The 60948-nt window shown below is 41.6% G+C and overlaps 3 long non-coding RNA genes across 3 annotated transcripts; 1 reads left to right on the top strand and 2 right to left on the bottom strand.

The window, feature by feature from the left end:
• Window positions 1-19797: 19797 nt before the first annotated feature.
• LOC116443411 lies at window positions 19798-54685 on the top strand. The gene is made up of 3 exons (XR_004239870.1): window positions 19798-19938; window positions 22601-22698; window positions 54546-54685. It is a non-coding gene; the product is annotated as an uncharacterized LOC116443411 (long non-coding RNA).
• Window positions 32933-35510, bottom strand: LOC116443410. Its single transcript, XR_004239869.1, has 2 exons — window positions 35170-35510; window positions 32933-33207 (listed from the first exon to the last, which is right to left on the bottom strand). It is a non-coding gene; the product is annotated as an uncharacterized LOC116443410 (long non-coding RNA).
• On the bottom strand, window positions 48796-54552 carry LOC116443412. The gene is made up of 2 exons (XR_004239871.1): window positions 52130-54552; window positions 48796-52001 (listed from the first exon to the last, which is right to left on the bottom strand). It is a non-coding gene; the product is annotated as an uncharacterized LOC116443412 (long non-coding RNA).
• Window positions 54686-60948: the final 6263 nt, after the last annotated feature.

The following is a 60948-nucleotide window of genomic DNA, read 5'->3' as shown; positions in this document are numbered from 1 at the left end:
CATGTGGAGAGAATCATTCAGGCTTCTCCATTGTAAGCATTTAATTTCCTTCAAGGAAAATTAAGTATTAACAGAGACAGGGATCCCAACCTGTCCCCTCCTCATCCCATGAGCATTTTATAAACCTAATGAGCACCTTCCTCACTCTTCTTCTTAATGAGTATTTACTTACACAAAGTGAAACCACTTTAACAAAAGGAGTGAAGTTGAACCTCTCTTTCTCTGAAAGGTGTTGGATTTGTCTCAACATTTTTGACAAGGGAAGATCTTTTGCAGGGCAGTAAACCTGGTTTCCACTCAGCATTAATTATGCCTCTGTAACAGGAGATATGATAAGCAGAACTAGGCTTCATATACCCCATTAAGTGAGGTTTGGGCACTAAAATTCAAATCAGTAATGGCTTGGATTTAGTACTTTTAATTGAGCTTACAAAGCTCAAGAGAATCAAGCAAACAGTTGAAGAAATGAAGAAGTTAGTTTTCACTTGGAGCCAAATGATGTCCAGGCTCCACGGAAAGCTGTGCTAGGTTTTTATCTACAGACATTTGGAGAAACATGAAAATGCCTAGTGCAAAACAAGAAGTCTATCTGTCTGTCTCCCTTCATAAATCTGTGTTCACATGACTGAGACATACTATCTTTTAACCAAGCTTCAGATACTAGGTTTCCTCAAGCAGAATTCATATCTCTAATAATGTGGATCTCAAAGAGCTCAGCATCAAGGGGGGGTGCATCAGTATCACTGTTCAGGTGTTGGAAAGACAAAAGCATCAACAGAGTCAGAGAAGGGTGTGATGGGAGCTGGGCAGAACCACACCAGACAAATCCCACTGTTTGTACAATGTCCCCACTCCACAGGAGGACAGCTGCGCAGCACCACTGGCATGGTGGGATTGTCTGAAGCAGCCAACATTGAAAAGCTCTCACGGTGGTCAGGAGAGCATGCAGAGGTGTAATGGGAGATAAGGAATAATCCCACTGGGGCAATGCTGCAGGGCAAGAAGTAAAAGCAGGAAAACAACAAAGAAGAAATGTGGAAGAGGAAACCTGCTATCTAATGTGTGTGCAATTGTAGCATAGAAGCAAAGGTTTGACTCAAACTGCAGAGCATGGCTGGAGATGAGAAAAAAAGACAGAAAATCCCTTTTAGCACTGTGTTCTGAGGATTTAGTCACAACATGACTCTGGAGCTTTATAGCCTCAGGATACTGGGCATTTCCAAGTGCTGTTTCCACAAAAGCTCATTCACCAATGTGCTTACTGCATCATGATGAGCCCTATTCCTCCTGGACACCAGGAGAGCCTGTGCTTCATGTTAGAGGATGAGGACAGGCTCCCTGGCCAGCACGGCTTCATTCACTGCTGTGGCCTCATTACAATTCTGAGGCCCTCTTGGCCAATTTGCTGGTCAAGCTGGTGCAACTGGGAACTGCTTGGCCTCACTGGCCTGGAGCTGCCCATCCAGGTCAGATCTCATGCCTTGTGTTAACAGGGGGTGCCAGGCTGGTTGGGTACAGAAAACACGTGTGGCAAATTTTATCTGAAAGAGGGTAGGGCCAAGTAGAGTGACAACAACAGTGTTGTGCATAGTGTGGGCTAGCAGGCTGTTAAGGAACCAAGGAAGACTTGAAAAAAGAGTAGGAAAAATTGCTCAGATAACAGTCCTCTTGTGACCACTTCTATGTCCCAGTGATCTCTAAATGTAGATCTATGTCACTATTAAGGTCCGTATTAGATAACCTCCTTCTGTGATCTGTAAAATTTCTTGATCATTAAACTATGTATCCAGATGAATGGAGGGTTTCAAAATGATGTGCACTGCTCTTCTAAAAGGTCCCTCTGTCCTCACATGATGCTGGCTGTTGACAGCAGAAATGGGGAAAAGCAAAATTTACCCTGTACTTTAAAGAGCTGGATCTAATGGTTATGCCACATTTTAGTCAAAATAGGAGAATAAGGGAAGGAGATAGATTAAGCAGAAACAGATTCTGGGAAGTATCAAAGGGAGATTAAATATAAATGTTAACAAACTGGGGAAGCAGAGAAAAAAAAAAGAAATTTAACATAATCCTTTACAAAATCTAAAAAGAAGATGGCTGATCCCTTCTCTTTTTCCTCTTTCTTTCAGCCACTATCTTTCTTTTTTATTTTTATTTTGACACTAATGGAAAACCAACAGCTGAGCTGAGTTGTTGAAATACTGGACAGCAAAGGGAAAAGATGAAGGCAGCTTTGCAGATTTTACAGGTTACTGCCTCTGTGACAATAACCTCTTCTATTTCCTCCACTCCCTCCCTCTGGGGATATGCATGTCCTGATGTCTTTAGCTGGAGAGCAGAAAGAAACTGAGAAGATAACTGGGCTCAAGCGTGTGTCCTAGGGAGATAATAGTTCTGACATTATTCAAATTTTTCCCTAATAAACTAGGGCTTGGTCCTGAAACACTCTTTCAGGCAAGGGGCCCAAACATAGTTCAGGAGCCTCATTTTAATCACAGAAAAATATTTGCAATAAAGCTGTTAGGTCCTCATGGATAGCTGAATGGGGCAGAGCTTTCTCTTTGGTGTTTGACAGGCAGAAAGGAGACAGGACATGCAGACGGTGAAGCACAGGCTGCTTCTCCCAGTGTAACCCAGCGACCCACTAGCAGCTGCAAATTAGGGAGGATTTACACTTTTCAGCAGCTGCCTGTTGTCCTTACCTCTCTCTGCCTCCATGCCCCACAGTCTCCTCTTGTTGTGACCCAGTGTCTTGCTTCCTCCTGGTATCCAGCTCTGGGGGAATGGCAGGAGCACAGGTGGGCTGGGAGCCAAGCGCTGCATGCCAAGTTTGTGGCTTTGCAGTTTACCTGTGGTGGTTTACTCTGCCTCCCTCTTTGCCCAAATGCTCTTCTTAGTTTACTTCTAATTATAATAAATGCCATCTCTCTGTGGTTCCCTGTGGCTTGTTAATTAGTCTGCTGAGGCATTACTGAATTCCAGGAGAGCAGAGAAGACATACGTGCCAAAACCTTCCCAATGTTTCTCTCTCTCCCACGTGGACACACACCAGCAGAGGAGAAGCAGCTGACCCCATTGGCACAAAAGGTAACTAAAACATCCAAGACTCCACCCAAGGCTATTGAAGTAATTAGAAAGACGCCCAAAGGGCTATTAGTCAGGCTCATAAAGAGCTCATACTTTTAGAACTAGTTGTCACCACTGTGGCAGGGAAAGGAAAAATGAGTTTTATATAGCTTGTGGCCGTGTCAGCCTGAATCTTCTCTGCACGGTTAAAGCAAGATCCTATGTTGCTACAGTGGGGATACTGTAACACGCGTATCAAACAAGGCGGTCGTGGAAAAGAAATAGATATAGGCTGATTCTTGCTAGATGTTTCAGAGATGTTTATTTCTTCAGCCGCATGGCCGGGGCTCTGCTGGGGAACTCCTCAATCAGGGGACCCGAGGGTCCCTGCCTGCACAGGGGAACACAAAACAACCAATGGGGAACGAGGCTGACCCAGGGCCAGGGAAACCCCGTGTCTCCCCCCAGGACTCCTCTCCCAGGGCTACATGGCAGGGGAGGGACCCAACATTTCACCCGTTTTATTTTAATAAAAGGAGAATGAAAACAACTGGATAAACATAACAAGAACAGTTTTAAAACCAAACAAGCCACCCTCCTGAGCCTTTAAATGTCCAAACAGATTCTCTGGAACATCTTAAGGCTGACAGAAGGGAGACAGAACTCTCCAGACATGCTTTGTGGGGAAACTGAGGCAGGAGAGGGTTTAATTTCTTCCCTCCCCCTTTTCATCCCCCCCTCGGCATCGGAGAGGAATTGTAGGGAAATGGAATTGTATAGGGAAGCCATGGGGTGAAAAACGGATTAGGAATAAACTGGGGATGGGGCGAACTTAGGAAGGGGTTCATATTGGGTATAGGGTAAAAGGGGGAAGTAGGCTGTGGGTAGGGAAATTGCTGGGATGGATATTGTTTATAATTTTGTGCATAACGGCTGCCTTTGACTGGAATACCTCCAGGCCCAGTAACATTCGCTGCTTGTAAACCCTTCTTTCCTTGCACTATATCAAATTGTACAACTTCCCCATCTCCTACACTTTGCAGGTAATTTTTAGGGTTATTCCTTTTAATGGCAGTTCTATGGATGAATAAATCTTCCCCTGTATCATCTCGTGTTACAAATCCATAGTTGTTTTTTACACTGTACTGTTCCACAGTTCCTGTGATTTTTGTTGCTATAACTCCTCCTATCATGTGCTTGCGTGTTCGTCGTGGCTGCCGGTCCCATGTGGCTGCTGCCTCGCCGACTCCGACGTCTCGGCCGGGCCCCCGCGTTGCGGCTGCTCCGCGCTCTCCGAGCGGCGCTGCTCCGGCGCGTGTCTGGGCTCTGCGCGGCCCCGCGTTGCCATCACCGCTGGCCCCGTGCCCTGTGAGTGGTTCCGCTCCGCCAACTCCACGCTGCTTTGAGAGCGGCCCCGTTCTGGCTCGGCGCTGCGCTGCGCGGCTTCTCGTGTCGCTGTGGGAACCGCCGCTTCTCCCTCCGCAGGGCTCTCCGAGCCGTGTGCTCAGAGCGGCCTGCCACGCCGACGCCCGGTTCCTGGCTGCTCGTGGCCCACGGCACCCGCGGCGCCTGCGGCATCGCTCCCTCACTCATGGTCGAGCAGCCGGGGACCCCGAGACAGGGATGGGGTCCGCGATAAGGCACGGGCTCTCGAGGGGGCCGGGCGCATCCAGCACAGGCACCTCTGCTGGCACGGCTGCAGTCAAGCACTCCTGGGATAGCGGCCGTGCGGCCTCGGCCGCGGGACTATGGCCATCCTCTAGGGGTAATGGGACCATACAAATGCTCCTCAAGAGCTTCAGTGATTACAATTAATCCATGGAGATCTTCTGTCACTAGTCCATGTTTTGTTTGATCCCTTATCTTATCCCAGATCTCGTACCAAAAACACCCATGATTAGTTCCAGGAGGATCAATATCAAAAAGTAAGTCTCGAGAAATATAGAAGAAATTTTTGAAAAGCCAGTTAAAAAAATGTTCTGGATCTCTTCTTGTTTTGTTGTTCAAGGATTCCTTTAACTTCTAGATACATTTCTTTCTGTGGTTCAGAGAGCCACATTTCCCACAATTCTTCCATAGTCCAGAGAGAATATCCAAACCAAGGTGAGAAGGGAGAGATCTAGAGTGGTTTTTACTCATGAATTTTCTGTCCTTAGGGATCAGTGTCTTGCCCGCATTCTCTACCATTTGCTACAGTGGGGATACTGTAACATGTGTATCAAACAAGGCGGTCGTGGAAAAGAAATAGATATAGGCTGATTCTTGCTAGATGTTTCAGAGATGTTTATTTCTCCAGCCGCATGGCTGGGATCTGCCGAGGAACTGCTCAATCACGGGACCCGAGGGTCCTTCTGCCCGCGCAGGGAACACAAACCAACCAATGGGGAATGAGGCTGAGCAGGGGCAGGGAAACCCCGTGTCTCCCCCCAGGGCCCCTCTCCCAGGACCCCATGGCAGGGGAGAAGGGACCCCGACACTATGTGGGGTAGCCTCTTACCTGGATTAGCAGATTTCCATACCTGGATGTTGCTCCCTGGGATCTTGGGATTCAGCTGGCATCCTGTCTCCTTGCTCTGAGGAGACAGAGCAACTTATATGAGTGCAGAAGGACACCTCCAGGCCCTCAGGCCCTTTCCCAACAGTTCCTCTTCCACTCCCATACCCACAATTACAGAATAATTTTCCTGAATTGAGGTGGGAAAGCTCTGTAGACCATGTCCTGTAAGAGACACAGAGCTGGGACGTGCTGACACCTGGAGAAGGCTAACATGGAATTGCACACCCCGGAGCCAAACCAAGCTGATCAGTGCCTGCTATGTCCTGGTACTCCATGTCCCATCCCAGCTGGTGCCACTGGGATATACAATGGTGGGAGGAGAGGTGGAGCCCTGCAGCGGCAGGAAGAGGCTCTGCAGGAGAAACAGAAGCTCTCTGTGCACAGGTGCTCTGCTGCCTCAGTAACTCCTGGAAAGGAAACACATTTGATGTGTTCCCCCTGCCACCTGGGACACCACAGGCAGAAATTCCACTGTGGTTTGGAGGGACCTTTTTTAAAATGAGGAAAGTTGTGTTTAGTCAAGGAAAAAAGCGCTCTTCTTCCACCCACACAGAGATTAATTTTCCAGGTTCTCAAACTTGGCACGAAAGTTATGAATCCTATTTAAATGAACTGTTTGTTCTTTACAAGGAAGCATTATATAGATTTTTTTTCCTTTTTTTTTTTAATAAGCTGTTTGTGGTGAGAAAATGACACCATTCATATTTGGTGTCTGTGCTAGCTAGGAAGGTATGTTGTTGTTTGTTGAATGCTTGTTGCATTTGGTTTAAATTGTCATGAGAAAATTGATGTCATATTCTTTACAGCTTTATGACCACTAGCCTGGGATTGGAGCTATTTTTGTATTTAAGATGTCTTGTCCCACCATTGCATGGAATTCCTTTCCTCCTGAAGGGGAAAATTCAACATATGACTGATTTCAAGACTAAAATACCGCCTGCAGGGTAAAAGCCCTTCTAACAGTATCTGTAACTATGTGAGGGCTACATATATAGTCAAAAGAAAGAAAATACCTGTTGAGTACAGATCAGTATTTGAAGAAGCACTGGAAGAGGTCGAGAAATAAGACATTAATGTACATGGTGAAAAATTTGTGAAACAAATCTCAGGCTGTGAGGTGGAAAGGAAATACTGTAACTCAAGTGAGCAAACCCTGAGCTGGGATTATATCTGTTGCATGCCTCACTACGATGGGTGGCTGCTGCCCAAAGAGGGCAAAGGAATGACACAGGGCGTGGGACTGGGCCTTGGTGGCCCTGGGGACTGCCCGGTGGCCATGGGGCTGTGGCCTCTCCTGTCCCCACCAGCCCAGTGTGGGGCTGGGAGCCCTGGAACGCAGCACAACTGAGCCCGGTGAGCCAAGTCTCTGCTCTGACAGAACCAGATCTACTTTACAATCACCCAAAAATGGAGAAAAAAAGTAATGAACATTTCATCCTTCTCTTTTTTTTTTTTTTAATTAAACTTTTCAAATTCTGATGAAATTGAAGAAATAAGTTGGACTTCAAATTTAGAGGTTCACATTTAATTTGAAAGCTGCATTTCCCACTTTCTGATAGCTCCAGACTTTAGGACTTCCTTAAACTTTGTTTCAGTTTTTGTACCAAGATTTTTCTAACTTCATGTTGAAATAGGAGGAGCAAGTTGTGTTCCTCCTATTTCAAAGTTCAAGTAACTTTAAAGGCATGAGTTTGAATCCACGAGGAAAAAAATGAAAATTAGAAATGCTATTTGAATTACTATTTTGAACACCACCATAAATGTACTTTTTCAAAACATGAAAAAGCTTTTTAAAGAGTATTTCTAAAAAATACCGTAATTAAAATGTGAAATTGCTTAATACTAAGTATTTTCTCTATCATGAAACATGATCCATATGCTGGATATTGAACCACAAGAAATCTGTTCTGCTTAATCAGAAAATTCATATGATTTATTTTATAAACATTTGAAGGAAACAGGGAATTACTTTACATTCCTTGTGGTTGGATGAATACAGAAATAAAAATGTAGATTTGGATATAGATGCAATTTGTTAAGACTTTTGAAGCCTAAATCTGTTCTGAAATAAAAGGAAATAATAATCATCTAAAAAGAGCTAAAAAGCAAGTAATTAAAAAGACTGAACTTTAAATAATACTAAAGTGCTTCCATTCTTAATTGAATAATATTACATTTCCAACTGGCTCATGGTACTTTGCAGTTGGATCACACATACTAATTGCTGGAACATTCCATATTTTAGGATGCCCTCCACACTGCCATGAAACCAGGTATTAGGTGTACAAAATATCAGTGTGTGAGCACTGCCGACACAGCCACACATCCCTGCTTTGTACCCCACTGCTCCCAGGAACTGTCCACACATCCTGACAATCTACTGAGTGGCAGGAGGTGGCATTTTTGGGTGGGGCCATCTTCATGCTTGGAATTTAACCATCCTATCAAACATCAAAAGGAGCTGTGTAAGTTGTACAAGCTGATCTACGGCAAAGCATCAGTCAGAGGTTTGGATCCAATCAATTCCAGGTTGCTCCAATGAGCATTTAATGATGTGGCTGACTTATACCTTCGGGAGGCTGTCCCATCTTGGTAAATGATGCAAATTTATGGTGAATTTGACAAGTCTTTTCTACATTTGTTCCAAAATTCATTGTCCTCATTGTTACAGCTGCTCTACACATCCTCCAGGTAACCTGAAGTTCTTGACAAAATGAAACAGCATTAAAGCATTTCTTCATGAATGAGGGTGGTGAGAGACAATGGAACCAGTTGCCCAGAGAAGCTATGGATGCCCCATCCCTGGAAGGGCTGAAGGCCAGGATGGATGGGTCTTTGAGAAACTTGGTCTAGTGGCAGGTGTCCATTCCCATGGCAGGAATTGGATGATATTTAAGGTCCCTTCCAAATCAAACCATTCTGTGATTCTATGATTCTGAAGATACCAGGAACATATCATCTACCTCAAAATCTCCGGCCATACCTAAACTCATACATGCCAAACATGTGTCACCATGAAAAGGCTTTCAGCCTTTCTGAAAATTATGGAAATCACAGCTTAAATGGAACTTACATAGCCCTATGGGTGTTTGAAATGAAAAGATAAAGAGATCACCAAGACTCAGAGCACAGTTATGTGAGCGAATGGGCACAGGTAAGGTACCCTTCACAGTAATCCAATGAAAGAATGTACTCAGTACCACAAAACCTGCTGAGTTCATAGGAATTCATACTCTGTGCCTTTGGCTCTGCCACTGCATTTGTATAATAGCTCACACCTGTGTTGCAAAGCACACCAGGCTTTAACCACCATGGCTGGACTTTCAGAAGGTGCAGCTGAGATTAATGTATCTCATAAAACAGTGTCTCATTATCAAGACATCAGTGTTTTAATCTGAAGCCACACAGGAAAGAATAAAATGATAAAAAAATGGCACCCTTTTTAAAAAAAGAGCATTAAAAAAAAAAAGAGCATTCTCAGTTTTTGCCCATTATCTTTAACCCAAGGTTGCCAAGGGTTTCTAGTAAAAAAATGTCTAAATGAAGACTCCTAGGACTGTTCCAGGAAGAAACTGTTATGGATTTGTCTTAAAGACAAGCTCCTGTAGGCAAGCAAAGGGCTGAATTTGTGTGGATTTATTAGATAATTTAACTCTCAGGTGTTTTAATGTTTGCTTTGATTGCTGACTCAAATACAGGCAAGTTAAGCTTAAAATGGTTCAGCAGAGAAATGGCAGCAATGATTGCACTTGGTGCTTTTCTGATTTCTACCTTCATTTGTAAATGTCTTATGTTTATTCTCTCAGGTTCATTAACTCGTTTTATAATTGAGCAGTACACACACAAAGAGCATTTTCTTTTTACTTACTGCTTTGAAATTACTAACACCATTGAAGCAGACAAATAATTGATCATGTATTCCTGGCAAACTAAGATGGGTAATTTAGATTTTTATGCCTCAAGATGCTTCATATCTATATAAGAATCATGGTGAAGCTGTGTTATTACTGCCTTCAAGGCTCACAAAACCTTTGTAAGAAGCAGTTAACCCACCTGTGTATGGTTCACTTTTGAGCTAGGAAAAAGGCACATTGTATCATGAGAAGATCTTTTGTCATGCTGGGCTGAAGACCCAGTCTCATATAAACTCTTTCCATGGTTCATTCATTCTTCTGAGTGAGTACTGGCTGTCTGACACAATTCCCAGTATAAGAGACATCACTTATGGGCCAAAGAATGGGCGAAGAGAAATTTTGACATCTAGGGACTTTCTATGTTTTTTGGTTTAACAGCAAGGGAATTTGTGTCAGGACCCAGAGGCTCATTTCCACATGGAACAGCTTGACTGGCATCCTGGGGGAGAACCCTGGTTTGAATCAAATGGCACACCCAGTGGCTGAGTGGCTCCTTTCAAACCGCCAGATAACTTCACTTTCCTTCCAAGATGCTTTTGGTTTTCCTTTTTATAAGACCTTCAACAGTAGATGTTTCTTGGTTCTAGTTCCAGTAGTTATATCTGAGATGTTTAATGCTTCCTGCATTCCTTGGACTTAACTTTGAAAGTATCCCTATTTTGAGGAAGAGAACAGACCAGATGACCTCTCAGAGTTCCTTCTGAACTGAATTTTTCCATGATTCTGTGACCTCATAGAATGGTGTGAAGAGATCCAACTTAGATTGTCTAAACTGTCAGGTTCCACATCCTTTTTTTTTGGACTTTTTAGTTGTTGATGTAGTTGGTAAGCTTTTGATTGTACAAATACACCGTTGTATTCCAGAAGAATTGCATGAGCACAAAGAAGCACAAATACATTTCCTAGATAAATACTCCCTACATGGGAAATGCCCTTGTATCATTGTGTACCTCGAAGAGATAATGATTCACATCTATGTTTCTGAGAAGGATCCTTCTGAAACATGGGAAGCATGGATTCTGGAAATAGTGCTAACAAGGAAGTGTCATGACCTATTTAAAGGCACTCTTCTCATGACAGTGCATGACAGCAGCAGTCATAAGACCGAAACCAAGCACTTTAATTATTTTCGACAGGGTAAATCAGTGCTTTTAATAACAATCATTCCTAGGCTAACTGCACTGTGTGGAGCTATTCCATGACAGCAAGTCTTCACTATCCTTTCCAACCACTCAACAGATGTGCTGTTTTACAGCACAAAATGGCCTTGGTGCTTCATGTCAGGGGTGGCTGCTTTTCAGCAATATCAGCAATTGCTGAACACAGGGGTAAAAAGCATTTTCAGAGCTCTCAGACTGTAATATATCTAGGTTATGATAATGCATTAAGTGTGGGCCCTCTTAAGGGGTGTCTCAGATGCTGAAGAATTTGATGGAAATTTGGGATGTAAGAGCCAGTTTCATGTGAGGCCATTTTTTCCCTATAACCCATCTGTGTTCCAAGATTATTATTGTTGCCTTCCACATACTCTCGTGTTGATAGTGGAACATACACCTTTATAGTGATATAAAAGAAACATCATAAATGCAGAAACAAGGAGAGAATTGTCCCATCACTGCCACACTTGATAACCTGAGATTGAAGTGATTCATTTCCTTTTAAATCAGAGGACTTGCTTGTTTTCATATGAACCTTGAATCACAGCAGGCTTAAGTATTTCCTGCATTGTAACCCCAAGCATAAATTACACAGTATAAAAAGCTATTTGTCTTTCACTAGTGTAGGGTCTTCTCTAGTTCTCCTTCCTCTCTGTCATTTAGTGGAAGCCATATTTGATGTGGTAGAATGAAATAAATGAAAAATTTTAAAAATCTCCTTCTTTTTGGGCCTCTTTTCTTGGAAAATATTTCTCTTGCAAGACTCATTTGCATTCTGGGTCTGTTTCTGCTCCCAGATGGTACATTTCACAGGCATGGTTTACTAATCATTTTAAAAAGCCTTTTAAGTCAAAATAATAACAGAGGGAAAAAAAAAAAAAAAGATTAAGCTATAAAGAGAATAAATAAAAGATTTGTTTTTCCTTAAACATAGATGCCATTGAAAGAAATAGCGATGGTGAATCTGGTAGTAAATGTTTTCGGGAGGAAAGGTCAGAGACAACAATAACAAATTCTCATAAAGCTCTTGCTTCAGTAAGTGAAGCAATGAAATGAAAGAAGATATTAATATCTTCTATGTGCTGTTAAGCATCTGTAAGACCCACCGGAATAATAATATTGGGCACCTCTTGTGATCTTGAAGTGGCTATCAAAATGTTTGTTGTTGTACCTGTCCCCTTCAAACAGCACTGAAAATGAAGGTGGTATAAAGCTGGAAATAAATGTGTTCTTTACAGGTCCTTGATTGCAAGTAATTATCCAAACACAATGCAATTGGTCCAATTATCTTTGGACTTTTATACTGGGAAGTCCAATGTGACCCTTTTACACGAAACCAAATATAACATCTCCATTCTGTGCAAGAAAGAACTGAAGTACTTAGTAATTTATTTTATACTTATAAAAGTAATTCACTGAATTGATTGTTACATGAATTGCTGTATTGCCGTATCGCAGAATCATTAATGGTTGGGGTTGAAGAGACATCTGGGGGTCATCAACCCTCTTGTTGAAGCAGCTTCACCTAGAACATTGAAGCACTGCTGATATACATGCTGGTAATTATGTTACAAAACCTCATAAAGCAGTGAACCTCGCCACTCTTTTAATTGAAACGCTGTTATTTCGCTTGCTGCGTTTTCCTGAGTGATCACCTGAACTCAAAATGAGAAATTTAATGGGAAGGTAACTACAGAGCACTGCCTCCACCTGTTACAGAGTTGTGCTGGTTTGGCCAAATTCAGAAATACATCCTCTGAGAGAAGGCAGGTTACAAACTACCTCTCCCCCACCAGGTTTGGGAAAAAAGAAACTTTTTCCTTGAAGGAAAGTGAAAGAGATAAAAACTATTTATTTAAAAAACACATGGGAAAAAGATAATACTGCTAAATAATAAAATCTCTCGCTGTGGAGAAAAACTTGGGAAAATATTAGAATCCTCCCTTTGGTTTCCCTCCTCCTCGGAGCTGGGGCTTTGCCCACGGCCAGGCCCTCTGTGCTCAGTGGAAAGTCCTCCTGATGTGTTCTGATATTGAAGCAGTCCAGCAGAAAAAGGGAAAAAAATCCAAAATCCCAGAAGAAACAAAGTTCAACTCTCTGGAGGGAAAAAAGCCCTGAAAAATTGGCTGAACCAGCAAGCAGGGTGCTTCCCCGCTCCTCTCTCCAGCAGCAGAACGCAGAAGCCAAAAAAAAAATGCAGAGAACCGGAGTGTGTTATCTCTGTCTGTGTCCTTGAGGGTTTTTTTCCTGTCTCTGCTCAGGCTCAGTTTAAAAGCATAGAAAGCCATATATACTAACTTCTGGGCATAGTGCAGCGATAGGGAATACAACACCAAGTCACCCCAAGATGGGAGTGAACAAACCTTAAAAGCCCAGTGTCTGGATAAAAAATGCTGGAACAGAAAATTATTCTAATTTTCACATTCAGGAAAGAATACTTCTAAGCTTCATATGGAAATGGTACTTGATGGTTTATATAAGAATAGTTTCTAGGATACCATGATTGACAGAAACTCTTACTTAAGCATAGCCACTCTCTAAACAGGATAATAGTGGTAGTCAAGGGAGTGATGTGTTTTATTTATAAAAGGAAATAGATCTACTTTTACCTTGGTAAACATGGAGTAACCCGAGTGTGACAATTTTTAATACTGTGCATTGGTTTTGGTTGGTAAAGTTATAAAAGACTGAAAGAGAGAAGTGGGAATATGCCTTAATGGGGGATAGGAAAGGAATAAGCTGGAAAAATGTGGTGCTATGGAAAAGCTCCCTGGAAGCAACTTGGCTGCGTCAGTGTGTGTGGATAACTGCAGGCTGATAGTCTATTTTCAGGTACCAAACTCCAGCTAGACATCTGCTCTGACAGTATTGAGATCAGTCCTCAAAGAAGCCCTGAAGCTGGAGAATCTTGTTGAGAGGATGAGGAGGGCCCAGTTTATGCAGTGACCTGTTGTGACCCAAAGGCAGCCTGAAGGAGCTGTGCTCTCCAAAAAAGCAACAAATTGCAAGGCCTGGAGTATCAGCTAAGGACAGAGTCTGGAGAGCCATTTGCCTACTGAAAATCTCAGTGCTGTTGGAGGGAAGAGAAGAGCATTTTTCAACCTGAGCTGGAGCTGCTGAGATAACTTTAGCTGATAGTACAAGGACTGCAATGCACAGACCTGTCAGAGAGCAAAAAACAACTGTGGTGCCTCCCCTCCACACAAGGTCATTTAAGTGAGGTTATGGCTGGGAACGGTGACCAGGCAGGCCGGAGTTAGCCTGCCCAGTGTCCAGGTTACATGGAACTAATCTCTTTAAATCCTGAAACAATGGGCTTGTATTTAAATTGCAAGCTCCTTAGCAGAGGATTACTCTCTGTCACATTTTCCCTTCCTCCTGCTGGGACTTCACATGATCACAAAAGCATCCCTCCCACTTGCAGCATAAAAGTGCTGGTCTAAACTGCAGCAGCAGAGGAGATCTGAGCTCACTCTGCTCCTCAAGAAGCAGCGTTAACAGGATTTAATGTGCCATCTCCATGGATTGCTGTGCCAAGAGTTCGTTGTTCTGAAGGTGTCACACTTGGTGCCAGGTACTGCGCCATTGCAGGACAGCAGCTCCACCCTGCCAGGGAAGCACATAGGGTGACTCTTCCCCTTTCTCCCAGGAACAGCAGCAACAGTAAGGTTTCATAGAGCAGGGCAATAAACCAGGCAAGGAGCCTGAAACCTCTCTGCCAGGCACGGATTAGGCTGGAAATTAATATTTGAACTTTACATCTGCTTCCTCTTAAAAACAAAGAACCAAAAAATCCCCAACCCACACACATTTCTCAGCAGCTTGCCTTGTTCACTGATAACAAGCCCTTTCTCCTTTCTCACCCAAAACCACCCCAGCTTCCTCTTACTGCTACAAGTGCTCGTTGCCAAGTCTGTGTTAGTCTGCAAATAGTGTGAAAGATTTGAGTTCTCTGAGGCAGGTGTTTCTCACTCTCCCTACCTGCTGAGATCAGGACACTAGGGAATGGATATTAAATGTGGTTTACTAACCTGGCTGCAGTTCAAAAAGCAACAATAAAAAGCAGCCCTTAGCAGTAAGTAGATATTGACTTATTAACTGTTAGTATTCAGTTAGTATTGTTATAAATAAAGGCAGAAAGATATGAAAATACTTTCAATAAGGTTTTCAACAATAGCAGTTGCTCAGTGACACTAAGCCATGATAAAATAAAAAACTTCACCCCCTCAGGAATGAAATAGAAAACCAATAAATAATTAATTGTAAACCAAATAAAAATACACTTGCTAATGTGTTATAAATAAACCCTCAAAGTGAGGACTGATTGATTATTGAATGCATGTCAAAGAGCAACACTTCTGGGAAGAGTCGGGTTTATTGCACAAGAGCTGGACAATTTTTGTGGGGCTGGGTGAAAAGCCCCATCCTGTCCCAGGCACAACAGCAGTGCAGTGACACAGGCGATTGATGGCATGTGGCCTTCCTCTCAAAGGCAGAAAAACCTTGTTCTCAGCCAAATACCAAAGGATGGGAATCAGGATTTTAATCTGTTAAAAAGAATCAATCCTGGAGTTAGGACCTGGAGACTTGTCTTTTCTAACGGAAGGCTTATATTTTCACACAGGTCCTAAGGCAAATTTGATGAGATAGTTATTCCTTTACAAAGTAATCCAAAGGATTCAGTCAGAAAATCCTTTATTTTTCCTCAGCTGATTCACTTTTCCCCCTTTAAATCAAAGGGGGAATAAGGTTTGCCACCTTTCTCTAGTCCTGGGATGGTTCAGAGAGTCCAAGCAAAATCACACCTGCATCAGAAAGAACTGACTACACCTACTGTGCAGGATGTACCTTAACAACTTTGTGGGGAGAAAATGTGCTGGAGCGTCTTCAAACCAGCAGCAGATTATCAGGCCATAAATTTGGTATTTACCTAAATTTCCACATCTACATCCTTTTGCAGTCTTGGACCTTTAAAATCTTGTGGTTTTTTTCTCAACCAAGAGAAGGCCTTTCAAAAACTATTTTTGGTCTTCCTCTGCATGTTTACATATCACACAACACAAGAAGTTCAGCCTGAAGTAGTGTAAACAGTTTTGATGCTCTTGTTTATCACACAACTTGTGACTCTCTGAGTCTTTGATCCCACAGACTGAACACCCAGGGCACTGGCATTGCACTGGAATTGGGGGATTGCACATGTGAAAACAGTAAGGAACATAAGTTCAGGAGACCAGCTTTAGGGTGAGAAGATGTAATGTTATCTCTGTATAAGCAAAATAAATTTTATCATGGCTTGTAATGGGAACAAAGGCCATAGAAAGAGAAAAGTGAAACTTGAGAGCACTGACTTTCTCTGAGTGCTGAGACAAAGAAGGAGAGTGCTCTACCATCAGCTTTAATCATCCTAGGGCCTTGTAGGGGAAAAACTGCAGCACTACTGTGCAGCCTTTCTTCTTTCCTCTACTTGTCTGTAGATGGATCTGGCTCAAAGAATCAGCATGTGGAAGAAACATGGATCCAGATTTTAAAAAGTCTAATCAGCAAACAAGAAAATTGGTATGGAGGGTATCTCTTGATAGGAGAACATAAAGGAAATACTGTAATCTATGGTGTCTGCAAGATGTCTGGGGAACAGCACAGAATGGCCCTAAATAGCACAAAGGTTTAAGTGTGGGTACATGGAATCATGGAAGTGTTCATATGACACATAAATCCAGCACAGATTTTTCGGCACAAATCCTACATAACATCCAGTCTTTGGAAATACACTGGCCTGAGCTTGCTTGCTTTGCAGAGGGAAATAAGTGCAGTGAAAAGTTTCACTGATCAGGATAACAATATCTGGCAAGACTAAATTCTCAAGACAGTCTGGGAAACTTCAGCCAAAAAAAATACTGCTAACCCATGACAGGTCTACTTCTTAAAAATGATGTGGTTTAATGGACACAGACTGAAAAGTGCCTGTGCAATTCATCCATAACACAGCCTAGCACCACCTAGATCCAGCTTCAGAAAATAGATGCCATCACCAGTGCAGAACAGGGAAAAGCTCTCTTACACAGTGTGCTGGGACTGGTGAAAACTTCCAGGAGCTGAAATAAGGTCACATACTTTCTTTTTTTGGAAGACAGTAAAAATTATGAAAAATTGCCAGCCAGGGTTTTGGAGTTTGGATTTAAAATCTCAATGAACTGGTTTTAAACCATATGATAACTTCATCCTTCATCTTCTTGTGTTACTGGCCTAAGGTGGAGAGTAGCACACCTTTACTCACCTTTCTGGGACCTTCATTGGCTCCCTCACACTGTCACCATGGGTTATGAGGCTCTACCCTCACTCCTCCAGCGCAGTGAATGGCTGTGAAAGGGGGAAAACAGTGTAGCCCATGTAAAATAGCTGCAGTTAGAGTTTTTTTGGTTTGTTTTCTTTTGTTTGGTTGGGTTTTTTAAACAACCAGATATTCAAGCAGAACTTATCCCTAGAAAGAGTAGAGGGTAGTTTTCCTAGAGAGATGGGGCAGGGAGAGGAGATGGGCTGCCTTAGAAGTGAGCCTGTTAAAAATCATATGGCTGGAAGTTTCCAAGACTCTGAAGGAAATGAAGCAATCAATCCAGCTGAAAGTCAGAAGAGGCAAGTATCAGTAGACTTATGTGTGAATTCTTCATGAGCTAGACTGAAAAACTAAAGGAAAATAATTGAAATAATGTAATATGTGGATTTGACAGCAACAATTTTTATATTCTGAATATTTGAAAGGAGTGATTTTGTTATGAGAAGCAACCTTATAACAAGATATGAGAGTAAAACCTTATCCCAAGCTTTGGGAGTTTAAAATTGGATCAAATCTGATGGTTTGGCACTGTCTCAAGTTGAATAGCTTGGACTGGGAAAGGGGCCAGTAGAACGTCTATTGCCAGGAGAAACAAAGAATGAGAGATACATGATGTAGTCAGTGAACATCAACTAGTGGCCCATGACAGCTTATGCTGTGGGATGAACTGTGGGTTCTCAACCTGTAAATATTCTTTTTCCTTCAAAGACCTTTCATTCTGTTTCCCAGCACCCATCATGGCTCTCAAAGCACAGTGAACGATCCCAGTATCCTGTTTTAGTCAGAGACTATATAAATTAAAAAGGTTCCTCAGTCAAAACTCATATGTAGTTATATTTTTTGAAAAGTCAAAACCAACAAGGAGGAATTTAAAGCAAATATGGAAGACAGTTATTGCAATTTTTTAAAATCACACTAGTAAGGCTGTTCATAAAAAGGAAGCCAAGCAACCAGGATACAATCAAACATCTGTGCTGAATTGACAAAGAGGCCATTCAGCAGTGGGAATACGTAGTTGCTACTGGCCTGATTAGGTCTTTCCTCAAATACAGTCCTACTTCCTTCAGCAGAGTTGATGTTGTCATCAGAGGAAGCCCCAATTAATAAAGCTAAAAGCCTGAGCCTTCCTGAGTGAAGCTCACCAATGCATGATGTGTTTGGGACAGCTTTACATAATCCATCTTCACATGCAAAAAAGCCTTATGCAGCATGGTGCTGGAGCTGACTCCTTGCTAATTCTCTCTCTCTTTCTCTCTTCTTGGTATCAGGGCCAGATCCCACCTTTGTGGCTCATTTTCCCTTCTGTCTGGTTTAACAAATCCCTGCTGCACTTTGCTGCGAAGGACTTGATGCTGGTACAGGCTGACATTCTCCTGCACCAGCAAAACCAGCAGCCTTTGTGGTTTCCCTGAGTATTAAGGCTGCAGGTGTCAAGAGCCTTGTTGCCAAGGCTGGCTCTGCTTAGTCTGCGTGCCAGTGGGTAATGCTGCGTGCCACAAGGCAGGGTGCTGGACAACAGCTTTGGTCAAGTTGAGACGATGGTGTGAGTGATGTTTGTCATTCTCTGTGCTTCCTAGCAACCCCAGGCAAAGGAGATGCTCTGCAAAAAACCCCAAAACCTTCAGAGCTATCTCTGCCTGAGCCAGCCTAGGGACAATATTATTGTGGCTACTCAGCGCTCTGTCCAGGCTCACTTCATGACACCATTTGGTCTGGGGTATCCCTTTGGCCAACTGGGATCAGCTGTCCCAGCTCTGTCCCCTCCCAACTCCTTGTGCTCCCCCAGCCCCCTCATTGGTGGGGTGATGAGAGAGGCAGAAAGGTCTTTGTGTAAATTCTGCTCAGCAATAACCAAAACATCCCTGAGTTATTGACACTGTTTCCAGCACAAATACAAAACACAGCCCCAAACCAGCTACTCTGGAGAACACTGACTCTTATCCCAGCCAAAACCAGCACATGTGAGTCTGGTATCCTGAACCAAACATCCCCAACGTGAATATGACCACAGCAGTCCTGGTTCAATCTGCCAAAATTCAAACATTGAGGAGAGATCCTTAACTTCTCTCTTTGTAGCCCCTCTCTCTATATTGACTTCCAGGGAACAGAATGCACTGAATCTCCAACTTAGGTTAAAGCTTAAAGTTCAGCACATTGAGTCTTGCCCTACTCCATGGACCTACACTCACTTAAAATAGCTTCTGTCAACATTCTGGACATATCACATGAACTTTCTGTTTGTTTTGATGTTTGACCTTATTTTGTACTGTCCTTATTCTTACTGTAAAAATAACAGACCAGACTAAAAATTTTTCTCCCTGCTATTGAACACTTATATCTCAAGGGACTGTTAAGAAAAAGGGAAGCTTTCCAAGCAGCAAAAACCCATAAGTTTTCAGACATCCTTTTTTGTTGCTTATTAAGACTTCCGACAGTCTTTTATTTTTTAATATCCTTTCTCCTTCCACTGTCTAGCATCTCTCAGTTGCTTTTAGATTTAAAGCATGTGTGTCCCAAATATGATTTTATGGCAACACATCTTGTCCTGACCTGTGTTCTTGTTTGTTTTCTTCTTTTGCATTCAAGAATTTTCTTTCCTATTTTGCCTTATTGAAATGGCTGTGGGAAAGCAGTGCAGCTAATAAGACACATCTGGCACTTTTTCCTGTCAAAGGGCAAGCCCAGCTGTGAAGCTTGAGCAGCTTGAGCAGCCTGGGCTGTACAGAGCTCATTAACTTCATCCTCTAGAAGCAGTGTGCTACAATTATTGAAGCAGCTGTGAGCAGAGGGGCTAAGAGGAGGCTTTGAGCTCTCCCCACAACATCAGGGGCAGGCTAGAACAGTGGGAAAGCACTCCAAGCACTTTCTCTCCTGGAGAGGGAAAGGATACAGCACAGCCCTCTTCTGCCACAGGTTTGTACTACCTGTTCTTTTCTAAGAGAGTGGGCAGCTTCCCCCACCTTTCTTCTCTGCCACTGTGCCCTGGCCCCACAGATTCAAGTCCCTTTTCTCTCTTTTCTCTCCCAAGATGCCTCTTGCAGCAGGATTCCTGAGCAGCAGCAGTCCAGTAATATTCATGTCCAAATGTCTATTTGAAAAGCATCACTGTTCCAAACTGTATAAATAATCCAAGGATTAGCTGTAGAGCGTTTGAACTCTGACCAAGACATTTGTTGCTATTATCTAGGTTTCATTTTTACTCCTAGTATGACAGGATTCTCTGGGATATGAAGTCTCGTGGGCTTGCTCTTGGCCAAGAATCGCAGAGACCGATGCTGTGATGATACAACTTTTCTTCTGCCAGTTCTGATATTCTTCTTTTGCCTTAATTTTCATTGCTGTCTCTCCTGATCAACCTGTGTATTCTTTTCTTAAAAAGGTTCCATATTAGGATGGTATGAGTTAGCTGGGCTAGGCTGATTTATTTTGGGTAAGAATTAGCCTGCTGTGGAAGTTCACAGCTGGCTGGGAAAAGTCTCCCAGACTGGCACTTTTCAGTAATAAATTATCTGGTTGAGTTTGTCTTCTCAGTCTTAGAAGTACAAAGCCCACATAAGTCTTTAGATCAGGAAGTTTTGAAGGTTTATGTCCTTCAGTGCTCAGGCTGGAGACTTCCCCTTGCATAGTGACCTTTGCATGGCAATATTTGAATATTCCCTCAAATATCTGATCATGGAGGCACCCGTCCTTCATTTTGCATAATGTATGTGAAGGTACGGTTTGATATTTTCCACATTTTCCCACAAGATGGCACAACTTTCTTATGAACATTGCATGCTGAAACATGGAATGCTTTCTGCTCTGACAGTAATACAAGGAATTGACATACTCTGTAGAGCTCAGGTGCTTTATTTTGCTCAGAATTAGTTGATTTACCCTGACTAGTTATCTTGGAGAATTTTGCCTTCTCTCTCAACTTCTTGTCCTCCTCTCATTGCTTCTTTTCCAAGTCCTCAGAGGACCTGTGTCCACGCCATGACAAGGTGGGCTTCCCACAGCCTTGAACTTCACTAGGTGATTCTTGATTTCGGGAAATGCCCTTTTTTAGCTTGATGTCCACTTCATCTTGAAGGTAAAGGACAAACCATTTCTGGTGTTCAATGAGGTGAATGCTTTGAGCTCTGTGCTGAGCACAGGGAGAGCAATGACCAGTGTGTTTCTCAGCAAAAGATGTCTAGAAAATTTGAAGCTGTTTTCTGGTTGGTTTGGTTTTTTAGTGTTTGTTGTTGCTATTGGGGGGTTTTTTGGTTGTTTTGGGGGTTTTTTTCTTGGGTGGGTGGGGTGGGATTTTTTTTTTTTGGAGCAAATTGTGCCATCAGTTATCCCTTATTTCCCATCTGTGATGATGCACTTGACATACTTCAGGCTTTCTGACAAAGTAGTTACAATTTGTACAGGAAAGTGCTGGAATCCAGGGTTTTTAACAATCATCCATGAACAGTGTGGTGACAGAATTGGAAATCTTTTTCTGAGGTATTCTCTACTTTAAGCAAAAACAGATTTGAAATTACTTTTGGTTTCTGTTATGAAGCATCCAATAGGAGTTGTTTCTCTCTGGGTAAATGCTCTGAACCACTCCATGAGCAAAATTTTTGACGTATCATTATAGGTAAACTTTTGGACTGGGTGCTAAACACCTTAGATGTCCTAGGGGTTGGGATCAAGGAAGAAATTTCACAGTGTGAAATCCCTGGCTACCTGGTTTTCAAAATCTCAAAAATTACGCTTTCAAAATGTCATGCAAGTGGCATGAAAATATCTACAAGAAATCTCAGACACTGTTTTTCCATTTGGAATGGGAGAAAAATAGAGTATTTCATACTCAGGGTACTGAGTCTTTGATACTGATTTGGACAAGTTATTAACCAAAGTCATGCATGCTGAGCAGCCCTGTCACAGAAAATACAGAACCCACAATAGCATCAGTATTCAAGAAAGTGAGCTGTTAAATCCCCCAACCCCTCTAGTCACATTAACACTTTATTCCACCTTTCCCCTCCTTTAGTCTCAATAAAGAATAATTTTCCCTGGAAAAAGATAAAATTACATCAAGTGAGAAGGAATTACCTTAAGGGGAAGGGGAGCAAGAAAGAGGGAGTTAATATTTTAGTACCCTACCCCGTGCCTGAGTATGTTGAGTCAATTTGTCCAGAAGCTGAAGGAGAAGGACCTGGGAGAAGCAGATATCTAGTCAGCCACTCTCCTGTTGTCTGCAAGCTGGTTTTTTGCCCTCAGACCTAATAACAGACACTGAAAAGCAGGCTCAGGATTGGTGCTTTTCTTTTTTTCTTGCACACCATGAACTTGTGTTCTCTTCCTTAAAGTTTGCTGTGGATTGCTTTTGAAATAAAACTCATGCTGACCTGCCACAACCACTTTCAGTGTTAGAGACTCAGCACTGCTCCTCTCTGGGTAGGAATGTCCCGTTCTTGTGCCCTGTCATGCCAGTACATCCTTTCTGTGAGACAGAATGACTGCAGGACATAATCACCTATTCAGAAATATGTTCTACTTGAACCCTTCAAATCTTATTATGTCAAAATTCACATGACTTATTTCTCATGCTCCATTACAGGCCAAGCTCCTTTATCCCACCCTGAACTTCCCCGAGGTCACTGCAGCTTCATCCCAAAGCGAGTGGCAAGCCAGGAGCCTGCTGCACCACTGGCAGAGGTATGCTCATTTTGAATTGACTTCAAATGGAACTTCAACTGAGTTCAGCAAGACAAACATTCTAATTTGGGAACATCAACATTGTTCATTTCAGTCAAAAAATGTTAAAACAAAATATGTCAGCTTTCCAAGACGTTATTTCAAAAAATGATAAAATACCAGCAGTTCCTCCAGAATGGAAGGAGTGATTCCCAGTCTAGCCTGTCCATAGGCAACGGAAAGCAGTGTGTGAATGAGATACAAAAGGACCTTTTGAGCCAAACCAAGGGAAGGAATGTTGAAGAGCTTTTCTGTTCAAGCCCTTCACTACTGAAGGACAAATTTGGAAGGCATCACCCAAGGCACCAACTGATTGTGCACAATGCCACATGACAAGATGATGGGGGCAGTTCAGGTTTTCATAGTCTCTGGCACCTATATGCCACCACTCTACAACCCCCTGAATATTTTTTTGAGGTGAATGATAATCATTGAGCAGCCTAAGAGTGATGCAACATCCCTTTCTCACCCTCACAAGTCTGCCAGTAAGGCAGGAGCCAATAGAACAGGGAAGTTCTGGCCTTCATTGATTGCTCCAGGGAACAGTCTAATCCTTGATCATGCTAAATTGTCATCTTCTATCTCACCACTTGTGTTTTCTCAGGGGTTTATAGAATTTTCCTGTTGGTATTTTAGTCTTAAGTATTTGGATGGCTAAATTATCAGAGTCATTCCATGTCTCTCTTTGTTTCAGTCTTCTGTTGCAAGGCTTTAGTTACCTTTTTGCTACTACATGATTTTTCCCAGCAAGCTCTGGAGAACTGCGGCTGTGGAGAGGATAAGATGCCATTTCTAAGACAGAATTTAAGAGAAGTTGTTGGGGGTTGATAATTTTTCAGTCACCTTAAACAATCTTTCCTTCATACTCCTCATTTTAATCACTTGGCATTTTAGTGTATTCAAGTCATGGAGAGATAAAAGAATGAATGGGATTGCAAGATTTTGTCTCCTGTGTCTCAAGCACAAGCAAGCTTCCTCCTGAGCAAGGTTATTATTGTCAGGGTGGGGAAGGATAACGAGATACTTTTTTGCTTGTTTTACTCAGTATCCAAATGCCAAATAATAAAACTTCATTATATCAACTCAGAGATGCCAAGCAGAGGTTTGTGGGGTTTCATCCAACACTGTGGGGTTGGATACAGGGGCTTCAGTTCTTGCAGCCATCACTTAAGTCTATGACTTTGGACCTGGTAATTTCCCTGCAGCTGGTGGGAGCCAACCTCCAGATCAGGTTGCTGCTTTTAATAACAGAATGAGGAAATCTCTTTGTGATAGAACTTTAGAGACAAAATGCTTAAACATGAAAGAGTGATCAGCTTCTTGACCTCAGGCCAGTTTGCAGGGTGGAGAATTAGGTCCATGCTGAGATCTGAAAGTCACTTAATGAAGCAACTAGAAAGGCACTTAGTGAAACAACTAAGCTGGGGAAATAAAGCAGTCCCAAGTGAAGCTCATGAAGCATGAATGATGCATTGGCATTGTCATCTTGGTAGAGCATCCAGAGTACTAAATTAAATACATTTGAGACAGAAAATGGTAAGAAACTTGATTTCAGAGAGTGCAAAATATCATCTAATGTGGTGACTAAATTAATGACTTCATTTTACAACTGGGAAGACCTCGCTGGATAACCTCATTTTATCTGATTTTTCCAGAGCAGGCACCATTCACTCAGACAAATTATTTGTAGGCACACTTGGGCAATGCTGTAGCAAAAGATGAATGGATGCAGTGGATGGGTAGCCACTTGACAGCACAGGAGCTCTGGGAAGAGCTCTGGTTCCACACTGTCACAATATCACCTCAGAGGCAAATCCAAAGTCACTGCAGCACTGAAATACTGATCCATGTTTAGAGCACTACGCTGCATCACTGATAGTTGCTAGATATCATTAATGTTATGTTTATCTGGAAGGAAAATGTGTTGATATGAAGCTTCAAGAACCTTTTGCAAAAGCCAGTTGTGCTGAGTTGAGCTGCCTAAAGTTGATATCACACAAAGTTTATTATTTGGCATTTGGATACTGAGTAAAACAAACCACACCCAGGTGCCACCTCAATTTTTCCAGTATGACTCCAACTATGACAGGAAGAAGACTAAAATTGTGTCAAAAAATAACAGTGCCATCCCTTTTTGACATTATCATGAATATTAATAAATGAACAACATTATATTGGGCATACAAAACAGCACTTTCCAACCTGCAGAGAGAATACATTGCCTAAAGATGGTAATTCAGTAAGATAAATTTGGATCTCAACTAAAGGGCACCTCAGTAATGTAAATGTAATGCTCCTCTCTGTGGGTTTTACCTTTAAAGAGTACACATTTCCGATTTCCCTGTCCCTCTGTAGACTGAGGAATATGCATTCCCATACAGCTTCTTATTGTTCCCATCAGATCCTCACTCTGAGAGCTGCTCTGACTAAGACTGGAGTGAAACTAAATTAAATTTACATATTCAAGAATATATTCCAGCTGTTGGTTTTTGTTTGGTTGGGTTTTTTTCAAGTTAAATTTCTACAACCAAGCCAGTCAAAAAGAAAGAAAAAAAAAAGGGTTGGTGTAGCAGCAAATCCTTTGCACTGAAACATCCCTAATGTAGTAATCTAGACCTCAGCCCAAATGCTAATCCAGACTTGTGCTGTCCCAGTGGGGAAACTTTAGCAATATTACAGAAACCACGGTGAAAGTCTTATGGAAGGGTGCTGAAAAAGGCAAAGTTGCTCCAGGCTTTGAAATTATTGCTTTTTCTGCTTTTTAATATTAGAAATATCCAGGATAATGAAGCAATTTATCTCTCTCTGCTGCTGTAAGGTGGGATATGAAAATCTGTCAATGTCCTGCCTGCAAATTTCTCATTTGTGAAACTCATGTCAGTTCTGTGTCCAATGAACACCTTTAAGTTTCATTACTAACAATGGTAAAAAACCCACATATTTCTCTTTCATGGTAATTTTGAGCATACAAAACTGCATATAAAAAGAAATACATTCTTATATTTCTTACGGTAAAAGAAATGTCTTTTAAATTCCACAGAAATAACAACGTCTTTTTTGTTTTGAAATGGAGTTGAAGTCAGGCATTGTGCTCTCTTGCAGAGCACACAGTAGAGCAAAGAGACCAGCTACTGCAGTTTGCCTTTGACATCCTTCCTGAAAAGTCAAGGTTTAACCTCCAGGATTTTATTTTTCATCTTCTGGTCCTTTGATGAGAGTTTTTACCATTTACTTTCCTCTGCCAATATGGTCAAAGATTATTAATGGTGATGTTAGCAAGAGATAATATGCAGTGTTTGAATTGGGTGGGGGTTTTTGTCTTGGTAAGGATTTTTGCTTCCGATAATTGTTTTAGATTTGATAACTGTGCATTTCCTGATTCACTTAAAAACATAAGAGAAGAGCCTGAAGTGTTTTATTTTTTTTTAAATTTACATGAACTTGTAGCTTTAGACACTCCCTTAAAATCAGTAAACAGAAAGAAGAACAAGTAAGGTAGAAAAGGAAATAATTAAATAATCCAGAGAGATGGATAGCAAGGCATAGTGAAAGTCTTATAAAGTTACATTTATTTTGGGCAGTTATGACTAACCCTGTGCTGAGTAATAGGATAGGAGGGAAAACAGGATTTCTGCTGGCTCTGTGGTGTTGACAGGCAGCACTTACACTTCTTGGAGATGTATAATCTGGAACTGAAAGTCAGAATTTTCAAGGATATTCTTAGAACTGAGCACTTAGTCCCAAGGGAAATTCCTGACTCCTCATTGCTTATTATATACTTGTTCAGCTCCCACGTTTCCTTGTGCAAAAATCAGAGATTTTAACCTTTGTTATAATTGCAATATACCCTTGATTTAATCAGCAATCATATGGATTACACAAGGACAATGACGATCTTGAAGGTGTTCAGTATTTTGGTCTTGATCTGGCAAAATCATTGAGTATTATCTTCAGCATGGACATAGTTTCCATGAAACAAGCATGTTGTTTCTGCACACAAGACATTTGCTCTTTTGGAGTCAGCAGAAGCCTCCAGGGAAGCAAAAACAAGGGGAAGAGAGTGGGAAGCAAACACAGTGCCTGGGAGCACTGTCTAAAACAGCAGTTCAGGAATTTGGGAGGCCATCTACCACCAGCTGATGGCTTGATTGCTCTCTAGCATAAACAGCTTGGTGCATGATTTTGGAAAGCACAGATTATTTTGGCAGTTTCTGACCTGCTTCCCAGAAAGTCTTTTGCAAATCCAGACATTGAGAACAGACGGGTGCTCTCGATGCTCTCGGGTGCTGGAGACATCCTCTGTTGAGACTAGAAACACTCCTACAGGAAAATTTGCTAGGTAGTCTACTTGCAGAAAACCAAAAAAGTCTGTCATGGTTTGAAATTACTTTTCATCATTTCACATGATTTGAAATTATTTAAGAGTGCTGTGAAACAATTACTCAGAGCTGTCCATCTTGGCCTGACTGTAATGTACAGCTCTGTGCTGATGGAGACAAACCTGTGAACTGCCAGGAAAGCACCAGCAGAGGAGGAAGCTGGGCTAGGGCCTGCAGCAAAGTAACAGTGGGAAAATCAAATGTGAGTTACCTGACATGTTGCTGTTCACAAAGACAAGGATTCTGGCTCTGAGAGCGACGTCTCTCTACAAAGCCCCAAGTGAGAATGAATAGCCTCAATGAGGTCTCAGTTGGTGCTGATGAGGATCTTCCTATGTCATGGAGCTGAGATTTTTTGGGTGTCTACTTAGGTTATTAATCTGCGGGAAAGAGAGAAGTCATACAAAAGGAGCACAAAAGCAAAGAAAGATTTTTCTTCTGTGTGTTTCTGGAGTATTTAGTTGTATAATCTTCATGCTTCTGCTTCCAAAAGGAGATAGGATACAGCTTGGCTCTGTCAGTGATCTTTAAAAATAATTGGATTTTAATCTCTGCTACTGTCCTACCTAAAAATTGAATGATAGTCTGACTGACAGAAAAGAAAGAGTGCACAGGACTTTGAAATGCAGCAATCATTACTGTATCAGTATAACAAAAGATGAAAGTAGCAGCACTGAGAAACACAGAGAAAATTGTGAATAGGCTGATGTAGGTATGAATTGTGCCACAGAACCAGAAAGACTGCTAACAAAGGTACAACAGATGAGCCACAGACCAAGGCACAGTTGCTTAAAGGCAGTAGAATTGAGAACAATTAGCAGATGCAGCCCAGCATATCCAAGGCGTTATGGTAATTTCGCAAAATGGGCTTAAATTAGAAGGGAAGAATGCACAACCATAACCCTTTCTTTCTCTCTTTCTTACTTTTGGGAGGTGAAAGAGTACTGCCTTATTGCACTTGCCATTTCCAAGCCTGCCTGAGCAAACTCCCTCTAGTACAAAGGGTGAAGTCCATGAAGACCGAAGTGATATCTCGCTGTTAGTGACAATACCTGCTCCTTGCAGACGAGTAGTCAGGAGATGCTAATTCATATCTCAGGCACGCATTTCAGCCCAGCAATTTGCCCATCCTGCTCTGCAGTCAACAAACCCAGTCTGCTGGAGTGAGCAGCTGCAGAAAAATCCATACAGCTGTGTGCATGCAGTGATGTTCTGTGCTAAGTCTGTGCTGGACTACTCTGGACTACTCTGGGATGAAGCCTCTGGATTTCTGCAGAATTTATCCTGTGAGTTAGATATAAAATGGGAGGCTTCTGCATGTCAAAGAGTTTTAAAAAGGAGTTCAATACTCTGTTGTTTTAATGCTTCTTTTATTGTTTTGGGTTTTTTTTCTTATCACCTCAAGTTTCTAGCAGGGCTCAGGGTCCGGCAAAGTGCATGTCAGACCAGTGGAACATCAGAAAGGCAGGGAAAACCTGTCCCATGGACATTGATGGAGGGAAATTCGGAGGGAGAGTCTTGGAAGTATCTTGGAAGTTTTCACTCAAAGTCCATAGATTTAAACAGAAAAATTTCCAGGTGACAGGCAACCATTCCAGGTGTTAGGCATGCTGATGAGTTACCATTTCCAGAGGCATTCTGCCCTGTTCTCAGCTCTTGCAGAGGCTGAAGGTAAGACAACATCAGTTTAGTAGTGAATCATTCGCTGATATGCCGAGATTTCTCCATAACAAAACTTCACCATCCCTCTACAGGTCATTCCTCTGCTACTGGTGACCTTTCAGACCACATCTCCCCTCTGTCTTCTAGGTGGAACAACTTCAGGCAGACCCTAAGAAACAAGCCTCATAAACTTCTTTCCTGTTTCTCCTAGACCAGGGCAGAGTGAACTTGATGCCTTAGGTTTTACCTTTTATATTTTTCAAATCCTGTACTGCCTAGTGTGTAACTCTGAAGTTCCTTGTAGCCTGTTAATTTCTGCTCTCTCGTGCTAGGTAGACATAACAAAGCCTCTCTGGGCCTGTTCTCCAAGAACACCCAGACCATCCCAGGCCCAAAAAGTATAAACCAAAAGCTTCTAAAGCGGGGGCAAGCTTGGGGAAATTACATCATTAACTGAAGCTTTAATTGGAGAATTAACCCTGATATGCAAATGAACCAAGCCTATAAAAGTGTGAAGAACTCGTGACCTATTATCCATCTTGGTGTCCATCTTAGCAATAGCCTCTGGCCCCCAGGGGGTACCTTTGAGGACCTTTCAAATAAATACCTACCTTTATTCCCTTATTCTTGTCTAGTCTGTGTTTTTAGGTGGCCACTTCAGGCATCTAACTCATACACACCTTTAAATTGCTCCAAGATGAGCACAGTGGCAGCTTGTTCTTTCCAAAGTTAGCTGTGCTGAGTTGCTCTTTTTTCTCTAACAGAAAAAAAAAATAGTGTTGCTCATTGTCAGTGTTGTTCATTGTTATTGGTACAAAAGCTCATCTCAGAGCTCTGGCAGCTTTTGCAACGTTATCACAATTTTTCATGTAACTGGTATTTGGTTGCATAAGGTAGAACTACAGTAGGAGCAGTGAAGTTTTTAAAGCACAGAATTCTCTGGAATATGGACTCTTTTGACCTCCTTTATGCCGTGTAGTCTTACCTAATGGAGTTTTTCTGGTTGCTAAAATATGAACATTTTATATTTAAAAAATAAAGGAAGAACATTTAATTTAGAGCTGAATGTGTAGGCTGGTACCCAAGAGCTGAGAAATAAATCATTGTATTATTGTTGTCATTCTCCTTAGACCCAGGAAATTCAGCATGTAAGCTCTATTTTAAAAGTTAACAAATTTTCATATAGAAATATAAGGTAAGATATTTAAACAACTTTAACACAAAGAACTGTATAGAAGTATTATTCAAAGCATTATTGATGGAAAAATTACCATTGTCCCAGAAATAGCTCAGTGGAAAATATTTTTCCCTCCTCTGGAAGTACGAATATTGAACATCTTTTATCATAATCAGTGGTGCTTTTCACCATTTCAGTGACGAACAATCAGCTTAAATTCTGAATGATCCAATTCTTGTGCCTGTTTCTCATATCAGTCTGGCATAATTACACTTGCAGAGTGATGAAAACACAGCTTTGTGTAGTTATTGTCTCTGAAGTAACTGCTATTTACCCTGGGATATAAAATTTAAACCAAATCCTTTCTGACATAGGCAACCTCACCCACAATAAGAGACTTTGCCATCAAAAGGGAGTAAACAAATCTGATGCTTAATCAGAGGACCCAAGCCTCCAGCTTAAGCTTTGTGGCACATCTTCATTTCCCAAAACCATTCTAAATACAGAAAAAGGTGTCAAGTTACCAACATGCTGAAAAGAGAAGTCAAAAGAAGCTACAAACTCAATCAAGTGGCCTTGCGACTTCCCTTCCAGCCTAGCCTAACTTGGCCTAGCCTAACTTGGCCTCGCCTATCCCAAGGCATTTCCTAACACGGCAGGTTTTGTGACTACACTGGGACAGTAGCATAAGCTATAAAAACAAAGTTCTGTGCAGTAATGGGAGACAACTTAATTTTTTTTATTAAAGTGCTTAACAGGGCCAGTGGAGTGATGGAATTATAGCTGGCACAGTTTCTTGCAAGTGTTTACTTTTATAAGTCAAGTGTTTTTGTTAAGACAAATTGTGTCAAGCAGCATGTTCAGCCCACATGCTTGTCTATTCCCTGAGGATATGAGGGCTGGCCTTGATATCCAAAAGAGGTCAGAAGAAAAATTCCATCTCTTTACACTATCTTGCTGCTTTTAAGAAGTGAAGAAGAGAAAAAGGGACAACGCAGAGTTCCTGACAAGTGGGGCTTGTGTGGCTTTCACTTGGGCCAGCAAAGGTCCAATGTGCAGACGTGAAGAGCCCTCTGTGTGCAGCCTGGGGTGTCTGGATAGTGCAGCTGGAGCTGGTTTGCCAGCAACCTCCCTGGAAGTTGTCCTAAGGGACACACAGAGCGAAATCAAAGACAGCCAGAAGAGACTCAGAGCTTTCAACAGTAACATGAGATTGCCAAGGACATAGCTCTGGATGACACACCTAGGGTTATTTTAGCAAATGAGTGTTTCCACTGCAATGTGGATGCACACAAGGATGCAGCAGCCTCAAGAAAAACAGCGGGACTTGATTATAGCATTATGGATAAGATAGGTGTTATTGAATTGTACAGCTGCGTGAGTCACAAGGTAAACTATCCTGTATTGTTTATAAAACAGCTTCAACTTCATAATCAATGAGAAACACTTCTCCCATTTCCTATTTTCATTCTAACACAATTTGCATGGCAATAGAGCACTGAGGCCTCAATCAGGAAAGTGACCACACTGTACCAAGCACTGAACAATCCAGGGGTGGTTATGATGCAATGTTTGTAACAGCTCTTCCCTGAGTACAATTTTATGGGCAGTTAAATGCTACAATAAGGACACAGAACTTATCAAATAAGACCCAAGTTAAGAGAAAACAGCCTAAATGTACTTTCATCAAAAGTACAGGAAGCAATAGGCTTCTCTTAAAACTTGCCTCACACAAAGTAGGCACCAGTGAAATTAATCTCTTGTCTGTGTGATGAAGCTGTCCAACACATTTTTTGGGATAATAAACTAGCACTCCTCAGTGCAAATCATAACACATTCTCATGTGCAATAACACAGGCAAAGCTGAACAAAGAATGGCTCAGACGTTGAAGTACTGGCCCTTCCCAGCCTCTTCTCTTGTTTTGGAAATCAGTTTAGAGACTGATTGATTTTCCTGGGCTACAGACAGGTTGCAGGCTGGTTTTTAGTTACATATTTTTGCCTTTCCTTCCTCTTTCTTCAGCACCTCCAGAGCTGCTTGGGCAGAGGGAAGGAAGCAGCATCCTGAGACATTTCTTACCAAGGAGGGGCCATGTCCTGGAATTTGGGTTGGATGGTTACACGTAGAAGTCGCTCCTCTGTGTGTGGGCTGCTATTTTTCTTTCTTTATGATAGCCAGACTGTTTTAATCTTTTCAATAGTAATGATGTGTGGAAGGAATGATTTTTCTGTTTATGAAAGCAGTTGGACCATAATTGCAAGGAGAGGGTAAAGGAAATGGATTTTTTATATAGTTCTTGATATAATTTCTAGGGTAATAATACTCAGATTGCTATGTTTGACAAAGGACATATGCATATATATTTATATGAGGGGGAAAAAACACAAGCAGGGGAGGAAAGGTGTCTGAAGGAGAGTGATGAATTTAAAATGCCTGGCTTAGTCTGAGAAGGTGGGAATGGGACAGACAGAAATTGCAGGCTTGACTGATTTCTTCCCTGGATACCTGACATGAGAAGCAGTGTTGGCTACAGCCCAGCTGATGGGACTGTTTCACAGTTTGACTGCAAGCCAAAAAAGCCTGTTGGGTTTCTGTGCTTCATTTGGTTTGTTGCCACAAACAAAGAGTACAGCAGCCAACAAACACCCAGCAATGTTGACCTCCCCTCTGCAGCAGCAGTAAGCTGTTTTATGGCTGCATCAGCAGATAGGGGCTTTTGGTGTAAATGTAGAGAGCTACTGGAGTGATGGAATAGTATTTCACTGTTTTGTCACACAAGCATATTTGGAGGCATATGGGGGACATGATCTGCTTAGTCCTGTGTCTGTGATCTATTAATTTATGCAACACCTGCTGAAGAAAAGGGTGAGATTAATTTTGCTTAGATCTAAATGCCTGCCAGGTATTCCCCCCGAACTCTTTTCATGCTTGCTGGACAGAATTTGATGTTTTTAGTGAGCAGATAGTCTTGATCACCTTAAGTGTCTCCTTGAGTTTAAGTGAATTAGTCAGTGCCTTTTTGTCTCCCTTGACCTCTCAGGGTAGTTAGATAAAGAGCCCAGACATAAGTGTCTATGCTGTAAACAGCTTAAATGAGATCCCACAAAAGATGTCTGGACCCTACAGAACCATGACACATCCATAAGGCTCACTCCTGCAGTCAGTGGTAGCTTTGTCTCCCTCGCTTCTAGGTGGAATGGTTACAAGGAGTACTTCTCAGAAAGACTCCTCCTGGATCATGGCAGCAATACCTACCAAAAAAAAATTAGGAGTTTAATGGGCAATGCTTTCTAATTGCTAAAATAATACTAATACTAATACTAATACTAATGTGCCTTGGCTTGCTATCTTCGTTTTTCTTCCTGCTAGAAGTCTTTATTTAGATCTTCTGTCACTATGAGGTCAGAATGTCAACATTTTGTTTACAGAGCTGAAGACGCATTTTAAGGTGAAAAACAAACCCACTAACACTCAGAATATAGTTAAATCTCCTGATTCAACTTGGTTTTATATCTTTTGTGGAGGGCAAATTTGGAGAGAGCATCTCTGCAAGACTCACATACAACTTCATGAAAGAATGTTGTTTCTCCAGTTTACCACTTTAAAGAAATATTATCCTGGTGTCTTCATGTCCATCTTTGAGGGACATTTTGCTCCCTTTTGATTGTAAATGTATTTCAAAGGTGTTTCAGCTCTCTTTCTGCCCTTGTTACTTCCCTAATCACAAGGTCTTGTGGTCTTTTAGGCAGCTGCCAGACATCCAGGGCAAGAGTAATGAGATATCTTCATGCTAACTTCAGAATGAATCTCTTATGAATAAAGGACGATGTCAGAATTCCAGGTTTTATATGTTGTTCTAAATATCTTTTTCAGAAAGTAAGACTAACTCTGATTATAAGGTTACATTAAAACATCTCCAAACTGTGTAGCACAAGTGTTTTTTTCTATCACCAGCAGTTCCTTGTTGCAGATCAGAAGGGCTTTATGTGGCCAATGTGTGACATGTTAGTGTACACTGCTCTTCTGGATCCATCACATCACACATGATAGGGCCAAGTTCTGTAAATTTGTAAAAAAACCACACATTCCATTTAGGCTTGAAAAAGTGCCTGACAAAATGAAGTCCCATAATGTCCAGAAAGTAATTTCATTCTGTATCCATCTGCAAAGTTTTTTCCCCTTTCCCTGAGGTGAAGAGAAAGATCTGCACAAGTGTTAACAATGACTTTATTTCTACTTCAGCATTTCAGTTGTTGGGTTCTGTCCACCAAACAAGTGGTGTCAATGGGGTCACCTGTGTTTGATCATTAGTGGGAATGCATGTCCTTATCTGCATCCCACACTTGACTAGCACTGCTTGACTCCTCATCAAGCTGGAAGTGATTAATTCAGTAGGACCATCCTTTTCTTGATGTCAAGGGAAGAAAGGTCAGTGCCAGCAACTGCTGATTAAGTTTAGCAAAGTGAGGAAAGAAAATTAGCAGGATTGAGCTTTGTCACCTCTTGCTTTTTGGTTCAAGTCTTCAGTGAATGAAAAATCATCTGTGCCTGATTAGAATTCATGTCTGTCAGAACATATTTCAAAGAGACGGTAACTTCTACATGGCTCAGGCTGAGGTAAGTCTGGAAAATCACCTCTCTTTACAGACAGTTCAGCAAAGACAAATGAACATTGATGAGACTGGAAGATTATTGGTTCAGAGAAAGTAAATGAAAAACTTTTCCTGGAGTTTAACTGCAGTCAAGGATTCTTAAGGATGCTGTGGGTTTTGACCTCCGCTTCTCTACTACCCTCCATGAATAGCATATGAACGTGGTACAGAGAAAGCCTTCTTTAAGGATAGCTAGAAGTGCGGGCTTTCTTAAATTTAGTTTGATTTTGCCATTACCAGGGAGGTAAGCCATGGTTATTTCATTCAGGAAATAGCCACACATTTTTTGAGGAGTGTGAAAAGTCAACTAGATCCCTTAATGAAATAAAGTTTATAAAGGAGGAAGAGGGGGAAATATCAGCAGTATTAAGCCTGCAAAAGACAAGCTCATTTCTCATGATCAGTTGTACAAGAGTAAATTTCGGAACAATATTTTTAGGGCAAATATGACATACAGGAAGAGTGGGAATGGAAGCCAGCCTAAGATAATCTGCCTGACACCCAAGGGATTTAATAGCAAATTGCACAGCACAAGAGACTGTTGCTGTCACGTTACTGTACCTTACTTTTGTTTGGTATTGACTGATTGCAGTGTCAGTTCATTGTCCCCAAAGAACAGAGAAATTGGAAAATAGAGGCAGCATTCTGCTTTTCTTGAAAGAGATCTCATCTTCTGTCTGTAGGTTCTAGAAATATGAACATAAAAAGAAAAAGAGAAAACTGAAAAGAGCAAGACAACATCTTAGCTCAATTTCCATGTGTTAACTTGTTAGTTATTTGTACAGTTTTACTTACAGCAGTTGTAAAGTGCTGAGAACAAATCCCAGAGGATAAACTCCAAAGTATTCCTCATGGAATTCTTAATCTTAGAAGTGCTGCAATATCTCACATGTGCAAGTGAATATTATGCATATGATGTTAAATGGGAGATAGATATTTCAATGACCTGCAATAGACCCCTCTTCCAAGCAAGTCTACAGCTCTGGTGACACCATGGTGGTCACTCTAATTTAGCCACCATATCTTAGAAGAGCTGCTGATGTGATTCCCTCATATGAGACAGGAAAAAGTAGTCATGTGTCCTAAGGCAGAAGCAGCAGTGGTGAGGGATGGAAAGATATTGAGTGCTACTCACATTCATGAAGTGCTGGTTCCCATAAAATCATCTGGAAGGTATGTGCTGGGACTATTGTTAGTGTTGTCATGATTTTAGCTTGGAGCATTTCCCTGTGTTCCTTGTAACCTGCAAACAGAGCAGAGGTGGGAGCATCCAGCTGCTTCTGCTGACAGTCAAAGCCTGTTTGACCAGCTCTAGGCACAAGTGACGGGACCCAAGCAGGAATAACAGAACAACCTCTGAGAAGTTTGGAAACCAGACTCAGACAAAAGATTCTAGGAGCTAAAACTCTGGAGAAACAATTCCTTTTGTTTTAGCAATTTCTTTGCTCTTTTCCCCTGCCTGGGACTGTACTGTTCCACTTTTACATCAGTTTCTCTTCCCTGTGTGTATTATAATTCAGTTGTTCAGACACATAACTCAGGTAACCAGGTAGAATGAGTCACTGTTCACCACTGGCCGTGTCCAAATGTCTGATTCCATCTGTCATTAAACAACAGCCATGAACAGGAGAGCTGCATGAATATTACCATTAGGCCTTAAAGGAATTTCTTTCTCTTGGTAACACAAAAAAAGAAGCGCTTCATACTGCATTGCAGAAATCTCTATCTTTGGAAGCTCACAAGGTCAAAGGTACATGCAGATTACAGAAACAATGAGAAATTCACAGAAGAATACTCCATCAGTCTTTCCCCGTTCCTTCTCTCTGCTGTCTATCTTGGCAGGAACATCGGTCTTCACTCTGAGAAGTCAAAAAGATTTTCTTCCAGAGAATAACAGAAAAAGAGCAGGCAGTTCTTGTCCTGAATGGCTCTCTACACTCAGCTGTCTGTGAAAGGATGTACAACCCTTCTCAAGATTGCAATTACATTACCTTAGAATTTCTACTTTGAAATAGACACAGCATATTTAAAGGTAAACCCAAACTTTTGAGCAGTATCTTTGAAAGCAATCAGAAAATTAACAGTGTGACACTGCATTTCCTTCAGTGAAGTTTTGTAATTCTTTGGAGTCCATTTTTCCCAAATGACCTCTTTATCTGCTTTGAGCTAAGAATGTGTACAAGATGTAGCAGGGTGGTGGCCTGATGGGAATGCTGATCTCTCAGGGAGCTAACCAGAGTATTTGTATCTGCCTGTCTCTGTGACTCATGCACAGGTTGAAAGTTACTCCCCTCTGAGGGCCGGAAGCTACCAGCTCCTGGGTTTCACTGCATGAGGTATCTCACTTGCACCCTCTGGAAAGCTTTCTTACCTGGATAGCTCTGTTGACAAAGGTCCCTTTTTGGGATTCCACATTGGTTTCAAGGAGATATTTCATATTTAAGTTCAATGTTTGCTAGTAAAATGAGGTTTAAAGAGAGAAAGCCTATCCAGTCTGTCATGATTTTTTGTTGATTCTGCTCCTCTACTGGTGCCCCTAGAGATACTATCTCAGCACTGCCATCAAGATAATTCCCTGCTTTCTTTGGCGTGTTGTATGGTCTCTTCAACGTGTGCAGTTACCAGAATGGCAAAGTGAAAGGGAAGCAGAGCACAGAGAAACTTCAGACCTCAACTATTTCCTTGTTTTTCTAGTCTAGAAATGGCTGGTTTCGGAGGCAGTTTCTGTAAGGCAGAAAAGAAGCTGGCGTAGAAGGTTGTGGTTGTACTTGGTTCACCCACAGCAGCAGGAAATACACATCAGCCAACATACCTTACTCTCCTCTCTCTGACAGTCTGATAACATTCCTCTACTGTAAACCCAAAACCAATGCTGAGGAATGTTTTGTCTCTAAAGTCTTCCTGTTCTCAAAAATAGGCCCACTGGGACTGGAAGCTGTACCTGCGGTTTTAGTAACCCTTAGGTGTTCTCTCCTGGAATTTGCTCCTAGGAGATACTTCCACAAACTCTTCACACTCATGATTTACCCCACTATGACAAAGCCTGCTCAGCTGTGAATAAAAGTATAGAAATAGACAAATCTTATTTACCTGCGAGCCGGTCAGGATAGAGGTCATTTTAAATAACTTTCAGCTCTCCAAAACCTACTGGTCTCAGTTAGTCCTAAGAAAACATTTCCATTGATAATTCCATGTAACTAGGAATTTTTTCCTGGCAGTTCTTTGCCTTTCTAATCCTTTTCTGTAGTGGTAAAAAGCATTTGGTCTGCTACTTATTTTAGGAGTTTGGTACATATGCAAAAAGAGTAGGATGTAAATCAACACAGGATGCTGTTTTCCCAGATGAATAGCCCTATGTAAATGTAAGAAATTAATATAAAATACTTTCTAATCCAGTTTATTTATGTGGTAAATCATCCTGGACCCTACAATTTTATTTTAAAGACTAAAGAAACCCACCACTTTAAAGATTAATTTTCGTTTGATTCCACTTCTTGCACAAATAAGTTCCATTTAAAAGAATCTAATGAAGAAGTTTCTAGTTTGAGCCCATCCAGCTGTAGATTCCTTGTCATGCAAAGTTTTAGGTAACAGTAAACATAATTTCCCATTACTGCTGCACTTATACTTAGCTTGACTTCCAGTACAAGCTTTAAAGCAAGTGCCAAGCAATTTATTGGGATGACACAAACAATAGAAATGAACCTTAAGTGAGATGTTCTTTATCAGCTGCTAACAGCATCTATCCATTTTTCACCTCAGGAAATATGTAGGTAAAACATTTCATGTGTTTAAGAAGCTTATAGTAGGCCTATCAAGCATGTATAGGGAATAAAAAAAAAAAAATCAGTAATTTTCGAATAGAAGAAAAAATAACATCCTATGAAAATGTAAGTTGCTTAACATTTTAACTGTTCAAAAGATTTTTTTTTTTGTTTCCAGTGGTTTTACATTCCACAGACTATGGAATTTTTTTAAACAGGAAAGAAACAGATTTTCTTTGACTTTCTGGCATCTCCCTCAAAGTGAATTCAAAACACAACTTAAATCTCTGAACACTTCTGTGTTGCCAGCCAGATAAATAAGCATTGCAGCAGGATGCAACACCTGCAGATGTATTCTCCCGAGTTTGTGGCTTTCTTCCACAGAACAAACATTGTGAAATTGCTTCTACAGGTGTCCCACAGAATTCCTGCCTTCCCAGCTCCCTTGCTCGTTGAAAACACTCCACACCACAGGCCAGGCTCAGACCACTGCTGTGGGCAGGATTGCAATGGTTTTGTCAGGGTAAAATAGTGTCAACCAGAATAACCAGCAAGGCAGAAAGAACATTCACCTCCCCACTGCCTCACTCATTATGTGGGCACATAACAAGGCTCCAGGCATCTAAGACAGCACCAAGTACCCTGATCATTCATAACCTGGGTGACAAGAGCAGAAGCCTTTTCCTTGGGATGGTGAGCAATTACAGAAAATTGGGGCTGTGAGGGACCTCAGTCTAATAACCAGTTTATTCATCTGCCCCAAGGCAAGATCTACTGGCCTGCCCCAAAAATGACAGATGTTTATCTAGCTCTAATATCTTATTAAAAGCTATTGGTAACAGGCACACCACACCAACCAGACAATTTATTTCTATGTTTTGCTGTACTTTTAGCAACATTTATTACCAATGCATTTTGCAAGAAGCTTTATCACCATCTTTCTCAGTGCAATCAAAGTTACATTTAAACAGTCTTGTTAAGAAATCCAATTCATTGTCAGCAAACATAATTTCATTTCCCTTTTATCACTTCTGGAAAATGTTAACTCTATTTCAGCAGGGCATGGGGATACCAGGAGGTTCTAATAGGTTCCTCAGTGGTCCTTTTGTTTCTTGTTTGAAAAGATATTTGCCTTAAAAAGTACCAGAAGAAGTAGGCTGCCACTCTCAGTTAATGGTCTCAGTTACTTACTGATAAATGCAGGGGATCCACAGGAACAATACTGGAGAATTAAGTCCTTATTGCCTCCTAACTGGTTTCTGGTTATCTTCCACCAGGAGGCCAAGGGTAGCCACCCCCTGCTTTACTGGAGAGGGTGTATTTGTTCATTGGTACAAGATTTTTCTACCTAAATAGTAGAACTGGGGAGAAAATTAAGGTGGTGCTTGGATTACCCACACAATGAAGGTGTGTTCAGCGCAATCTCTGACATTACCGTGCTTTATGAGAACCATTCAAATGAATGAATGCCTCAAAGTAATAATCTTGGTTTATATCTGCTTTTATATCATACATCTTCTATAATTCATGAACCTCTCCCTATAACAAGCCTGTAATATTTGACTTTATAACAGTATAACCCTATAAAATGTGGCTCTATAAAAGGAGATGGAAGACAACACAAAACAGACATTTCCAGGGGACAGAGTGATCCCATCCTGTGACTATGGTGCTTTGTAGTGGCAGTAGATGAAGCAATGCCTTCCTGCAGGCTGTAATTAAATGGAAGTACCAAAGCATGTCTGAGAACAGTGCACTTTGTTTCCCTTCAAACATTCCTTTGCAATTAAATACATTATTATTTTAAGCATCCACCTCTTGCATTGGGAAAGTTGTTCCCACTACAGAGATAAGGAGGAACATAAAGAAGAGATGGGAAATCAAGCAAAAATATTACTTGCTGGGGTCTTCGATGGCCAATAAAGTAATTAACAGCACAGCTGCTTGCAACCAGGTGGAACTAGTCTGCAGTGACCCCTGCAATCAGAAGTAGAGGAAAGGAAGGCAGGAAAGGGAGAGAAACTAGAGGTTTTCAGCTGTCAGAGGAAAATAAATTGGCTGGCTCTACCCCTTTCCACTAAGCTGTCGAGTAGGCACATCTTATGTTCCTCAGCCAGTCATGCAGGCTGCAGGAAAAAAGTGGTTTGGGGACTTTCCATTTTCCCTCATCAAAATGTTAATCTTCTGAATAACATGTTTGCTGCAGAAGCCATGAGAAGGGAACAGAGAAAACAGCTGGTTAGAGACAGAGGCTGTTGGAAACCACCTGAAAATGTGCTGTTGAAAACGTGCAAGCACACACTTCCTCATTTTTTATTCATGTGAGAAAACATTCATTGCCGCTGGAACTTTAGGCTGATGCATCCTATGATTAGTTTCCTGGACTAAAAGGGTAAGGGAGTCAACATGTTCTTTAACACTGAACATGGTGATTAAATCTTGCATTCTGAGCAGGAAAACTGGGTGGAAACAGTAAAGTTTTAGGGATATAATCTCAATTAGAGCAATCAAGTGATGGCAAACGGTGAAAACCACAATTCTGTACAAAAGCCTGGTAAGAACTTTGCTTGAGCTAGGATCAAGCTAATACATGAAGCTGGTATTTGCCATGCTGTGTGCAGCCTTCCAGGAGCTGTGTTACTCTGGGAGGCAAAGAGCTGATCACTGGAATCATAGAATTAATGGAAAAGGACTTATTTAACGGTATGAGAAACACAGAACAAGTGAAAAAGCAGTATCTTGTTCATTTAAGTAAACACTTATAAAGATCACCTTCACGAAATGAAAGCAAAGTATGAAAGCAAAGCTTTCCATGGAACAGCAGGAGTTGAGTGGGTTGGAAGAAATCAGAGATAAGGGTGACAACCAGCTGTGAGAGCAGGCAGTGTGAGGCAGTGTGTACTTTTTCCTAGGAATTGAACTGGAACTAGCATTTCCTTCAGTGCATCACAGAACAGGCCACAGATTAATTTGTAAAATTGTCTGAGCATTTGAATTTGAGCATCTTTGGCTACAACTGAAACAGACTTGAAGAGGAAGAAAACCCTAATAGCAAAGGTGTTCAGTCTGCTGGATGAGCTATTTCCACCTTGAGGTTCATACTAATTTTGTTTACTTTGCTACCCTTTCTACCAATCCTGCCAGACACTAAAAATACCCAACACAGTGAAAATCCAGTCCTTTCCACTGTGGACTTTGGCATATGACAATTCTCTCGAGAGAGAGCAATGAGATGTGGAATTTCTGAGCTCAGCACATACCTAGGAAGAGGCAGAGGAATAGTTCTGTTCTCAGTGGTGACCACAAGGAGGTGAAAAAAGAGGGGATGCTGACTGTGACTTGAAGTCTGGGGTTTTTTCCTCCCTCCAGCAATAGAAGCCCAAAACTTTTGTTTACTTATTCTATTACTATTGTAGTGAAGAGGTGAAGAAAGATAATAAAAATATAAACTGGTAAATAATTCAGAAAGAGAAGATTTCTAGTCCAAGAGACAGAATTTATATAGTTTTAAGAGGAAAAAAAAGAGAAAAATGTCATAATATCATCGGATTCCTACCATCACTCTCTTCTGTAACAGTTTTTGTTGAGGCTGAAGCATGTACATCCTTACAAAAATCTCTGTGCCCTTGATTTTAATATTTCTGGTTTACAGGGTATCCACTCAAATCAACAGATAAATCATTCCAATGACAAATCATTCCCACTGTTAAAGTGCTATTCTCATCAAATTCTGCTTTCCACAATGAAACCTTAATATATGGTGTGGCAGTTTGGCAATATTTGGAGCTATCTGCAATACTGTCACAATGACGTTGGCTGATATTCATTATGTTCCTGATTGGAAGACATCTAGGAGAGAAACGAGTGAGTAAGCAGTTTCTGTAAGTCAGTAGGAGCCAAGGCTCAAAAAAGTTCCAAGGAAGAAAAGTGAAATGCTGACGATTAACTAACAAATCAAAGTGACATTCCTGTTTAGCTTTATCAGAACAAAATAACTGATGCTGAGAGGCTGCCTGTGATTCTGGGTACCCACCATCAATCTAAGAAGAAAGGTTCCTGCCGGCCTCAGGAACAGCAGCTCAAAGCCAAGGGGTACAAGTCTCCTGGCCCTGAAATTATCTGTCTGGGGAATGTGTCCTACCTTCCTTGGCATGCTGAATGTCTGGATAGCTGACCACTCACAGCACCTGACCTAGGCTAGGGGGAGTAATGAAATAGTTCCTGTTCTTCTTTCAGAAACAGGTAAAACAAAAGAGCATCTTTCTGTTAGAGTACAAGAAAAGGGCTTTGAGTAACAGTAAAAAGGCTGAAAGGCAACAGAAGCTGGTATATGTGCATCACTTTTCATGTCATGTAGACTTGCTGTAAATCCAAATAGGCATTTAGGGTCCAAATTTCAGATTAGTTTAAAAAAATAAATAAATTACTAGGTAGGTAATCTAATGGTCGTATTGTGAACTGTCTCATAACCATTCCATAAAGGGAAATTTTAATAAAAAAACCAGGCCATTATATCAAACTTCTGTCTATATTGTGTCTATATTGCAGTTCAGGAAAAAAAAAAAAACGTGAGAGGTTGGAACTAGATGATCTTGAAGATGCCTTCCAACCTACACCATTCTGTGATTCTATGATAGTTCCATGGAAAAGCACCAGTTGAAAACACGATCAAAGTGTATATCAAGACTCAGAACATTAGAGTGTTCTGCTGGACTCTGCCTAGCAGGCCACAGCTCCCTGAGAGCTCAGTGAGGGTTTCCTAGGGCCGTGCAACCAGGCGCATCCCGGAGCCCATTTGGGACAGCCCCGCGATCTGGCTCCGGCAGCCAGCAGCGTTACAGCGCAGTGGTGGTAAAGGAGGCAGAGAAGGGTCTCTCATGAGGGTGTGAGATGGCTTTATTCACATCTTGTCCCTGCGACGTTCAGAGGTAGAGAGACAGCGTCATCTGGGTGCGGGGTGCTTTTGTCAGGGGCCCAGGGGCGGTCCCTGGGCGGGGTTGGGGTACAGAACAAATAGAGAGAAACCGAGGGAGTGGCCAAGGCTAGGGCACCCAACAGGGAGAACATGTGAAATAGGAAAAGCAATGGATTAACAGATCCCCACATTAGAGGACAAAATGAAGCCTCAACTTCTTGTTCTAGAATGCATGATAAAAAAGAAAAAAAGACGCAGTGACCTGAGTCAAGTGTCAGGGGTGGGACAGAGCAAACAACACCCCAGAGTGGGTCTGCAGAGTGGCTTCTATTGAAGAACCAACTTATTATTTCATGCCCTTGTGCTGTCCCACCACTGTCCCTCCTTGTACTGTCTTCTTGACTTCCCTCCCCAGATGGGAGATCCCCCCTGGCTTGGGAAGGTCAGGCTGCAAGTCAGGCTGCTTCCTGCTGCTCAGCTGCTTGCAGATGTCAGGCTGCAGTGTAACCAGCCCAGGTTTCTGGGCATGCCTAGCACATGCCCCTGTTGATCTCCACTATTTCCAAGTTCTTACTTCACACACACACACACTAAAAAAATTCACAGGGACTTTTTTTATTTTTGCTTACGACAATGACTATGTATTTAATATTTGTGATTGGACATATTGTTAAGCTACAAAAGAACCTCAGAGATTTTCAGAAGCATCTAATGGCGCTAGAAGTGTCCATGAATTTCCTACAATGGGGGCATTCTTCACCAGGAAGATCTGCCTCAGCCTAATAAATCAATAGTGGATGACTTGGAGCAACTTGAGAAACTGAACTAGTGAAAAACTACCCAGATCAGATGATATTTATTCAAGAGCTTAAAGCACTTCAGCTGTGGAGCTGCCATGACTTGTGATCTATAGCTTAGCACCGACAAAATTCTAGAGGAATGAAAGGTGGTAGTGTGGCACCAACCTTAAACAAGACCTCCCTGCCACTGGTGGAAATCACAGAAGAAATTCCCCACCGAAGAAGAGAGCAAATAGTAAATATGATCTGTTTGATCTATGTATCCCCATTCATTTTGTCCAGGGAAGACGTCCATGTCATCCATCACATGGACACAATCAATGCTCAAGTGATAAGTTTGCCATCTTCCAAAAATAGTGGCAACAGCGCTCCTTACTGAAAGATCTTCAGCCCTCTCAGATTGGAAGGAAAGATTCCCTCAAGGACTGATGATGGTTTAAGAAGCAGGAAAGAGAACACTGAACTAAACACAGTTTTCCCAGTGGCAGTTATCACCGTCCTCTCAGGTTCAGTGTTGGGATCTTTATTCTTCAGCATACCAATAAATGACATGAAAAAGGTTAAAAGTGACATAGTGGAGTCTTCAGGTGATGCATTGATTTCTGGATACTGGGATCATGTGTGGCCTTCAGCTCTAGCTACTGTGAACATCTGCAGAAGGATTGCATGATGTTGACTGACTAAGCAATAAAATGGACAATAAAACTCAACAACAATGACTGTAAAGTAATGCACATGTGCAAAAGACTAAAACCACCACCCAGAGCCCCCATACAGACTTTTCCATAAATTGTAAATGAGGTATTTCCATTCAGGACAGAGCTCTTCCACCCACTGTATGTGCTGCTCTGGGAAGACCAGCTGGATTTTCCAGTAGGTGTCAAACAGGCAAAAATAGATGGTTTAGCCAAATAAATGTCTCGTTGCTGACACAGCTTGGAAGCCTTATTCCCCCTTACTCCCCCCTTCTTAGTTCTTTCCTTCATTCCTATCCAGCCTTCCCTGCTCTTTCCTCCCACATCCACTGATCCCAAGTGCGTGACCCCTCCGTCTGGCACTGCGACCTGACGGATCATGAGGCAAGCCAGCTCAACTCACCAAAGACAAAAGCACTTCTTTTTGTTATTATTTAAGTGACCTTTCTGCCATTGCAGTAAATTGGCTTACTGTGTGTCTGGAGGAGCACCAGCAATGCACAGGCAATCTGGGGTTTATGAAGCCAGGAGCTGGGGCTGCAGAAGCTGAAAAGAAGGGCAGGACCTTTCCCTCTTGGCAGCAGCAAGATTTTATCTTGGCTTAAGCTGTATTATGAAATCATAAGCTGGTGCTCACTTCTTAGCATATGCTACTGGCCCTGGACAGCAAATTACCTAAATGAATCTTTATTCTAATCCTACACCAAAATAATTACACTCAATGAATCAGTCTTGGAAAGCAATATGGATAGTTACCTTCAAACAGCATAGATAATTCTGTGAACAATGTCCCAAAAATTTGATAGCCTTATCCCATTAAGTCATCATTTAGTTCTCCCAGCTCTTCTCCCTGTTTAACAAATCATGAGGAAATTTAACTACAGAAGTCTGTTATAAAGTTTATATATATGCACAGGTATTTTTGAATCTCAAAATCTTTTTCCATGCTTTAAGGGGGAATACATCCATCTTTATTGGATTTTTCTTCTTCTGAGCACAGAAATAAACACGTTGCTATATTCCCTGCAGAAATGTTATAGCTGAACTCATACAGGCATTTTGGAAATGATTTCACCATTATTGTGAAGTCCCATGTGTTGCAAAACTTGTCAAAGAATGTAATGCTTTAGGGATTAATTACAGGCTCTGAGTCACACTTTTGTAAGGCTACTACAAAATGGCATCCAAGGAGCACTCCAGGATAAAACCATTTTAAGTTTTGAAATCTTAGAGCCTGAAAACAAATGACTCTACCTGGATACAGCCTTCATGTGGGCCATGTCTCTGCCCTAAGCTGATGTACCAAATCCAAATGTGACAGTATGGGGGTCAATTGGTCAAAAGGATCCACAGCTTGGGACGAAGACAAGGTCAGCAAAAGAATATGTCATTAACAGATGTTACCTGCTCTTTCTTCAGAACATACGAATGCAGCAAAAACCTGCACAAACTTGAATGTTTAAACTGAAGAAAGCCCAAGAAATAAAGAGTGTCTGTTCATTTTTCTAAGAATAAGACATCTTGCACTACTGTTACTGTGACAGACAGTAAATCTCAGGGGGTCCATGCATGAGGCTAATGAAGCACAAGAAATGTGACCATATCCAACACGGAGACTTTTGAGAGCTTGCTCTCTAAATAAAAATGAAACATTTAGCAGATGTGTTAGCTCATCAGTTCCTAATCAACACATTTGAAAGACAACCAAGTTTGGCCCACAATACAGATATTGGCTTTGGTAACTTTGTGCTTGTATGGGATTTTTTTGGTACCTCTTTTTTTTGCTCTGCAATCACTATAACCATACTGATCAAAACACCTAGAAGCTTTATGTGTATTCTTGCTGGTATAGCCTGGCATAGAACTGGCCCAAAGCATCCTAAATTGTGCCACACCTCTCTTCCAGCAGCAGGTCTGTATCCAGGTTAAGTGCAAATATAGCCAGGCCTATATCTACTGCTTGATTTTTGTGTGAACAGGAGACCAGTGAAGCTGGAATGCCAGCCTGTCTCAGATGGAAAGATGCTGGAATTTACATGGGCATTACAGTCCACTGTGGTAACCCTCAAGAAAATAGCCATAGGCAGCTAACAGATTGATTAAACATGCTTCACCTTCCTGGCCTAAGTGGAACTATGGAGGTGCATTAATGTAAACATTTGCATTTAATATATTACATCATCCTGGAAAAATGACCATGCATAAATACAAACCCAAGCACAAATTTTATTCATCTAGTTTATAGTGAGAAAAACACATGATCTTGTATTCTGCTGTTCAAATATCAGCCTGCAGGAGCCCAGGAAGCCTGCTTGTGAAGCCATGACAAATTGCTGCTAGAAAATATGAGTGAGGGAGGTAGCTCAGGAACAGCACCTGGTGCACATCCTGGAGATGACATGGTGCAGCTCAGCCTTGGCTTCCACCTTCCCTTTGACATTGGCCAAAATGCTGCCTTTCTCCAGCCTCTGTTTCCTCTCCTCATTTCTGTTTCCCTTCAGGATGTCAGGCATATGATCCAAGGTGCAGAAGTTAGGCTGAAAGATTTCCCTGGAAGTCCATTTAGGAATTTAACTAAATGCAACTAAAAAGTAAATTTTAGGTCTAAGATTCACAACCAGGCACTACCTAGGGTAGTCAAAGAAAACAGTTTTCATAGCCGTGTAGCACTACTTAAGAGAGGCAACTCTTTTACATATCACTTTGCAGTTAATTCCCAATTTAATGAGACTTCACAAATTAGAACTTTAAAAAAGGGCATCTTTGTAATCTGGTAGTTCAGCATATGGATGCGGGGGGAAGGAAAGCTATTTTGCATGTCTCTAAAAGCTGATACCAGAAGCTGACAGTTATGAAATATGTTTCTAAACAGAGTACAAGCTGCTGGCTTGATGGCAGGTTGAGTGGGGAGCAGGGGGAATATCCAGAAGTGAGTAGGAGGATTCAGCCTGGCTTCAGCACTGAGATAATCAAAACTGATGTGAAGCAGGAGTGATCAAAGGCCAACACCGGACAAGAGCTGGAGAGAAATTGTTGCCCATTGATATAAAAAGCATTTCTTCTTCATTCCCAGCATCTTAAGGGACATACAATAATAACATTTTTTAATGGCCTATGGAAGACTGGGGTGAAAGAATGATCCTACATGTGGTTTTTGATAGCAGCATTGCTGTAGCTTTGGTGGCCACAGGAAGTGAAGCTTGGAGCAGATATAAAACATTTCGTTCATCAGAGCAGATATAAAACATTTTCAAAGCACAGAGTCACCTGCAGAGTCTCAGAACCTGACAAAATATCTGATTTTTCCAAATATATCAGCAAGGCTAGTAAAAGATGTTGTCTCTCCCTACTGATCTTGCATTTCTGAAAATACTGTTCTATAGTTTTCTACTATAACAAGTTACAACACAATTAAATTGTACAAAAAGTGAAGTCTGGGGAAGTTCCTGTACCACTGCTGAATAGAACAAGGGAAAGAGAATAACTGCTGATGAACACATTAACTTTTTGCTTCTTAGCAGTGTTTAAGGGACACATCTTTTAGAGTTTTCGTCCCTCATCTATCGCTGGATTCAGTGGATGTGACCCATATTAGACAGAGAGAATAGTTTTGCTTAGTAGAAAGCAGACACAAATGTCAGAAGGAAAGGCACTCTTAAATGAAAGGAGAGACCCTAGTCAGTGCTAAGCAAAGTAACTTCTCTTTTTGGGTGTCAGTGGAGTTATGGCAGTTTGTCACGCAAATAGGATTCTGAATCTCATTTCTCCCGACATTACCTTATAAAACTGATTCAGGAATACTGATTAATACTAGCAGCAGTCATTTTAATTCTTCTCTGAAAGCAGCCACACAACATTTACCATGCTGGCTGAATGATTTCCCACTGGGGAAATGTCTAATGTCTGAGACTAGGAAGTAAACCTGGGACACTAGAAAGCCAACAAGGGGAACAAAAAATTTGAGGGAAAATAAAAAGTGAAAAAGTAAATAATTAGTAAAAACACAAGCAAAATCAATTTACCTGTTTTATTGCCTGCTGATCCCACTTCTTTCCAACCAATGCAAGAGGCCACATGCCAAACCAGTGTAGATGTATTGTACCCCGGAGTATGTTTATTCCCTTGATCACAGCCCTTTCTCACTGTTGGAATGCATGCTATGAAGCTGGGTCTGACAAACCTCTGAAAAACACTTCCCTAGACAAGCACAGTGTGACAAGAAATCAAATTCAGTTCTCCTTTATGACTGATTTTCCTTTAACCTTTGTCATCTTTGAAGAAGACATCGGAGTAGCGGAAGTCCCTTGCTAATCTCAAGCACCTTCTGAAAGCAGACTCTAAAACCTGGCTTTCCAAAATAGTCCTAATCTCTGAAAACTGCTTTCAAAACCTGCAGTAAAACAGCCAGCCATCCATTCTCAGCTCTTGTCACAGTAACTCAGAGAGATACACAACCACACTGACGTGTTGAAAGCCAGTCAGATTCCAGAGAAGGCCATCTGCATACAAAACTTGCTCTGTTTTTGTTGTCTCAAATAAAGCCTACTTCTATTTTCTTAAGTGGTTTTTTGTGTGTGTGCCCATGTGGGGCTTGTAATAGCATTTGCTTGAAACGGGCACAGAAGAAAAGAGGCCTCAAGCACAAGGCTGGAATGATGCCCCTGAGCACACCCACCCTTTTTATTCCAAAAGGCAAACTTCTTAACAGTGTGGTCATTGCCAGGAAAAGATCATATTTTAGGACTTGGTATTTTTTGTACCTTAAAATAAAGAGATTTATAAGTTTTTATATCCTGATTTCATCCAGTTTCTGTTCCCTCTCTCCTGGTTCTGTCTTTTCTGCTGTTCTTATGCCTACACCTCCTCCTCCTTTTCATTCCATTTCGTGACTATTTTCTCTGGATCTCTTGAACTATGTCTTCTTCTAAAATATTCTGAAAATAATTTATTCTGAGAATAATTTATCTAAAACTTTATGTTCTATGCTTTAAATTAGTTCTTCATGGTGGCACAGAAGATCTCCAAATCCCTGGTTTAAAGACATGGAGATAGGTGTGGAAGAGTTGTCAAAAATAATGGCAAAACAGTTCTGTGTCAGGAAGGAGGCTGCTGCAGATAAGCAGGAATTGCCATCCTTTTAAGGGACAACTCGCACTGTATTTTTGGTAAGAAAAGGATCCACAACTGTCATAGCACTACTGCACTAATTGCAAAGCAAGCCAAAACCTGAATCATTTTAATTTAGTCCCACAAAAAATGCACTTCAGAATCACCCTCACTGTGCACAACCCACATGTACTATGTTCCTTCCCTGAAAAAAACACAAAAGGTCTATTATTAGTAAAGGGCAGCAGCAGCAGCCTGCACCAGAGCTGGGAGAGGAGCACTGGCAGGACTGGAGAGGCAGTGCCAGTAGCAGAACACATTTGCTTGCTCTTCAGTGAGCCTGGCCAGGACTTGCACAGCTTTTGGGACTAGCAGCCTGAAGGGACTGGCTCCACAAAGTTGCAACAACAAAGCTGTTCTGTGCTTATTTAAGCAAAACACTTCCTCTGAGGCAGAGTCTGAGAGCTCCCCATGGGAAACTTATTTACATATTTGAGTGAGACATCACTCGGTTTTGCGAACATTTCTCAGGACTGTAAACCCTATAGCTTGTCTAAATCTGTGATCTTGCCATGGTTTCTTAGCTTCTTCCCAGTTACAGGCAGAGAAAAATTCCAACCAATAAACCCTTTTAAAAGTGACTTTTTTTTTTACTGCTGAGGGAGAAAGAAGAGCAAGATGAGCCTTAAGTTTTCATCCATCTGGTGGTGAAGTTTGTGACTGTTTTTAGCTCTTGGACCACAGACCATAGGCTTTGAAGACTTTCTGGCCCAGACAACTCTCTCTTTGAAGGACAAAAAAAAAAAAAGTCCTTTCTTCTAGTTAACAAGGCTGTTTTGGGTCATTGAAGCTGTGCAAATCTATGAGACAGCACAAATCTAGTTAAGTTGACTTAATCAATTGAGATACTTTTAATATCAAGTGGCATGGAATGGAAAGCCAATGTATCCTTTAAAGCACAGGACTCAGATGTTACAGGAAAGGTCACTGGACATCTGTGCCACACATACCCTGTGCTTCATTGGACTGGGGGACTGACACAAAAATATGGGATTTACGGGAGAGGAGAGCATGGGGTAAGAGAACAGTTGTGGGACTTTATCAGCAGCAATATCCTGCAGAAATGCACTTCTAGAAAAAGCACAGGACCAAGCTCTTCCCCCCACACCCTTTGCAGGAGCAAAGTTTTGACAAAATTCTTTTTTCTCTTGTGACTAAAATGGAAACCTGGACAGCTGTGATTCAGATGCTGGCTCGGACATGTGGTTCACAACCATGAGTGTTGTGGTCCCCAGTGCTGCAGCAGCACAGAGCATCTGGCCACAGCAAGAGCAGGCAATAACACTGCACAGCACCACGAGACTGCCCCAGTGCTGCACACTGCACACGAGACTGCTGCCCTGTGCACACAAAAGGAGTCCTTCTGGTGGAAACCTTCAGGAGCTCTAAACTGCTGAACGAGTTACAGACACTTTGTGGGGCTGCACAAACACCCCCATGGACCTTGCTGGAAGTGTTTTCCCATGGAAGCAGATTTCTTTTTGTACTTCAGAGCACAAATGGAGGACAAGGAGCCCTACATGAAGCCATTAGCATTCCAAGCTGGGCCCTACTGCTGCTCTGGTGTTCAGAGGGGAAGGTTACACACCTTTCATATTGCTGATAACTTGTTTTCCACAGAGATGCTGCTGTTGATGAATTACTCAATACCACTGTCCAAACCCCTACACTCTATCTCCCCAGTCTACGGCTCTCCATAATTGTGCAGCCCCTGGGACACAGGGCAGGAAGCTGAGGGAACAATCAGATTACTGGGAGGCCAGGGAGAGCAGGTGGAATTGTAAACAGGCACAGGGAGAAGGCAGAAAGACCTGAGCAAGTATCTGTTGTTTCCAGCTCCTAGCATGGTCAAGTTATTCTGTTCAAGACCAAAGATAATCTAAGGCAGAGTGTGTTCCAGGGAATCCATTATTACTGGAGAAAAGAGGAATTGGCACCAGCTGCCTGCAAGCACTTCTATGAGGGAACTGGCTGATGACAGACTTCACCTGGCCACCTGGCTGGAGAAATGGACAGAGATGGAGACCCACGCCAGGGATGGTGTGGAGCAGGCCTGAAAAAAATAAAGAGAAAAAATGAAGGCGGCAAAAACACCAAAAGGGAGGGGTGGGGAAGGAATAAAACCACTTTAAAATCCAAAGTGTCTGTTCATCCAGAACATCGCCCTCTGTCTGTACATACCCAGCTCTCACCCAAGAGGTACAGCAAGATAAGGCCCAGCCCCGTCCTTGGCAAATCGCTTTATTTTGCTGTGTATTGTCTGCTAGCTGGAGATGTCTGCTGGCTGTTCTTTCATCATGGGCCTTTGTTTGCCTGATTTGTCTGTACACTTTGAGGTGCAGGGACACCCAGGCTGTCATTTTGCTCATGCACCATTTCTGGCAAAAGTTGTGGTCCCTCTGCCTCCAGGTGACCCCCAGGAGCTGCTGTAACACGTCAGTGCACGTGTTGCATTGAATGTTCTGGTGCACTTCAGCTGCAGCAAGTCCAGCAGCATCCAGTGGGAGGTTGCTGAGGCTGAGGATCCTCTGAAGCTGTTAATATCAAAGCAGAAGAGAAAACATGTTTAGGAATAAGTGAACTTTCATCTTCACAAGTTCTTAGCAGGGAAGGGAGTAAGAACAGACAAGCAGATCAACAGCAACTGAAGTGAACAAGGTACAATGATCTTCTGAGGACATGCAGATCTAGGCCCAGAAAACTGGAGTACAAAAAGTCAACTTTTTGCTGCTCCCATAGCAGACTTCTGAAGTAGGTGCCCACACTTCTTGGACAGGCCTTGGTGAGCTCAGCAGCTCTCTGGAATTCTTTTCTTTAAGGCACTGTAATGAGGAGGTCAGCATCATAACTCCCAGTCTACAGTGAGGAAACTGAGGCAGAAGGAGGAGAGGTGAACGAGCCAAATATGCAGCCTGATTCAGCTACAAGCACTTTCAAGCTGCTTTTATTCTCTCATGCAGAAAAAGAGAGCTTCATGCTGTCCAGGAGTACACACCACCCAAACTTCATTTACTTGGCTCATCAGCAACGAACTCTGCAATGTCATCAGATACTGCTAATCTTTTCTGAAAGTTATGGTTTGAAGGGACGGGTAAAATGCTTTCCAAAACCAACGGAGTGCACTAAGAAAGGGAAAAAAAAATATAAGATCTGCTACATACAAATGTCAGGTCAGACACAGAGCTAATGTTTCTCTATGAGCTGAGAAAGGGGTGGAGCACAACCTGCTAAGAACAGGGTGGAGTACAACCCTGCTAACAGAAAGTCTTGTTATGATATTTAGTCTAACAATTTCAAGGAGAAATGGGAGGTAAGGTGTTTTCACTTAGTCTGTGGTTTTATTCTGCAGCAATGCTATGGACGTGGCAATTCCCAAACTTGTCCTGATCTCCCTGCTGAGCTGTGGCTTGGCAATGGGGATTTGAGAGATGAAGCACTGCTTTGTGCAAACTGTGTTTTCACCAGATTCTGGGTGTTGCTGTTCTCTGGGTTGTTTGGTTTCACCTGCCTCTCATCAGAAGACCACAACCTACTTTGGCAGATTGCATAAACAGGATCAGAGCTTTCAAAAATAGTATTTTTGATTTTTTTTTTCTTGTATGCAAGCTGAAAAATACAGACACATATCTGACTTCTTGTGCAAGTCAGATGATTCAGAATCGGAGACAGACTTTAATTAGAACATTTAACCTTCAAAACACCATTATATCAGTGTCATATCATAGCCCTAGGAAATTTTTCAGAATGGCTTGTGTTTTTGAAGCTATATATATATATATATATATATATATATATACACACATACATACATATCTGTATATGTGTACTTTTTCTTTTCTTAGAAGATGTTCACTATCTACACACTGTATATATGTCAGGAAAAGCATAGTGAAGATACATATGCTGAAAATTAGTTGAAAATAAGAATGTCACTGCTAGGGCTCCACTGCTTAAAGCCAAACTGGAAGAGAAATAAAATTTGTTTCCATGTAAAGCTACTGGCACAATAGAGGGAGTCTTATGTGAAAGGACTCTGGGAAGCAGCAGCAGTGGGCAGGGTGTTGGAGAGGCAAACTCTTCTAAAAACTCTTATCCTAAACTGCAATTGTGTTAATGCCTCTGACAGACCCTGTAACCAGGACAGGAATGAACAACCTACTCACTGTTCCACATCCCCTGAAGGTGCCGGTGCAAACAGCTCATTTCAAAGTGGTTTGCACCTAAAAACATATAACCTTGAATCAGAATGCTACAAACCCAACATGACTCCGCAGAGAGGTGTTGTGATATTGACATGCTCATTCTGGTGTCCCACCGGTAGCTGCTGAATCCATTTTGTAGGAAAACAAAGGGAGAGGTAATTGCACAATATGCAAAGGCTTGTGTAATTTTCATTAAAGGTGGAAGAATCCCCAGGGTTTTATTTAAGCTGAGAAGCAGTGGGCAAAGCCATTTGAAATGCACAGAGGTACAAGTATGGAATGGGAAATGAACTAACAGCAGCTATAGGTCAGTGAAGGTTGCAGCATAAAATAAGAAAAAAAAAAAGGAAAAACAGATAATTATCCTTTCTTTCCTAATTAACCCTTGTTTTCAGTTTCTGCCTAGCTTTGCAGCCCTGAGGGAGAATGTGTTTGCAAGACAGCTGCCAGGTGATCCAGTTCAAGGTGTCCCATCACTTCTGAAGCAGAAGCAAATTACCTGGACTCGAGAATAAGCTGGCAACTACAACAAAATATCCGCTGTCACTTGTTATTTTTAGATCAAGAAAACGAGATACGTGGCCACAAAGGAAACCCCACCTGCACGCTTCGAGGCTAAGTCTGAGGACACTTTTTTTCCTCTTAAAGGGCACCACCACCCTATGTAAGGCAATTTTGACAGGCTTTCAGAAAGTCAAGCTGCCCTCTGCAAGCCTGTGCAAACTCTTGTGAGTAATACTGAAACAAGTTTAGAGGCAGCTCTCCCTGGTCTTTATAAAAGAACCTGTAGAACTGTGCTTTTCTATGCTTTTTAATTGACCTGTATTTTTCCTCTTTCCTTTAAATAGTCATATCTAGCAAGATCACAGTTTTTTATTTACATGGAAAAGAAATTGTTGCCTGACATTCTCTTAAAAAAAAAAAAATCAAAATTTTCTGCAGAAAAAGGAACAAGCGAATGTGACTCATAATCTTCCAAACCTATGTTAGGGAGAAAACACCTATTCTGCAGGAAAAGGGGCAGTCACAGGTGGATCTAATCCCCACTAATGCCAGACAGTGCATAAAATCTTCCAGCACCACCAGAGGTAGATTCTGAATCAGGAGAAAGAGGGGTTTACATGTTGTACCCAGCCCCTGACTTCATAGCATGGAAGTAATTCCTACGTGTCACGGAAGATCATAAAGAATAGCTTGAACAGGACACAAAGCAATTACTGCTACGAGCTCTTCACAGCTCTCTGCTTCTCAATCACTCCTCCCAGCCACAGCCTCCTGGAAAAATTTACATTTCTTTCCCATAGCTCAGACACATATTCTACCGAGCAGGAAGAATGATGGGAAAATTAAATCCACACATTAGACTAAAGTGCTTCCCTGCTCAAGGAAGATGTGTTACATCCACAGCAGCAGAAGAACAAGCAATTGATCACTGTGTCACAGGACAGGATGAAGCTGCTGTATTAGTATTGAGCTGGAGTGTTCCTTCTCTTAGGAAGCCAAGCTGCATTTCACAGATGTCATTTATAATGAAAGATAAGATTTGTATTCATCTGCAGGTTAGGTCTATAATGAGATTCACTTCCCTGGCCTCTGAGTCACAATGAAGTGACTTGAGCTCTCCAGCAGGCAGTGTAATAGCCCTGGCCATGGACCTTCCAAACATCAAACACAAAGTGCACGGCAAAGCACCCTCTTGCTGTCCCTTATCATCACATATTCCCCCAAGATGTCCCACCTCCTGTCAGCCACAGAGCCAAGGAAAGTGTCACACTGGTGCCTGACCATAAGGAGCTGCTGCCTGAGGGTCCATCTTTGAAAAGTGCTTCATTCACCTGAAACTTCCCCTAAAAGAGAAATAAATGGTGCTACTCAAAATACTGCCCAAGGGAAGGCCTTTCCTAAGACAAGGCCTTTCTTCTTTGTAAATAAGAGTTTGTTGCAAAATAAAATGAGTAAAAAAAAAAAAAAAAAAGGGGGCAAAAAACCCCAACCCTGAACTAGATCATGTGTCTGTGGTTGTATGACCTAGTATAGAACTCCGTGTTAGAGAACTGTTATTTTTTCCAGTGCTCCAGATGCAGAATTTTAAGTAACACTTCATATTAATGCAATAGGAAGCTTAATCCAAGTTGCACCTTCTCTTTCCTAATTTTTGAATGATTTTACAATGTTCCTTAACGCTGTGTTTAGGGCCTCTGATTGAGTATCCAAATGTGATGCCCGTTTGATGAATCCAAGTACTGTTTCTAACCCATACTTAGCCTGCCACCACTTTGATAACAGCATGTGAATAATTCACTGTGCACCTGCACAGAGGTTTCACAGGATGTGCTTTGCAGGTGTTGTCACCCAGAGTCACATGGTCCAACCCACTCCTTTGCAACAACCCTGGTGCTGGCCATCAGGAGCCAGCAGTGTTGCTTGGCATCATCCTCAGAAAGTCAGACGTGTTCACAGGCTCAGATGCTCAGCAGCTTTACAGTCTTCTTCTCAATTTGCCATACAAGCTCCAAAAAAGGGAGTAGGACCATACAACCTGGGGCAGGAGAAGAAGAAGAATTATTGGAGCCCTAAAGAAGACTGTTTTCATCATCAAAATCTCTGTCTCTCTCCATTTCAGTCTTTCACGATGTATCCCAAAGATCCTAGGTGTGACTCACAGATAAGGACCAGAATAAGGTCAAGGACACAGATAAGGTTATCCAGAATGGTTTGAAACTGGCTTTTAAGTCATTCTCAATTATTTAGTATTGCAACTGATGACAATGGCTACCCTCCAAGGGACCTTGATCCACTAATCCAAAATGCAAAGCAAGGAGACAGCAAAATGAAACTGGTTACTTTTAAATTTTTTCTTGCCATAGCTGTTTGCTCCACTGCTGCTTATTGCTAGAATTGGCTGAAATAAGTAGTGCTGAAATACATACAAAATAAGCTGCACTATTTCTAGCCACACCAAAAATACTTGGAAACCAAAGCTTAGAATGCAACTCTGTTCTCACTAAGTTCAGATGAAGATTAAAATCAGATTCAGCTTTTGGGAACTCTTACTGGTTCCCAAATGAAATTTCTAAACTTAATAAGGTTTGCTCATTTTCAGGTATTCTACTCAAACCATGGCAGTGGTGAAACGTCATGAAAAGGTAACCCAGGATTCACCCTGTGTAGAATACATGGCGCTGCAAATAATACAAATTCCTCTCCAGATCAAAACATGAGTTGGTTTAAATGTGACATCATATGGTGTGGCTCTTGGGGCTGTCTCATACAGGGCCAGAGTTGGGCTTTGATGATCCTTGTGTGTCCCTTCCAACTCAGAATATTCTGTGATTCTGTAATTCTGAAAGTTATTAACAGAGCCTAGATTTTTTTTCACTTATATAACAGACTTGTAGAAATAAAGTAAAATCTTGAAGCCAGCTTTTGTTTTCCTTATTTTGCTAATATTGGGTGTGAGAACACCCAGACCTTTTGGGAAGTATCCAAGACTTCTTTCGTCTACAGAAATTAAAAAACAAAAATTAATAATGAATTCCCTGATAGGGAAATAAATAAATAAATAACAATGCCAACATTCTTTTCAATATTGCACCTTTCTAAAAGCAAGAAATCCTAAAGCTATGAGGTTTTCTAAGGTTTCCTCTAGTCTTCCCCTCCTCCCCACTTGTTTCTTTTATCTTAGTTATATCAAAAATATCCATTTCAGTAGGCAGGAAAGTTTACCTTTCCATAAAGCCTATTAACCAAGTGAGCCTTTCATCCTTGAGGTGTAGGAGGTCCCTTCTTCAGTTTCAGTATTATCTGATGTCTTCTAGTGCCCCCACAGAGGCCTTCTGCAAAGGCAAACTAAATGTGTCCAAGTCAACAGGAAGCAAAAAACCTGGGATAAAAAAGGTGCCTGCAGTACCTTTGAACTTTTCTCTGTGTGTTTTCAAGAGAGCTCTCTAAACATGAAAAGGGCAAATCTCATAATAGCTGAAACAGAGCTTCAGAGCCTTAAGACATTCAATATCTCAGCATTCACTATTCATTATGAGGATATATGGATCAGTTCAATAAATGATGAAATAAGTTCTCGAGAAGCCAAACCAAGAATACTGGAAAGAAACATTCTCTTACCCAGATCAGCCACAGACTTACACATTTTCTGTTGAAGACCAAAATGCTCTTAGCTCACTGAAGGCTGTATGTGTATATCTAGGGTCTCACAACCATTTTCCCCAGGTTATGGGAAACAGGTCTCCCATTTTTTCTCTTTTTAGTTCCTTTTTTTGGCCTTGTCTCTGATGATTGATCCTCATCTCCCTTGTCAGCCTCAGAATGAAAAGAATCTGTACTAAAAATGACACTGAGAGCTAGATGATTGAGATTGTTCACTGATGATTCAGATCAAAGCATGTGTGGCATGGAACGTGTACACTAAAAACCTGCATTTTATCCCATCAAGAGATTACAGTTGTCACAGGTAAGTACAGCACAGCAGATCATTTTTCTAGGAAGGAATATGTTATAGCAGTGATTCTGTTAGGTGTTGAAACACGTGTTTTATGCGTTATCAGCTGACAAGCAAGGTGAGAAGATCCTTAAAATTAGGTACAGTTAAAAGCCCTGCAGAGCCAAAGCTTTATCCCACTTCCAGATATTCTTAGAGCTGTAATTATTTGTATTTCTCCCGTGTAACTTAATAAAAACCTAGTACATAGAGAAGAAAAAGTGGGGATTTGTTTGCAGAACAATGAAGTTTAGAATTAACTGATTTTTTTTGGAAGTACTGTTGAGATCACCTTTCTGATTACTTACAGCTCATCGTTTTCTCCCTAATAATGTAGGAATAGCTCAAGGAAGTCACTTTTATGGTTGATATGCTTGTGTGTCTTGGAGTCCTTGGAGGTCATGATATTTATTTGTAAGCAGGGTTGCTTTTCAGGTTTTTATATTGCCTCAAACCTCCTGTAATGCTTGTACCTCACAGTGTTGTGTTTTCTGCAGACCCTGGGATTGTTGCAGTCTGCTGTGAGGATCAGGGTCTCCATCATGAGGCTTCTGCCAGTTGCCTGAAGAAGGCTGCACCCACTTCTGCCTGGTCAGACAGGTTGCACAGATCCCCACCACAACAGTGCCCATGTTGACCCCCAGTGCTGACCTGGGAGAAGACCTTTGGGAAGCAATTGTACAACCCCTCAGACCAATCTCTGGTGACTGCAGGATGAGGCAGGTGGCTGCTGCCAGTCAGGCCCCTGTGGTTTGCCAAAGCCCTGTTCAATGGCTGAGCTACAAAAACAGGCGGCAGGAGGGGCCCTGGCCACTTGCAGTTGCAAAGTGCTATTTAAAGTCATTGTTAGGGTTGTTTCACCTGTGAAATGGACAACCTAGGTTAAAACTGGAAGCGTATGTTTGACTGACTCACTGAGACTTGCAATATGCCAGCCCATTTACAAAGGATTGCTTGTCAGCTCTAGCAAGACTGTTCTCTAAATATCTGATTTTAGCCTGCATTTGACTTGAAAACCTAAAAGTACATCATCCTACAAATTCAGAAGAAAAACAAGGAAAATGAGGAAGAATCTTAAGAAGTATTTCTTTTCCTTGTGCATGAATTCAAACTATAACTGAATGAAATATTAACACTCGTGCAAAATGCAACATAAAATCTGAATTATTGCATGGTCCTAAGGAACCTCAGGAGATCTAGTCCAACCTCCCTGAGAAACTTTAAACCACAACCCATGTGGATGCAGCTTTGCAACCAGGAGGATGTGATGTCTGTGGACATATTTGGCCACTGAAGCTGATGAAGCAGACCTTGCCATACCAGACCTTTTGCTGGTTTTGTGTGGGCTTTTTTTTTTTCCTCAGGGTGATGGCTGGACTGATGGAAAGCATGGTTTTCCTACTGTAGCTGTGTTCACTCCTGCAGCATTTTTCTAGCATAGCACACTAGTGGTCCTGATAATGTAGACATGGCCTGCAGCTAAAATTACCATCTGGTTTCACATTTAAAAAGTTCAAAGTTTGCATGCAGACCATGGTGCTTTCCTTTCATTTGCACATCATTTGCTACTAATAAAAAGACAATAACAACACTGGATTTGTACCTTAAGAACAAATGAATAATAGAAGATAAATTATCCTGAAATATTTTTAGAAAGTCAGGGAATAGTAGCCTCATAGCAGAAAAGAAAAAGTCTTTTACAACGCCAAATGTGTTTATTAAGGGGTAAAACAATACCCCAGGCCATGTTACTTCAAATTAATGGGGCCTGTAAACACACATTTCTTGATATATCTTATTTGTATCTGCTGAAGTAATATAAAGCTGTGGCCAGAAGTGGTACTCTGCAGAGAAATCTCTGCTGAAGAAGCTGCAGAATTTTCATAATTTTAATTAACTAAAATGAATGGGGGAAATCTCCAAAGCACATTGGCAAATGGTTTGTTTTTTATAAATCCCATTTTCCTGGGAATAAGGATCCATTAATCAGCAGTGCTACATCATGAAGGAAACTAAAACCTATTAAAAAAAAATAAAATCCTGTCTAGACCTGTACCACTAGAGAAACACAACCTAGCACTGTGGATACAGCTAAGTATGACAGTAGTGAAGAGGGGCTAGTGATACCAGACATCATATCTGAGTGGGAATGGAAATAAAATTTAATTTTAGAAGCTGTTTTCACACCAGAGTACTAATACAGCCAGTGTGAACACACACACATACACAAAATAAAGTATTACACAGCAAAATTAATGAATTACACCAGCACGTAGCCTGTGCCTATGTAAGGCATCGGAACT

This window comes from Corvus moneduloides, chromosome 4, assembly GCF_009650955.1.
Source record: "Corvus moneduloides isolate bCorMon1 chromosome 4, bCorMon1.pri, whole genome shotgun sequence".
NCBI classification, from domain to species: Eukaryota; Metazoa; Chordata; class Aves; order Passeriformes; family Corvidae; genus Corvus; species Corvus moneduloides.
This window is presented reverse-complemented; position numbering and strand designations above follow the sequence as displayed.